Genomic DNA, 60,948 nt, shown 5'->3' on the forward strand with positions numbered 1-60,948 from the left:
AGCAGACTAGTTTTGCTGGTATTGGCAACGAAAGTCCTGTTGTGAAAATCGCTAAAACATATTCTGTTGATTTATTTACATGTAGAACAGATTATGCAATGTTCCACCGAAGCCTTTCTATCTCCATAGGTGGTTGAACACCATATTTTAGAGTAAGCTTTTGTTCCAATTTCCAATAACTCAATAAACTTTATATCAGCTGGTAGCAAATAATTAAAATATGTTTATTGAATTGATTGATAAACCTCTATGCAACATATATATAGAGTTACATATAGTGATATAGAGAGAGAGAGCTTGTTTGCCCAAAAAAAAACCAAGATTATATTTCATTTGTTTGTAATTGTTGTATGAATCATAACTGCAAAAGCATGCATTGCATAAACCACATACATTTCCTTCTTTTACAAGAGGCAAAGGACAAAGTTTATATATTCATTATAAAGTTGTGAACTTGTGACTTGTGAGGCAAAGGCAAATGACTAAGTGACTAACCCATGCATGCCTTGCATGCACATCTCTCTTCTCTCGTTTTAATAATTTATTATTTGTTAAAAAAATATCAGTAAAGACCATGTTCTCAAAATGAAGAGGGACCAGCAGAGAAGCAAAGGCTGCCGCATGTTAGCTGGTCCTTTCCTTATTTCCCTAACAACCACAGAGGCGTCTGACATATACAGCTCTATGAAGTAATTGCTTCCCCTGATCCGCCAACTCCATAGTCCCCAAAGAATATCTATAATCGCCATTACTGCAGGCCAGAATCTATCTGAGAATCCACCTCCTTTTACGAAAACATAAAAATCCCTCTTAACGTCATTGCCCTTTATCGATCTCTTTATTGTATGGAAAGATTTCGTATTAGATTTGATCTATGACAGGGCTTTTTTTCAACTTTCTTTTGTGCAACTGGGTATGTATCTGGAGTATAGACATGTCTAGCAGTCTAGGGCTGTCAAGGTTTCCATAACCAACCCGAACCAAACCAATAAAAAATCGTTTGGGTTTTAATAATTTAGTTTGTTTTCCACCGAACCGATATTAATCCAATAAGATGATATTTTAGTAATATTTTATAATTAATTTTGTATAGATTTTATCAATTGTATGTCTACAATTAATTGATTTGATTTAAGATTTAATTAATTGATTTTATAGTTTTCGGTTTGGATTGGTTCGGTTTATTATATATATTATCAGTTCGGTTTGGTTTTAGATGAAATAAAATATTATCGGTTCAGTTTGGTTTCGACCCAAACCGATCCATTGACAGTCCTAACTTTTTGGTCCACCTATAGTAACAGCACCTTATCTCTAGCCCTAAAACTCATCAGCCCAGCCCTAAAGGCCCATCACATAATTACACGAGAAAGAAATCTCAATCAATATTTGTGGGATTTGAACTTGCAACCTCTCCCATAAAAAAAAGAAATACACAACTAGTTGAGCTAAAAGCTCTTGTGCGTCATCATGAACTGTTACTTTGAGCTTTGCAGACCAGAAAAAGTTACAAGTGGCTTCTTGGAGCACACAAGTTTAACTGTGACTCTATGAGCCCATAGCTATTCCATTGGCAGCATTTTTAGTTCTAAGTTTAAGCTCATAAGAACATCATCAACGCATTTTCATTTTTCGTTGTGACACCTCAGCATTTTTGGTACTTCAAAATTTCTAAAACGAAAGGAAGAACCAACGCATTTTGGGCAAAATTTGCTTTTTAATTTTGGACGGGAATAGTTGTAAAAAAAAAACGAAAAAAAATCTGGACGGCAAGAGTAGTCCCGTCCCACTCTTGGACAGGTCAAGTTGTCTCGTGCAAGACATTTCTATTTTGGCTCCAGATTTGAATTTTTTATTAAAAAAAACCAAAAAAATAATGGACGGCAAAAGTAGTCCCGTCCCACTCTTGGACGGGTCAAGTAGTTCCGTGCGAGACATTTTTATATTCTTTACCATTTTGGTTTCAGATTTGACAATTGTTAAAATCAAAACGATGTTTTGACAACGCGTTGATGATGAAAATTGCTAAATAAATTGTCAACTGTCACATTGGAAACGCATTATAACAATGCGTTGATGATGCTATAAGCAATGGTAGAATCCGCATTTGGATAAGCAAATCTCGATTTTCTTTGAAAATTTTCATACACAACTTTCCTCGCAATTAAATTTTTTCTCATGATCGGCAGCCATAAACTTTTATTAAGTAATGATACCGACTTGACTTCGAAATTCAGTTTGAGCTTGCTCAATAAAATTAGGACAAGGTTCACATGTAGAAGTACGTGCAGTGGCGAATGAGCAAGTCGTTGGGTTCTAAATCAAAAGTCTACTACACGTACGTCTACACTACAGTTGGCCGGGTACTTGGGTTTAATGCACTATCTGCTTCTCAAGTCTTCAGTGTCGTATACTCGTATCAGATTTTCTACCTTCAAAATTTCGATGGGAGTTTAGAATATGCAACAATACTTAAAATCAGTTTTACACCTACAGTGTGTTTGGATTATTGGATGACAAAATGAGATTCTTGGTGTCATCACTATGTCAGACTAACATGTAAGACTCCTGGAGGATAATTAGTTGTTTGGTTGTGCTTTTTTTTTTTTTTTTTTTTGATAATTAGTTGTTTGGTTATGCTTTGGTGGGCTACCATATGAATTATTGTCCAAAAAATCAACCAGTAATGGATGAATATATATTACCCATGTGAATGCACAGTCTAATTTTGTTTGTGATTTGCGAACCTTCAATCTAAACGTACTGTTTAGAGGACTAACGTGTGGAAGAAAAATGTTCCCTTTCACCAATGGATTGAGTCGCCATCAACAAAATGGGAGCTTAGAAAGAAAAATGCCCAAATAAATATGAATTAAGCTCCTTTATCCCATTACCATCATTGTCATCCTTGTCAAATTAATTCACGTACAAATCATTCTCCATATCGTGATCTTTAAGCAGTGAATTCGGTCTATGTTAAAGGTTTCAAATTATTTTCCACCAACTTCAAATCTAAAAACTTGTCTTTTATTTTGCTTGCAGCGAATTGTGCAAGTACAACTTTTATTAAAAGCAAGCTTTGAATCTTTGATAGTAGTATTTTTCAAGAACATAAACACAATACCCGTTCTTCAGTATACTATCAATTATTTAGAAAGTCAATAAAGAAATGGAATTGAAAACTGCACTTTAAAAAAATCGGGTCGGTCATCTCTCAAGGTTAAAAGAAAAACTAACCCCCCGGCCCTTGTTTCTTACCCGTTGAAACAATTTAATCATCTTTTTATTAAATCTTTAATTTTTTCTTAAAAAAAATGAAAAAGTATTTATTCTAAAAACAGTTTTTCAATAAAATGACTTTTCTTTAAAAGCCTATTTTATCAAATCAGATTTTATGTTTTCGATATATTTTTGGCGATATCAGCAAGATAAATCACTAAAAGTTCATTTTGCTTTTCCAAAAAAGTTTTGTTAAAAATAGTTTTTAACTTAAAAAAACAAGTTTTACCTAATTATCATAAAACAGTTTTTTTGGGACCAAAAAGTGTTTTTGGATGAAAAACTATTTTTTTTTTTAAATAGAAACCAAACACATTTATTTTTTCAAAAAATGTTTTTTCACTAATAAACATTTTTTAGCAATAAATAAATAGGATCCAAACACCCCCTTAATGTTTCTATATTGTTTGTTTTACGTACAGTACAGTGTAGCTATCTTTTAAAAGTTTTATATAATTGTTTGTTTATATTTATATATTCAACAATGTAGGTTTTTTTTTAATAGATATGTTTGTGGGGGCAGTTTATATAGTGTCTTGAACAATTTATATAGTGTTTTGAACAACTTTTTAATTTACACTTACAAAATATGACACTATATAAACTATGCAAAACACTATGCCTATAAACAGACAGTCCATTTAAGAGAAAGTGAGTCTTTGAGCCTTTACGATCTTTCTCAGACCTAACTAAGAAACTAGACAAATGAACAAAATATCTGAACAAATTATATGAAGAATAACAGGCTATGATCATAATAAATTTGTATGCATGAATGATAATATACAGCCTTACCAAATTGTTTGGTGTTGGTGTCTATTTTTGTTCTTTTTCTTCTTTTAAGAAAAATTTCAGTTGTACTGAGTGACGAGCAAGTAGAGCAAGTTGGATTGTTGTAGGGCTAGACATGTCGGGTTCAAATAGATGAGGAAATTGGTGTATGTCTGAGTAAGTGTCCGTTGCTGTTATCAATTATGAGTTATCATCATTGTCAACATTTGTATGCTTTCCTCTTCCACACAATTCCAACCAGTGAAACCACCCCCAACTGAAATCTATGTGTAAAGACAAATCTGTCTACCAGGAACAAATAAACAATGTTTAATACTAGCTACTAATCATAGGAACTAGCTTGCGTAATTGAATGTGATGATATAAAAGTTAGAAACCAAAATATATGCCCTATTTACCCTATATGTTAGCAACCGAGTTTAGAATTGACACCATTACTGATGTTGCCTTAAGCAACCTGGCCATGTTATATAGAGTTTTCATCCTAAAACGCTTATAATATGGTGAAAATGTGAAATCCTACTAATCTAACATTCTAACCCATAACGAGCTTGAACCACTCTTGTGAGTGATTTTTTACTCCCAGTGGGATTTGCTCCAAGAGTTCCAAGTGAAACAGGAACCAACTACGTGTCCACTAAAAAGAGATAGACAGTTATCAAATTCCTTACTTAGAACAAACTTCCTGATTTGCCCCCACTAAAAATAGAAATAAAAAAAAAATTAAAAAATCTCATTGTAAAATATACAGGAGTTCTTTCCATCATTAGCTAAAGATTTTTTTTTTATCTTTTTTAATTTGAAAGAAGTGTCACTAGTTCAGCACTTCAAATTTTTTATTCATTTTTTTTTCCCAACAATTAAGACCAAAATTTTGTAACTGGTAAGTTTTTTTCTTTTATTTTTTTATGATTGGGGGTAAATCAGAAAACATATATTAAGGTGGAAATTTGATAATTGTTGACTCTTTTTCAGTGGACACTTGGTTGGTTCTTGTTTCCCTTGGAGCTCTTGGAGCAAATCCCGCTGGGAGCAAAAAATCACTCTCACTCTTGTCTCCTGTAGACATGACACATGTACTCATGGGAGACTTATTAGACGTGGGTTTATATTTTTAACATCAAAAGCGTCCAACGAAAATTAATATGAAACAAATGTGACAATTCAACGAAATAGCTTCCGATTTATAGTTAGGATTATCTCGACCGTAATTAAAATAAAATCACCACACTAAAATTTCATGACATTTCAATATTTCTAACAACATTACAAAAATAAAGTAAAAATAAGCAAAACAAATTTTAAGATATCCACTGGATTCGAATGTAAAGATTGTAAAATTGGAATTTTTTTTTATTTGTGCCGTTGTACCGTTGTAACTTCAAAATTTTAAGAATTGCGAAATATTAGAGTAACATGTTGAAATGAGTAGTTCACAAGAGAGCTATTTGCAAAGCCAAGGAAAAGAAAATCAAGATATCAATAGATTTACTGATGTAGAACATAGAGTATATAATTATTGTCTAATTGTTTTAGTAAATTTGAATTTACTAAAAACAAGTTAGTTTCATTTTTATTATTTAAGTACAATTTAAAAGTGTCTAGAAATCTAGTTTATAAGTTTTAGTAGTCTTCGTTATATTATGATATAGATAGATTAAAAAGATGTTTCTTAGTATTTTAATAGGTTTCTAAAATGATTTGACCAAATTTTTTATATAAAAAATTTTATAAATGAAAATTGTAATCAATTTTTTAATATTATTAATAAATTTATGTTTCAATTTATCTTTTTAGGTTAAATCTATGGTGCGTAGGTCGTATGGTGTGCTGTCAAATCTGGGCCACTCATACCAAGAAGTGCGTGTGTATTGCATGGCAAAAGTACTCATCCAAAGGTCTATATTACCTGCTCACCATACATATCGCGCACTGAAGAAGTGCTCATCTTTTTAATGTTCTAATGAATTTTTCTGCTACGTCATTCACAAATACCAATGAGGTCTTTCTGTCCTTGTTGTCCTTGAAAACTGATCATAAGTGGTCCTTGTTTTGAAAATACGAAAAGATACGGAGTCCTTTTCGACATAAATAATACGAATTTCTCATCTATTTTTTATACGACGTTATTAAGCATAGAATCTCATCTCATTTTTATACGGCAATAGTACGCATAGAACAAAGTGCCCGTATTAAGGACAAAAGTGTCATATTCTTCTGAGATAGTACGAATTTGTACTGAGATCTAGTGGTGCACTTTTTTTTGGTGAAATCTAGTGGTGCACTTAAATGTTGTCCTACACACCTACACATCATCTACTTCCAGTGTCGGAAGGAATTGTAGTAGCCTGATAATGACACATGTCACTTGAAAGTGACTTTTGATCAAAAATCAAATTTTGTGGATGGAATTCTGTCAGGAACGGTCGGATATTTACTTACGTATGTCCGTCCTATTTAGCTGACATTTGTTTATTTGGGGATTGTAGCATCTGATTACCTCCCCACACATTATTTCATCTTATTTACTATTTAGTAACTCCTTAGGCCTGCTGTAGCTTAATTTCGTATTTCGTCTTTCTAATTCTCTTATCCATACGAGATACGACCATACATAGACATACATGATGAATAAATTATATATACATTCGTAATGTGTTTTGTTAAGATAAAAAAGATTGATCGGTTCTTTATCTAAGTGTGCCCCATCACGGACACGTCCCAAAACATGTGGTAAGAGGGGTCCGTGCGTCGTATATGATTGTGCAGCTCGACTATGCATAAGCCTGATAAACATTCGGTGCTCAAGTAACTCGCGGATAGTCAAAACTGAAGGTTACCCCGTTTACCTACAGTCGAATCTTTGGATATATCCGAGAGGAGACTAAACACACTTGTCCCATATCTTTAAGACTGGATAGCTGAACACACTATTGGGACGAGTATCTAGAAGTTCCTACGACCAAGCAACACAGCGTAGCGCGATGCGCTAGGATGTATGTGGTATTGGCAACCTCTTTTCCCAATGGTACCACATATGCATGCTCCAAATGCAATACGTCTCTGTACCCATCCTAAAGTCGTCGAGAATCCATGACGCACCCTTGAGTGTCGTTATGGACTGACTCTGGTATTTCACCAAGGAAGTTCCTAGCTGATAGCCCAGAGACTATAAGTAGTGATAGAAACCCATCCCTCCCTAATATAGTCAATAAGTATTTTCCACTATAACCAAAAATGAACATAGATCCAGGTGTGAACTTCACCCAGGCATAACTCCTAGCTCGGTGCTCTGAATTAGACGTTCGACCACTCTATTTGGTGTGTCTCGAAACGTACTAAAAGATGGAAATAGAATTGAATTGGGAGCACCTGACTCATGGTTTGACCATAAGTTCACTCATGGTTGGAGGTAGCAGCGTACTGATGCATAATAATCCCCTTTGAACTTGCACGAATAACTCTCTTGGCCACAACAAAGGAATCTATATTGAGGATCACTATGGAACACCATTGTGATCTTGATTTGTTAACTTGTCCTATTTTCAAATACAACTTTGAATCAATACAAACAAGGTGAACCAAACTATATGATCATTATTATGGAAGTGAAAGGAACTTCCGATATTTCTGGAAAGGAGTCATTGTTTGCCTTGAGACCAAACTATTCTGTCCACTAAATGTATCATTTTGTATTGAGGAAACGTGGCATTTTACCACTTGTACTCTATCTCACTTAATTCTCGACGCCCACATCGAAAGATGAAGATCAAAACCCCTGACTTTGGATTGAGCAATGTGTGTTTCTTCTTGCATGCACTGACAATATATACCAGACCCTTCTGTTATTGGACATGGCTGGCTTCCTATGAAAATTTGAAAAAATGGAGATACCTGTGAGGAGATTCATCATCTGTACTAAAGTCTATCACCAAAACTTAAAATCCACCCGCTAGATATTATCCGTCCATGCAATGTATGCTCCATTGCGTCTTGAGTCACTCCACTATCATAACTGTGGCAACACTCCTTCCTTTGAAGCGCTGAGGTGTGAATTGAGAAATCAATCGTGCACTCGAGGCTAATAGTCTTAACCCCATGGATGCAAACAATCACTCTCTCAGTAAACCAATGCACTGGTCTTAATTTGGTTGATTCTAGACCTGTGGGTAATGGGTTTCATTCACAACTACACATGGGACACAAATCCATCCAATGTTGCTCGTAAACATACTTGAATGGAGCTCTAGTACTCTTCGCTCTCCTGGGCCATAATGAGGTAACGGTTATGTTGCAATAATCCCGCTACAAATAAGGGAGTGCCGATTCACGATCATCTCTTGGGAAACTATTGTCCCCAAATAAAAATGAGCTAGGTTCGCAGACCACCCAAATAAAGAGACATTGCGTTTGTGCGGTCAAATACTACAACCTTATGAACAGCTTTAACTGATGGTTCAAGAGGTCTACACACTGCTAGTGGGGCTACCGTTTGTTTGTTCCACTCTGTCGATCCCATTTTGCATCCACTCCAGTACCCAATTTCTGATGAGCATCAATCAACTGACAAACTTGGCTAACGAGTCCTACATTGTCAAGTCTCATCCACTAGTTGCAATCTGCCTTTCGTGAAATTTTGACTCTTAGTTGTCCAATCAAAGGATAACTTGCAAGCTCTCGCCAGTAGGCGATTCCAATCAACACCATGTAGATGCAAATGTGCCCAAAGACAATCAATCCACTAAGAGCAACTACACGGTCAATCAGCTAACTTTGGACGAAGAAGTCTCATACCATCCACTTCCAACAATCAACTAACTAACTTGTTTAAGCACTAGAGAACCTGTATGTAATTCGTCGCTTATGGAAAACATGAAAAATTTATGTCGGACAATCACTCTTTCTGTGATGCAAAGCCGAATGAATATATGATGGTCTGGCCAGCATTCTATTCTTTTGTTAGGAACCACAATAGTTGCTCTTTTAGGTCTTTGTACTACCATGCTGCATACAAAATCATATCGAACATGTAAGCATCAATGAGCACCAAATAATGGAACTCGATCTACTCGATGGTTCCTTAGGTTTTATACCCATATTAAGATTATGTACTGATGCGTCTCGTCAAGAGGCTTACTTAGGCTCACTCGTACACAACCACCAGACAATAAGATTATGTTTTGATGCCAACTGTCACGGACACGTCCTTAAACATGTACTAAGAGGGGTCCTGTATAGCATACATGATCGTGCAGCTCGACCATACACAAGCCTTATTCGAACTTTGCTTAGGCCCCAATTGTATGGTATCTTAACACAAAACGTATCTGCTCTCATATTCAAACTGAGATTGCACCATTAACACAAAACCGATCAGTAATCACAACACAATAAGGTCTCCAAAGAAATTTTGACTAAACAAACCAAATATTCCGTTGAAACTAAATGGGCCATCGCCCAACTGAAAGGTGATGTTGAAAAGACTTGAAATGGGCCCTCGAGAAAATCAGAGAGACAACCTAGTTAAAGTTTGGGCCCTTTGCATGTGGAGTCAAACCGGAGTGCCACTTTATGTTTCAAATTGGAAGTCCTTCAGCGAAAACATGGTTTGCACTAAGCTGGCTGAGATTAATAATTTGCTCCAGGTAATGCTGACTATAACGGACAAGCAACCCATTATTAGACTTTCCAATCACTCTTGTTAACAAAGCTTATCTTCAGAATAAAAAGATGATGATGAAACCTCCCATAACTTCGAAATTCATGGTTACTTTTGGACCCCATTTCATCGTCCAGGAGTCGGGCGCTTTATGTTTTATATATGTTGGTCACCTTTTATCCCAAATTCAAAGTTGTAATATAAGAAGATCAAAGGACTTAAATGGATAATTACTAAAAATTACATACCCATATTCAATGGTACAACCTAAAAATTGAGAAGCCATATTGCGGTTACATTGTTTACTTGCCTCGGTGTTACAGTGTTAGACATTGCTTGTTATTTTTTCTTTGAATTTCTTGTTATGTTACAATACTAGATATAACCCGTGCCAATGACACGGTTGTCATTACATTTCTTGATGCACATTATTCTTAGAAAAAAGAAGTTAATATTATTTAATAAATTCACGTACTGGGTGTGTGATTTTAGGGTGAAATTCATAATATATTTATGAAAATTAAGAATCACCTTGTTTAGCAACTTTTTCTGCACTAGAATGGAAACCTCAAACCCCTAAAATCAAGGAATTGGGGGCAGAAACTTGAGATTTCTATATATTTAAAATTTCAATTACTTAAAATTATAAGTCTTAGAATTATATTTCCAATTCCAATTCCATAGGAAAACTTCCAAACAGGCTCTTATATCATTTGTTTAGTGTTCACTAAAAAAACATTTATTTCTAAGACATGTCAATTTTAACAAACCATGATATATATATTACTTTTTTATTATTATTTTCCGATAAAATATATAGTTGATTGTCAATAATGATGTTATTAAATTAAATTGATCTGTGAATTTAGTATAAATTGTATGTATCTACGACATTGAAGGCTTGTGAAATTGTTGGTGATTTTCTTGCCATTTGTCTAGTGTTTACCAAAGTAATTTGGAATTTACACAACAAAGTGAGTTCACAATTTCTATGTTAGTTACGGCTAGTTTTACTAATTTAATTTGTTTTTTTTAACTTGTACTTGCATTTTACAATTCAATCAGTCCTCAAATTTTCATTGAAACCGGCTTACTATGTCTATCAGTTCCTGCTGTTGTTCGCCACCATAACCGAGTGTAAGCAAACTAGACATTACAAATTACCTATCTTGTTATTCCTCTAAAGCCATAATTATTTGAGCTCAAAGAGCCATCAAGTATCGAAACCAAATTACATAAACCTAGCTATACTGACCTTTCTGCCTCAAATGCCGAGTCCTCTTAGTGTGGCTTTGGATTGCCTCAATTTTATTTCTCCTTTGGTTAACTTCATCCCCATGTGTTATTCACTACCCATCAGCTTCTGTGTTTTTATTTGAATGTAAGGCGATAAACATAAAGATCATAAATACTAAATATTCCACAACCTTTTGGATAAGCTCCCAAGTCTTCCTAATTAATGTTAGAGATGCAACTGAAAAAAATCTCATCAAGTAGTATTATAGTAATGCAATAAACATGATCATACAAATATAACAAAAATATATAGTGAACTAGCTTATCATGAACCATGTTCCTATATGCTTAAGCCATCAATAGTGTCTTTAAAGTCATGACTCATGAGTGTATGACATTATAAAAAACTGACATTCATTCGTACTCCAGTGAGGTTTCTACTTGAGCTTCCTTGTAGTTCAATTGAAAATATGTATATATAAATGTTCCAACAGCGTGGTGTAGTCCTTGGCCTAGTAGATAGGCCGGCCTGTCACCATTTTATGTATGCAGGACTTCTATTGTGTGTGAGAAATTCCCAACGGTTTGTCTATCTGCAGATTTTTCCATTCCATATTTCCACTAATTTTTCTTGGATGCGTGTTTAGAGCATCTGCCATATTAAACCAAGTAACGTATTACATACACGTTTTCGAAAGCATTCCAGTCCAAGTTACTTCTAGCCATAGTATTGTCGCACAATAATTTCATATGCATTGTTGATGCATAGTGAATGTGGGTCTAGCTAGCTTGTGGCTAATTTCTACATAGCTTGTGTTTCTTGTATGTGTTGTTTTCACAAAAGTATCTCAGGGAGGGACTTGGTCTGATGTACTATCTTCCATTAATTAATAATTCACTATTGTGGATGATAGGTGCTGATTTTGGTATATTATCTCTAACATACGTATGCTTAATAGTCTTCTAGCTTGTGTTGTTGTGTTCTAATATATGCATGATAGTCTTCTATATAGCTAGTGTTGTTGCGTGCCAAACATTTTTCTAAGATACCCAAACGGAATCAATCAGCCAAAAGGATATCGTGCCAGAATTAAGTGTCTTCTTTGCAATTGATCATATAATCGACTGTCGAGAGAGAGTCGTAATTCTAATAGGAAATTGTTTAATACGTATTGCACTTGCACTCAAATTATAATCGTATTGTTAAGTAATCCACATGGCAGAACCAAATACGTAGGAAATTGCCACATAGGAAAAAAATTGTCCACCTCATATGTACTATGGTTTAATATAAAGACCAAGGCCCAAAATATCGATGATATATCCGATATATCGCCGATATATATATCATTTTTTTGGTACACCGACATTGATACATTCGATATATCTCAACCGAATATTGAATCTTTTTTTCCCAATATATATCGCAATTTCCGATATGACGATATATATCAACTGATGTATACGATATATCCGATATAAATTGTTGACTTTGACCGATATTGTTGATTTTGACCAAATATTGTTGACTTTAACCAATATGTTGACGATATTTCTGATATAATCGACGATATTTCCGATATATCGACATACAAAACAAAATTTTGACTTGTCAACAAAAAAAATAGATATCTCTGATATTTCCGATATATGTCGGTTTTGGGTACGTCGAAATATTAACCGAATTTGATATTTTAGGTCTTGATAGAGACTAGAGAAAGGTGATATTAGATTCACATTGAACACATTTAAGTCGGGTCCTATTAAATACACGCCCCGGTTCCTAAGAGGCACTCTCCGACCCTGAACCGGTTCTGGTTAAGAGAAAATGCATCCGGTTCACTAAAGAATTAGAGGGCACGCTCCTTATAACTGGGTGACTTGGTCTAGTGGTTTTTTATAATGTTTTCCTCGGTTACCAATAGTCGTAACTCGCCCAAACAAACTTGGATCTGTATCTCTTCTTCCACATTTTCCTCTTGTCTTGATCAGGTAACCTCTTTCTGTAAAAAGCACTACTTTATTCTCTTTCACATCACCAATCACCTGCTAATGGTTCGAACTTCAATCCCATTAAAATTTCGAACTTGATATAAAAAAAACCAATTACCTCCATCTAATTTGGGGGTTTTTTTTTTATATATAAGTTTTTCTTTTTATTTGTTATTTTGAGTTATTAATACCCATCTAAGTACCTCTATGCACTGTTGATGGTTTAGAATTTCGGGTTTCAGTTGTTTAACTTGTTTCTGCGTGAATCCTAACTTTGCACAATTAATTGCTTGTGTATTCTCATGAAGGAGCTATCTAACATTGAGTTTTGATTTGTGTATTGATCTTTGGAACTAATCCAGTTATTGTTCTCACAAATTAGGTGTGTTTTAATTATTTTTGTCATTGTCGCCCTTTTTTATTTGATATTATATGTTGGTATTGCTTATGGGAAAGAAAAGTTGATACATAGTTCAGCTTGATATACTATAGTTGCTTTTTACTGATGGAAAGAGCATGTAAATGTGTATTATAGTTTTGAAGAGATGAGTTTATAAGTAGTACCCAACATTACAACACACCCGGGTTGGTTTGCATAGCCTAGTTTGTTATGAATGTTCTAGATGCTAGAAAGCAAGAGAAATGTATAACTTGAGATATATGTTGGTTATAGAATGAGTGGAATTTGAGTTGGTGATAGAATGAGTAAAATTTGAGAACATATATACTTTGGGAGCTCTTGATATTTTATGAACAATGTAAATAGTTTGATCTAAATTAGAATCTTGCTGAAAATTTTGAAGTTTTTCTACTTTTCAGTTGTTCAAAAATGGTGAAATTTAGTAATTACTTTCTTAGCTTCATTGTTGGTTCTCTTTTATGAGAGTTTTCTTGTTGAATTGAAGGTCACATGTATGTTTTTAAGTGCTGATGTACTTGTGATTGGTGATGCCCCTTGTATATATTTTTGCTTGTTTTATCTGCACACCCCTTGTATTGGCTGGGTATTGCTTAACGCTGCTAATTTTTAGTGCTATTTTATATAATTGGTAGCAATGGCAAAGACAAAGATAACCAGCAGACAAGATAATGATCAGATGAAATTAAAATTGGCTAGTAATGAAGAAATTTTAAAAAATAAAAGAAAGCCCCCGACTGCTTCAAACTGAAGGAAGAACAAAAATATATTCAATGGATTATGAAAAAACCCATTGTGACGAGGTCGAAGTGGAAAATAGTAAAATTCGTATGGATGTCAATGAGACTGAGAATGTAGATGGTGGTAATAGTTCTCATCTTGTGGTTAGGGATGGTAGTGGTGTCGATGTTGATGGTGAGGGTATGGAAGAAGATATCGATGGTGAGGGTATGGAAGAAGATGTCGATGGTGAGGGTATAGAAGAAGATGCATGTCGACAATGATGGTGAAAATGAAAGTGATGGTGATCAGTCTAAGGAAATGGAGGAGGTCGGAGCGAATAAAAAAAGAAAGGTAAAGCTCAAACTAAAAACTTGGAGGCTAGCGAAGGCAAGTTTTGTGGTGGTCCTATGGACTCCTCCATTTTGTATGGTTATAAATGTCACGTGGCTCACGATGTATGGATTGGAAAGGTAATTTAAATGCATTGATAATTAAGTCTTTTGGTATTTATAAACCACTAACTAATAGTTGGAATTCATGTTGCTCGTCGTTTCCTTTTCATGAGTTCATAATTCACATTGTCTTTATTTCAGGGCTTTAGCACTGACGCAGTCAAAATATTGATGATGGTACACACTTAAAATATTGATCACTATGAAATCATGTCATCACTGTTGAAATTGGCAGTGACAATAGTGTTTCTATATTGGTAGCGAGTAGAGACTGGAGACATTTATGAGCAAATATTCAATGTATATTAGTTATAGAGTATCCATTTTTGTAATAGTTTTAATGGTTAGAACTCAAATATGATAATATATGTGTGCAAAGAGAAGATTTTCAGAAGTTGTTAGCAGATCTTGTGGAGAAGGAAAAAGATAGAATTTTTGCTGAAGCAGGTGTGACTGTGCTCGAGTCTAGAAGTCATTTTACATCTCAGTCTCGGTCAGAAGAAACATGTGATACCATACAAGCCCATTTTCAAAACGATATCTTTACTTTTAATGGATATTAACTTAATGGTCTTGGTGTGATGAGGGTTTTAGCTTTTTTTGCATAAAGTTTGGACCATCGATTGATGTTTTGGAGTAAGGTATGTCCCATGGTTTATGCTTATTTGGTCTTACATGAGTTTGTAATTTACTACGTCCTGATCTTGTTATGTTAATCCCTGTAGTATGGCACTAGTTGAAAATGTAGATTTCAGCATTTCCATAATTTAACGTCAGTTTTCTTCCTTATAATTTTAACACTTATTTTATGCACTTTTGCCATAAAATACAAGCATTTAGTGGTGTGCATAGTAAAATGGTATCTAGTTGTTGACAATTGCTCAAAATGTTGGTGTTTAGTTGCCGAAAAATGTTGGTATCTAGTTGCTGAAAATTGTAATAGTAAAGCGGTAACCAATTACCGAAATTAAAACTCAATTTCGATATCCAGTTGCTAATTTGATAAAAATGGTATCTAGTTGCTGAAAATTACATTTGTAAAGCGATAACCAGTTATTAGAACTCAATTTCGGTATCCCTAATTTGAGAAAATTGCTCAAAAGTTTGGTGTTCAATTGCTGAAAATTGTAATAGTAAAGCGGTAATCAGTTACCGAAATTAAAACTCAATTTCGATATCCAGTTGCTAATTTGATAAATAGTATCTAGTTGTTGAAAATTGCTAAAACTTTTGGTGTTTAGTTGATGAAAATTGTATTTGTAAAATGGTAACCAATTACTAAAACTCAATTTCAGTATCCCTAATTTGCGAAAATTGCTCAAAAGTTTGGTGTTCAGTTGCTGAAAATTGTAATAGTAAAGTCGTAACCAGTTACCAAAATTAAAACTCAATTTCGGTATCCAGTTACTAATTTAATAAATGGTATCTAGTTGCTGCAAATTGCTCAAACTTTTAGTGTTCAGTTGCTGAAAATTGTATTTATAAAGTAGTAACTAGTTACCGAAATTAACATAAGATTGAGAAAATTACAACATTCTACATTCTACGATTCCTCTTTTTCCCCCTTCTCTTTCACAATAACTTTTGTCCCAAACCCATGACATATGTTGTCAACTTCCACTTCCAATTCCAATGTAAACATTCAATGCGCTTAAATTAGACTTAAATTCAACAAAAAAAAATAGTTAGACATATACCCAACTTAAAGAAAATAATTGAAGTGGAGAAGATAAGTCAAACAAATTATCTTGTAAGTGTGTGGATTGGGCCAGTTTTCATGCTCACCACCTCCCATAGTTTTGAGTTTTTGTAAGTTTCTATATTAGGAATGAAGAAAAAATGTTTAAAGAGAAGTAGATTTGAGGATGGGGAAAGAAAAAGAGTAGAAAAGGGCTAAAATTTGGGTTTGAATTTCAATTTAAATTTGAGAGGGAAGCAAAAAAGTTGAAAATGAGTTTTGAGAGGGAAATTCAAATCAACCTAAAAAGAGAATAAATTGATTTCGAAATTTCATAAAAACAATAGGGCAAAATATTGAAATAGTATTAAATTATTGAATAATTAGTCGAAATATCAAAATTGTTTTGAAATATTGTAATAATTGGTCGAAATGAAAACTCAATTTCGAATGTCGAGATATCGAAATAATTAAAATATTGAAATATCGAGATGTCTAACCTTAAACCCTAAACCCTAAATTGGGAATATCGAGGAATCTCAAATTTTGATACCATTACAAATTAAAAAAATATATATATATATATATATATATATATATATATATATATATATATATATATATATATATATACATAAATAAATTCTCTAAAATTAGCTACTTAAAATAAATTAAAATATAATTTTTCATTAAAATGAAGCACTCACCATAATGAATTCAAACATAATTTTTGTGGAAATGAACACTCATAAAAATGATTATCATCTTTTAAAAAAAATCTAACGGTCCGAAATTTGAATTTTTGTAATTGTTTTTGCCAAGATAAAGGTTTTCAAATTATATATATATATATATATATATATATATATATATATATATATATATATATATATATATATATATTTATATTTTAATTTATTTTAAAATTTAATAAAATTAACTACTTTTAAGTTAAGGACTGATATATATATATATATATATATAGGAGGTTCGTTTCAAACATATTTTTTTATACAACGTTTTTATACAATACTCTTTGAAAATATGAACTAAACTTGATTATTTGTAGATATGATCTTTACACCATAGAGATCATCTCCATAAAAATTCAACTTATTTGAAAACTCCTAACCATAATAAAAAATCTCTTTCAACCTTTGAAAGAAATTAACGGTCAAAATATTCGATTTTGTAATTATTTTTTGCCAATGTTAGAAATGGTCAAATGACCCGAATTTTTGTGGAGGTCATATTAATATGAGTATATCTTATCCACAAAAAAATTAGGTTTAAATTCATTTTTGATGAAGTTTTACTTTACGCATTTATTTTAAAAAATTTTGTATAAAAAACTTTTTAAGAGAAGGACTGATATATATATATATATATATATATATATATATATATATATATATATATATATATATATATATATATATATATCCAATTTTAATATGTTGGTAAAAATTTAGATATTAGATTCAAAGTGTAGTTAGAACTTAGAACTGTACTAATTCAAACCCTAAACCCTAGACATAAGTATAGTTGCTACCAATTCCGAAATAAAAAATTATAACCTAAACATTTTATTATAGATTGGAGAATGGATTTAAATTATATTATATAATCCAATTTTATTTTGTAGGTAAAAATTTAGATGTTAGATTCAAAGTCTAGTTAGAATTGTATTTATTCAAACTCGGCCTAAACCCTAGAGACATGTACAATTGCTAACAATTCGAAAATAAAAAATTATAACCTAAATGTTTTCTACTTGTTGGAACTAAGTTATCACCTAAAACAACTACAAATAAGTTAAAATATGCTAATTATTAATCAAATTATTATCAAATAGATGATTAAACATTTAAATATTGGAACCTGACATCACAGCAACAAGATACGAAATGGTTTAAGAATTTTCGGTGTCTATTTGTTGTATTTTTACTTGGTAAATGGTAACTCGACACTGTAATTTATGGTTATGTTTTTGACAAACATTCCGTGTGGTTTATGGTATTTTACGACAATGTGTTACCGTTCATCAAAATAGCACATACATCAAGATTACACAAAATTTATTTTGAAATCTAAGATTCAAACTATCGTAATTCATTTAGTTTCAATTTCATTAGGCAATTTCAATTACATTAATCTCCAATTTTTTTTTTTTTCATGTTCAATTGATTTTTCTAACATCATATAATCTTCAATTTATTCGACATTGAGATGTGAGTATTTGTATTGCGATAAATCGTTCATTTGAGAGTTGGATAATTATACATACTCCATTTGAGAGTTAAAATATAGAGGTATTGAGAGTTAAAAAAAGTAGAGAAAAATTGAGTTGAGTTGAGTCAAAGAAAATTGAATTAGATGTAGATAATTGGAGAGGAGGAGTGTATTTTGATAGTGTATAGAGTTGCATAGTGCAAATTAGTTAGTTAAGGGCAATATGAGGTTACTACTATTTTTTATGAGAATTTTTATGGGAAGTGTCATCTTAGAAAACATGGGTTTTAAGTTGGGATACAAATGTAATAACAAATTCCAGGTTGGAGAGTGCCCTCTAAGAAATGGAGAGTGTATTTAAGATTACCCTTTAAGTCACACTATCCGTGACTGCACCATCATATACGCCTCATTAGGGATAGCACGGTGATACCCCACTAAAAAACGAAGAATTTAAACTGATGAACTACTGAAAAGGGTTTAGGAGGAAACAAGATAAAATAACGTTTGTACGCCTTCTGCCGACCGTTTTCCTGGTGATCTTATAACTTTGAAACCGGAAAATGCGGATATCACCCGGTTCAGATGTGAAAATTCCATAACTACACTTTACTAAGAGATAGGAAAACTAAAACCACCCATGTCTCACATCTCCAGTCCATTTTAATAATCTTTTGGCTCTCATCTTCCAATGTTTTGAAAGCTTATTTCTTACTCTATTTTTAGACTTGAATTAATTTTTGGTCCAAACCATTATTTGGCAAAGATTGAAAATCAAATTTGAATTTCAGTGGCACTTTCTTTGGGGTGTTCATATTTATTGGTTTGTTTGAGGTTTGGGTTTTTTATTGGCCAATAATTAAAGAAAAATTGGATTTTCGACTATGGTTTTGAAAGTTCGATTCTTGAACTGATTTTCCCCTCTTGAGCATAATTATTTCTTCTACACTACAAAATTAATCCCAAAAACTCATATCCAATTCAATTTGATTAATTTATGATTCAAGTATCTAACTGATCTTTGAGAAGGGAAATAATAAAATCTTTAAAAAAGAATTGAGAAATTAGTGTATTTTAGTATCCGGTTTCTAGTTATGAAATTTTTGTCCCCAAGAGGGGTGCTAGCATTATTCCAAAAAAAAAAAAACCACGACAATTGATTTTTTGAACTTGTTCATCTTCTGGTATTTGAAAACAAGGGATTGCTTGTCCATCAACCTTTGTGCAACCACAGTATATCATATCACATATCATAAGCTCCCCACCCCCACCCCCCCTCTTTCTTGAACTGTACAAATAGATTGAACACGACATACCACAATAAATTGGAAACTGAGTTGAGGTATTAAACATCGATGAGGAAAAAAGAAAAAACATGTATTAAAAAAAAACATGTACAGCTTTCTAAAAACAAACACATGAAAACATAGAGCACCTGATCGAGATATGACCATCTGAACTCCTCTGACGTGGCTCCTATCATACCGTTGCACAAGTTGCTCTTTTATACTCATGAATAGAGGTATAGCAAGCTATTTCCAATATGCATTCAAATTTCAACAAAGTGGATACTTCAGAAAGTGGGGTGGCTTTTTTACTCAAGTTTACCATCAAAGGACACATCTGACTCAAAAGAGAACAAGTCTATTGCATGCCAAAATTTGAACATCTGGCTTCTCACTCCAGTTCTCAGGAAACTACCAGTGTACCTGAACTTCAGATCAGACTTTTATGCGACCATCTCCAGAATTTGAAAAAATCCATTCTGAAATTACCAAAATCCCCCTCTCTAGTCTCTACAAAGTCCTTGTTTTACTTCGGTTATGAACTGAATGGGATGCAATGCTTCACACCGATTAAGCCTATTGATCAGTTTTTTACTTTGAGGAAAAGAACCTGCTAATACCACGTGACTGTTTCTCTGGAGTTGTGGCGGAAGACGAAGAAGATGATGATTTAGTAGGCCGGTGTTTTGGGCGTTTTGAACTGACAGGGGATCTCATGATTAATTCCAGGTCTGCGTCAGATGGAATTATGGAGGAATTAAGTACTTCTGAAGGAGACTCACTCCCAACTCTGGCAGCAATTGAAGAAAAAATGGTCTCCATGTCTGAATTATCGGAGTCTTGTGGACTATACAAGGGGTTCAATCTGCTAGGACTCCTTTTGCCTTCCATAAAATCTTCCAATGCTTGCTGCCTCTCATGATGTGGAGATTCAGTATGCTCGGATGGGCCGAGAGCTTTCAACTGCCTTCCTAGAAGAAATATGGTCTCCTGGCATTCTGCTAACTTCTCTGTTGCAGCTGCTATCTCTTTCTCCTACAATAAATAACAAGATTATTCAGACTTTGCTCCTCAGTGTACAGCCTACTATGCGTCTTAAGTTTCCATTTGCAACATTAAGGAACATCTTTCCACCAGCATATGCGCTTCATTTAAGAACACCCATTTAACAAGGTGCTCAAAATATACCATTCAACAACTGATATTGTAGATTTGTTCTCCCAAATGACACTTCAATTATTTGATACTTCAATGCAAGGGAACTAAAAGCATGTGCAAAGTGTGCAGGTTTTACAGCTGGGATATAGAAAAGTCGGTACCTTTTGCGACTTCTCATCTGTTTCAGCAGTTGAGGATAATGCACACACAGAACAGCTTTCACTCCTTCATGATATAATCACATGAAATTAGAAGTCAAAAACAGAATTAGGAACAAAAGAAACTTCAGGGGACTGTCATAGATGTAAATGACGTTGAAAAAATCATAATTTTATCATGAGAGTGAGGCTGCAACCGAGCAAAAAAAACTATGGTGAAGCTGCAAATAATGCACCTTGAAGTAAGTCCCGTGGCAAAGAAAGTTTAAGATTAAAAAAGGACGAAGTATACATATATTCCACAACCTCTATGAGCAAAACTACATTCAAAGAGTCGAGCTTTGTCAGAAAGACGACAATATGGGTAATTCAGATCCATGACCAAGTTAGAATCAGAAAATCAAACAGCTCAACAAAGAGCAGTCAGTCAAGATTAGATTACAGTCATTCGATCCCAAAGGAACTCAGTTACCAAGACTGAAACCAAGTAAGCCAAGTAATATTGACTAAGATGGTTCATCGGAATTCAGAAAAAATGGGTTTATTCTAACCTTTGTAACTGTTCCTCAAGTTCCTTGCATGTGGCCCAAGCATCCTGGTGGTTCTGTTTTTCTTTTTGAAGTTCAACATCTAGAGCCTCAACTTTCGCACGCAAACTGCTCACTTCAGCACCCAACTCTTGTGCCCGTGTTTCAAGTGTATTATAAGATTCTGCCATACATTTCAGCTGTGTCTCCGCCAAGCAGTTCGACTTCTGAGAAGATACCAGTTGTAATTTCAGTTCAGTGAGAAGCTGCTGAGTTTCCTGTAACTGACACTCGCTCTGCTCTAAATTTTGAGTACATCTTGATAACTCCATTTCCATATTGTCCTTCTCTGTTTTTAAGTGTTCCAACTCCTCCAATGAGCATTTGCATGACACAAACTTCAAATCGGAACCTGGACTTAAGCTTCCTTCTCGAAGAACCTCGGGATCAGATGTAGAGTGAGATATGTGAGCACAGCCATTAGGAAATTTCTCTCTAAATGAGTCATCTTGAACTACCTTTTTCTCTAACAAAGTCACCTTGTCTACGCAGTCAGAACTGATATTTTCTACTTCGCTGCTCTTGGAACCAAACAAATTTATGCTTAGGTCACTTGCTTTTGCCAAAACATTAGAAAGGTTGAGAATAAAGTCTCCCAAACTGATTTTGCTGCATAATACATTATTCACAGAATCAGAAAACTCCTCAGATTTTCGGATGATGTCGTGTACACCCGAAGCTATATCGTGGACTGTCATAGCCTCTTTACCCATTGACACAACAAAATCATGAATTTGATAAATGGCACGGGTCAACTCTTGGTCTATGATAAGATTGATTGGGCTTCCACCATTTCTTCTTTCCTCATTATGTTGAATAGAGACCTGATTACCACTAACACTTGAGGAATGTGTATCCTCCAAAATACAATTGGCAGAATTCTGAGGCAAAGCATCTTGCATGTCCTGCATAACACATTTGATATCATTGAGAATCCTCCTCATATCGGCATCCTTTTCTTCAGACCTGAATATCATTGAAATTCTTGAACGAAGCGTTGTTAGTGACACTTTATCAGCATCGGATTCAGTCATTGCTGATGGCTGTTCCTCCCTAGAAAAGATCATAGAGGAAGAAACTGTTTCAGGCTGTCGTTCAGGCACTACATCCCCTGTCTTTGCAAGAACAGCCATAGAACAGTGGTCTTCATTTTCAGTTTTCTTATCACTTGGACTGTCTGAAACAATGGCAGGTCCATTAGGTTCAGTAGAACATGCCAATCTTTCCATCTCAAGGAAATCATCCATAAGTTCCAGCTGATTCATGTTCTCAGCCTTGACAGGTTTGCCATTGTTCCTCCCCTTCTTGAATTGTGATAGCTCGGAAACTAAGGTTGTAGCCCAAGACTCTGTGCAGCTTCCTTCCTCGTCCATCCCATCTTCAGACAAAGACATCGAGCTTGGTGGATTGCTTTCATTCTCAACGGGCATCTCAACATTCAATCTTGAGGAGCTTCTCTGTTGATCAACAGACTGTAGCTGTGCTTCTAAACTTCTAAGCTTGCTCATTGTCTTAGCACACATATTTCTCGACGCCTGCAGCTCACTGTTACGTTTTGCCAAGGCTTCTTTCAGCATTTTCATTTCTTCCTCCATTGCCAAACAACGTCCCATGAGAAATTCATTTTCTTTATGGAACTTCTGAACATTTTCCAGAGAAAATTCAGGTGGTGGAGCTAGATGTTGGCTGGGACTCTGAACAGGAGACCTTCGCATTCGCGTCTCTCCATAATCCCTGCCTAAGCTTTCAACTTCTAGCTTCATTTGGGCCAACGCAGCAGGTCCGGGCAACTTCTTCCGGACAAGACCACGCAGTCTCTGGCACTCAGCTTCTAGCTTGGCTATTTTCTTGACACCTTCCAAATGCTGCTTGTTGGCAACTTCAGCAGACCTCATACTCATGTTTTTTTCTTCATTTCGGATATCAAGCTCCTTAGATACTATATGGTGCTCATATTTTAGTGAATTTATTTCCTTTTCACATGATTGAAGATCGGTCTTCAAAAGCTCAATCTCAGCCTCTGCTTGAGATCTTTCTTCATTGGCCTTCATAAGCATATTTGAACGCTCTTGTAATGCCCTCGAAAGTGCAGAGTTTTCAGCAGATGATCTGAGGAGTTCCTGATCTAGATCACCTAACTTTGCTTCAAACTCGAGCTTGATCTTTTCCAATTGTTTAGTTTTTGTCAGAAAAGCTTCATGCAGTTTCTTTTCATTCTCTTCCTTTAAGCTACGTATCTGCTTCATGCACTCTTTAAGAGCACCATCCAAATGCGATGCTCTATCTTCTGCTGTAAGCTTCAGGAGTGTGACAGCTTCAAGTTGATGTTTCAAAGCCAAAGCTTCTGCTTCAGCTTTTTCCCATCCTGTGATAAGGAGAAGAACACGGCTTAGGCAAGAACCATAAAAGAACAATTTTAAGATGAAAAATTATACAACCTCCAAAAAGTACAAGATTTAAGTAGTATCCTTTTTTGTCAATGGAGAAATCTTAGGTATTCCTAAATATAGCTATTAGTACCGAGTTTGGGTCCAGGATAGGATAACACATTTGACACTATTTCTAAACATGTTTATGTCATTCTCCCTTACTGTAGAGCGTCAGAGAGATAAAAACTGATGAGTAAAAACTGATGAGTGATCAGAGAGTATAAAGGGACCATCATGCCACAACTAAAACCAAAGGGAACTATGACAAAATAGTAACAAGATAGCATGTTAATTGATTTGAAATTTGGTAGTAAAGAAACAACACACATCAAATGAACTTATTAAGATGATAGTGTAAAATTGAGATTCAATCATAAAAACATTAAGAGGGAAACGGGTTTATCTCCACCCTCCAGTAGAGGCAAAAATAGGTGGAAGTTGATCTAAGATGGCATGAAAATGTATGAAGACCACCAATATAAGCACTATCCTTTAGAAGTCAAGTACAACTGATTGACTGAATGCCTCAAGAAAAGTGAAAATCAAACAACCAATCCCAATATTTTTTATGAGAATGAGATATTGAAAAATCAAGATACTAAAAAATCTACTAAACATGCACAGGACAGATTGTAAGGACTTTTTTTTTTCAGAGAGCAGCAAGCCAAGCATATACCTGAAACAGCTTCTTCAGCAACTTTTGTGTGCTGCTTTACAACAGTTTCCTTAGCATCTATCTCAGAATGAGCAGACGATAGTTTTTCATTCAAAATATCAACTTCTTCATTCAATGTCTTTACATGATCATTAAGTGTCTTGATTTCATTCTCCAATCCAGTCAGATGTGCATATGTCTCCACAGAAACTTGAACATAACTGGGCTTCTTGGGTTTCTCCTGACCATTGAAATGAAGCAGATGCAGAGGAAAAAACGTTAATTGATTATAACACGAGGGCAAGATATGAGTTTGATAATAAGAAAGAACTCAAATAAGTAACACATTTTTTTGGACTTTTATATAACATTCTTAGCGTAAGAAAATCTGATGTCTGTTTGATTCATTTACATTGGATGTAAACTCCGATTACTTTCCTGAATTTCAGAATGTCAAAAAAGAGGAAGAGTGGTACTTTTGGACTACATTCCAATGTGAGAAATATTTCGGATCTCATTTATTTCATCAGTATAAACTACCAGGCGTTTTAAACTACCAGATTAGTTTAAATTAGATTGACAGACCTGATCCCCTTGAGATCCAACTGAAGCCAAAGAAGTCCCAGCTGAATCTGCTGCTGACACTGCTTTCTCAGCTGTTTTATCAGAAGATTTTTTCTTCCACCATCGCCGGTCCATTTGTATGTATGTACCTGAATACATGAATTGGAAATAAATACCAGAGCTTCGTGAAAACTTAATAATTCAGCCATCAGACAAATGCAACATGTAGTTTAAATAGGAGCCCGATTGAGAATCATTAGAAACTTGTTGAACAAGAACATGACACTAGGCTGGTAGCCTCAGTTCTGACCCTGTAACTTTACGAGGCTGCAAGGCAGAGCATCGAGCCTAATTGAAACTAATAAGCTAAAGCAGTAGTTAGAACCTCTATGCTGAAACGCTCATAATTTATACAAAAGTATTTAGCATTTCAGTCCGAAATCTTACTCTGATAGTACTTAGCATTTCAGTCATGGATGATTGACAATTATCAAGTAGAACGTATTTCTCTACTCCATTGATTGGGACTATTACATTTTAAACACGAATAAACATGCAATGCTGTCACTAACCTAACTTCCTGACTAACTAAAGAATATACTATCTGACATTTGGATCAAATTTGTTCCAGTATAAACGAAGGTCAAGGCGGCCAATTCAGAAGAATCTTAAGGTCAACTACCTCATAACCTGAAGGGCATGCATTATCAGAAACTTCTTTGAAATCATCTGGTTATGAATTTTCCAACAACCAAGATTCCCAACCCATTTCAGGAAAGTGTGCAAGCATGTAAAACATTGGTGATGCAAAAATGTCAATTGTAAAAATAAATTCAAAGATCTTGTTAGAGAATATTAAGCCACTCAAATTGGATCTATTATCAGAAATGATCTTCAAATCATCTGCACAAAAGTAAAGTCATTGTAAGCTTTAAAATTTTCAATTAGTGCAAAATTAGACAGGCAATTTTTTTTTTTTTTTCCCCAGAAAATGCACTATTAAGAACAGTGAGAAACTGGAGGCAGTAAAAACAAAAAAAAAGTCTGATCCTGTGAGAACAAAAATGTCAGAAGTAATGGTACTTGTTCACATGAACACAAACAACACTTCACGTATTCATGTGCATTACTCTAGAAACTTATCATTTACAATAAGATCAAATGAAAACAAATAAGAAATCTATGTTTGCATTTTCATTCTAAAACACCGACAAAAAAAACAGAGAGAAAAACAAAGGAGAAGTGTAAGATGAGAATAAAACAACCGACAAAACCATTCATACCTGAGAAGAAAATGCAGCTTAGAGAAGAAGAAAAAAAAAGTTAACACTTAGAAGCAGATCTAAGAAGAGAGACACTGAGAGTTACTGAGACTTGCTTTTTTTTCTTGTTCACTTCTTGTTGAGTTACAGAGAGAGAAGAAATGGGGTGGGGGTAGTGGTGGCGTTGGGTAGGCTAAAAAAATATTCGCGTTAGGTGTCACCCTTAAAAGCAAGACGTTGGAAAACCTCTTTTAAAACTATTAAAACTTGCAAACTCATTAGCGTCTCTGTTTCATGACCTGCCCCGTGCAACCCCTGCAAAAACAATGACACATAACTTTCAAATTTACTGTGATAAAATCCAAATCCGCTTTACGCATTTGGTTAATACTTATTAGTATACTGCTATGCAATTGGGGGCGTGAACCGAGAAAAAGAGAGGAGAGAGTAAGAGATTGAGAGAGCGTAGAGAAAGAGAAACGAAAATAAAAAATGAGATGAGAAATGATAACAGACAGATGACTTTTTGTACACATAATCCTCTCTAGCCCCAAAACGTTCGCTCCACTCACTTGAAAATAGATTTAAAGTCTCAAATCACATGTACACTTGTACCTATTTCGACTTTAGTATGAAATGTGATAATGTATAACGTTTAGCTCAATTTGTAACCTTCTTATCAGTCATCTAGACGGTGGCATTTTACATTCGGAGCTGCAAGACGCAACACCTTAAAGTTGGTTGTTTACATGCATTCCTCTTAAAGTAACTGGAACTTGTCCCTCTCTAAATTTGGTTTCTTTCTAGTTTCGGGTTGTTGTTGTTATATATATCGACCTTCAATTCAGATTTTAATAGTAAAAAAGCGCCAAAATAACATTTTAATTGTGTGGAATTTATTAAACCAACCTGTAATCTATTTCAATGACCAAATTACCCTTAAACTTAATGAAGTACGCTAAACCCAGCTGGTTCGAAGTTGGAGTTGTATTGCCTTTGGTTTTTTCGTGAAAGAAATTTATCATAACGAACAATACCACTATTGGACATTTGGACCACATATGCAGTGGACGTGTCACTTTCTTTTCATGGACTGACATAGACTGAAAGCTTACTTATTTAGGAGATTATGACCATTGATACATTATCAACATGATGATTATTATGTCCCAAATCATACCCGTAAGATTACAGAAAAAAAATAATAATAATAAATTGGTAATGGTTTTGGGCTTTAATTGAACATTCAATATAACTATCTCATATTATATTTAGAGCTGGAAATGGAGCGGGTTTGGGGTTTCAGGTCAAACCTCTTTACCGTAATAAGATCCATTGGGTTTCGGGTCAATTTCGGATATTCATATTTATTAAAAAAATACATTATTTTAATAATTTTCATATATAAATGTAATATATAAATTAATTTTTAGGCATCAAATTATAAATTTTGTTAAAATAGTTTTGATTCTAGTCACAAACATATAAACCATATTTGTTAAAATAGATTCGGATATGGTCGGATTCGGATTGAATCCCGTACAATTTCCAGCCCTAATTATATTGTTGGGATAATGTGTGGCCTTGTTAAAAAAAATGCCATTTTTCATTCAATACTTTGAATTGCAGAAGATTTATATCTGATCCAGAGCTTAATAAATTGAATTCAGATTATCTCCAGTGGCTTTGATCGGGTCAAAGTCTCAAAGACTTACATGCAAGTGTATGGAAACTTATAATAGTGGTGAATCTTATTTCTCGGACAGTGGTATGCGTGTACAAAAACTAGTGACAAATTAAATAATAGCATAACAGTTTGTTTAGTCAAAACAATTAAAATATAAATGCAGAAAATTAGGTGCTGCCTCTCTGTACTAAACAAATAATTTTCCCATACGTACATACCTAAAAGAATGACTTATACCATTTTTTGTAAAGTATTATAAGAAGTGAGTTTTTGTCCGACTTGTTTTATAGCAAATTGAAGCTAATTGTTGACCTCCCAATTCGGCAATAATACTAATATTATTGATAAATAATCAATTATCAACGATCAAAGAAAATCATGTTCTAACTTCTAGCATCAATACTTCATACACAAGATTTTCAAAAAAATATATAGGTTCGTGATATATTTAAGGCCAATCCAATTGCATGTATTTAGAGATAAAAATGTCCATTTACTATTATATTTCAAATAAATTAAATAATATTCATTACATATCAAAAAAATATCCACAATATTGTGAATATTTTGGATGTGATGTATAACTAATAGTGTTCAGGAAAAGATTTTCGGTTCTTAAGGCCTATACTTCATACACAAGATTTTCTAGGTTCACCCCAAGGCCAATCCAATTGCATGTCTAAAATGTTTTTGTTTTTTTAATTTTGAAAATTTTAGGTGAAAATGTAATGTGGATAATTAAATGTTCAAGAAAAGTTTCAGTCCGTTTTGACGAAATGTGTCGAAAGCAATTTTTAACTTTTTGTGTGAAAACCAATGGATACCAAATGTGTTTTAACCACTTTTCATTTCGATATAGTAAGAAAAAATAAATTGGAGTCTAAATTATTATTTTGCACAACAAAAAATAATCGATCCAGTTTGACTCAATCATATCCCATCGTTTCATTAATATGATGTTGTATTGGGAATACAAAAAATATAATCAGCGGAAGGGTGCGGAAGGGTATTGAACTTACCAATTAAAACGACTAAAAGTATTTACTTTATTTTCTTTTTAGCAATTAGAAATCTAATTTACCTTTTGAGAGAGAGAAAAAAAAAAACAAATATCGATTGTTTCGTCTAGTGTACAACGAGAGATCAGACTTGAAAAATTATTGTTAATCTTGAAACTAAAATCAGCTTTAAGAATTTGAATGGTAATCACTGTCAAATTTTAAGCTTCGAATAATATTCATGTAACAAAATTTTACAGTAGGTTATCAGATTTAGATAAAAATCAAGCAGTCCCCAAAGCCGACAGTAGCCTAATTTGCGTGTAGAACACTAGAGCTATAAATCACTGCGAAGAATTTGTTTTACCCCACTAGTAGAAGCCACGAAGATTCTATTTTAGAATCACTGGCAACTTTAGCTAAATGTGAACCATATCAAAACAAGCCCACGATAGAACCAACTGATAGAGATACTGAGATAACTTTTTAATTAGAAGATGACGAAGATATCTTCCACGCAAATCAATTCCTTTACTCCCTTTTCCAGTATGAAATTAAATCAAGATAATATTCTTTTGCCAATTTTAAGACATAAACAGCCCTCTGAATCTCCCCAAATGACTCAATGTATCATTTCAAACTCACTGAAATATCTTTACACAAGAGGGTGTATAGTATATCACTGCTTATGTTCGCCGCAATCGTGGACAAGTAGGCAGACACTCTACACCGTTACAACTATAGAAGTACAGTATTTCACATTCCATTGTGCCTAGGCTTTTTCAAGGTCATAGGCATTCATAAGGGTAGGTCTCGTACCTCACAAAAGTCAATCTACCTAGGTTCATGAGTTCATCTGACCATAGATATTGATTAACCTTTTTCGGAAGCAACACTTGTCAGAGATTTTTGGAACTATGCAACTTGAAAAATGAAAACGGTGCAACATGGTCCTGATCATCAATGACTTTTGAGTTTTGACTACACAGTCTGAACTCTGAAGCACCATCATCATACTGTAGATCTAAAATCCTCTGCTCTACAGCTATACTCTGTGAGCTCTTGTTGGTCCTTGCCTCTAATCCACACGATTCACAGTGTAGACAATAACATATTTTGATGATTGTCAAGTGGTCAACTAATCATTTTTTTCTATAATATCCGAGTGAATGAATGAATGATAACTGATTTCTGATCGATTTATAATGATCCAGTTAAATTTACAATCTATAAAATACAATGATCCATTTATTATACCGAAGAAAGAAACAATGATAACAATCTGTACATCCAAAATACTTTGTCAAAGGGTTACTTTTATTAACCGGAAGAAAGATTAAACAATGATAACTCGTTACAAGTCACATTTAGTCAGATAACTTTGTCAATCTGTTTGCACTCTTGATTTGTAACCAAGACAATCCAACAGCAACTTGTAATGGTTGCTGGGATTAAAAACAAACCGGTTTAGTTTATGCACTCTTGACTTCAATTAAAAAACAAATCAGTTTAGTTTAAGAACAAACACTATTGGACTCGCTCTGCGACGAGCGTTTCCGTAAAATCCCAACTCACTAGTGAGAGCAACCTCCTGAGAATCTGGCATTGTGGGGCCAGAGATTCCTGGATAATTTTCTGCTGGTCTGTAACCGCATGATAAACCCCAGAAAAAAAGAACTCGCCTCAAGTCTCACCGAACGAAAGTGCGCGCAGCACAACAATATGGGGGTATCCAAGGAAATTGAAACACGTGGGTCCAATTTTTACACGTTTGTGTTGCATGCTTTTCTCTTTGTGGGGGCTACATCAGAATCCAGTACATATACACGTGCCATGTGAAAACGACCGCCCTTTCGAACACGGATTCTATGAACTAAACAGGACAAAGTTTTCGTTATCGTCGGCAGCTAGCTAAAAAAATATAGGAAAGCAGTTTAAAACAGTAGAATTACCAATTAACTATATCGTATATATTGCATAATACCGGCCTGATATAGTTATTCCAAGGATTATATGTTGATTCACCATTTATATGGTATGGTTTTAAGAAATTAAATTTTGTTTTCGGTTATTGTTTCGGTGACCACATAAAACAAAAATATAAAAAAATTCAAAACATATCTGAATATATCAACAAAAAAAAAATGGCATAATAATTATTCTTTCAAATTTAAATGTCTATACACAAAAAATGACTAAAATAAACAATTTATTTTCTCAAAATTAACAATCATCTCACATAAATATATATAATATCTCAATAATTAAATGTGTCTACATAAAAAAATAAAAAAATAAAATTAAAAGGGAAAAACAACAAGAATGACACGGTTAATATTTAATGCTAAATGTTAAATTGACAAAAATTTAAATGTCTATACAACAAAAAAAAAATGACTAAAATAAAAACATATTTATTTACTCAAAATTAATTGAAATCATTTTTCTTCAAACATAAAGTTCAAAATATATATATATAAAATATTTCAAAAAATCAAATTTAGTGTTTACATATTTGAAAACGTTAAAAAAATTAAAATTAAAAGGGAAAAACAACAAGGATGACACGGTGAATACTTAATGCTAAATGTTAAATTGACAAAAATAATTTAATCACTATTTAAATTATTTATTGTAATTGCTACCAAAAAAAAATTTGTAAATTTCATAAAAAATTATATATTAGTGTACAAAATAAATGAAATCGAAAAAATAATTGAAATTATTTTGAAAACTTGCAAACAAAAAAAATATAAAGTTCAAAATATTTCTATACCCACCGAAAAAGAATTTTACAAAAATATCTGAAATTTAGTTCCTTGGGTTTACAGTTATTTGAACCTTTAACGTTAAAAAGATGACCACAACCGACACTAAATAGTATAAGTGACAAAATCACCAATTTGACATATTAACAATTAGATTTGATGGCTCATTATTATGAATTTATAATCTACTCCGATAACAACAACGCAATACGCATCTTTCACCAACTAAAGTACGTGTTGATAGAACCTCAAAAACTGATTCCATCGTGGTCATATAATCCAAAATCAATGACCCACTTATGTGAGATAGGCACCCCAACTGGTCAGATCAACTAAGTACCTACAAACAGTAGAAATTGTATTCGTTCCGTCTCAAAATGAAATTGTGAAATTGATAGCCACAAGGACACAAGTGACACAACATTGATTATAGTTTTAAACTGTTTTCAGAAAATAATAATGAATTGAATAATAGTATAATTTGGTAATTTGTGAAGTTCTTTCAAACAATATTGACAAAGAGGTTCACGATGACTTCATGCAATTCAATTACTATTTAACCTCTTTCTCCTTTTGTTCATTTCTGTTTTCCACGATTTTGGTAAATATTGAATTATCAATTTCACCGAATGTTATCTCATTTGAGGAAAATTATAGACTTCAATCCTTTCAATAAGTTGTAAAGAGAAAAGTTAAAAAGTATAAAATAAAGAACGTTATGTTCTTGCATTCTTGACTGGTATTGCAAAGTGAAATTCCATTGCCAGCTAGTATGATAGGCGGCATGTACAATTATAAAATGGCGTATACCCAAATTAGTGGATGACAATAGATCGAGGGTTGTCCATAATATGAATTATTTATTAATGGAGTTGTAATTAATCTTCCCTCTCTAAGATACTTAGCTTTACATTATACTTGCACCTGCAACATTTAGATATTGCACCTACTGTCTACAAAAGAAAGGCCGTTGCACCTGTATGATAATATGATAATGTATTAATGGAGTTTATTATAACCATTTAATTATGTTATCGAAAAAAAAAAATAGTATATTTTATCCTTTTTTTGTGCCACATGGAGGAAAGTGGTCTTGTGAAAGTTTCATCCCACTTTATGCTGCCAAATCCATATCAAATGATGATCTCGCCAGTGATATGATTCAACCTGGGTTATTTTGCTCTTTTCAGACCACCGGTCCACCCACGATGAAAAGTACATGGCTTAGTCCTAATTTCTAAAGGCAATGGGTAGAGGCGTAGAGACAAGGCCTAAAATATCGATATCGATGAATATATCGGTGTATCTAAAAACCGATATATATTGGATATATTTATTTTTTTGGTGACTAGTCCAAATTATTTAAAATATTAGAAATATTATATATATCGAAAATATATTAAAAAAAAAAAAAAAAAAAATCAACCGATATATATCGTAAATATCGGATATATTAATTATATTGGCGATATAAAGTGTTATATCAAAAATTCCGATATATATCGGGAGAAAAAAGATTCTATATTCGGTGGATATATATTAGAAATATTGATGTTGGTGTACTAAAATACCAATATATATCGGATACATTGGCGATATTTTGGTCCATTAGTAGAGGTCTTCATTAATAATCCTGCACCGCCTTGTTTGCTCACTACGTAAAAAACGTGAAAAAAAATTATCTGCTACACGTTGTGTGTGTTTTTTCCGTATAAACTGCTAAGAACATCTCTAGGTGGTAGCATCAAGTGTCAATTTGCTACCACCATTCATAATTTTAGCATAATCCATCTTTAGATGGCTTCAAATGTGGTCACATCAAGTGTATGTTCACATCTATATTTGCAAATTTGCGATTTCATTTGCAGATGCGGCGTGACACTCTGTGACAGTGGGAGTGGAGTGGTTTTGGCAAGCCATTGCCACTTTTTTAGCAAAATGAATTTTATAATATTTAAAAACTAATTGAGTTCTACTTAAACTAGATTTGAGATTTTGGTTTGCATCTCCACCTAGAGTTGGGGACGGTTTGTGAATGGTTGTTCTCAAACTTATTCACAAACATGACACTTGATGCTACGACCAGCCCACCTAATGCTCTAAACACTATGTTGGCAACCATATTTATGAACCATCTTATTTCTAATTTTAATAGGTTGATTAGTATCATTTGAGACATGCATCGTTTAAATAGAAATGACATACAATTTAATATAATTGTATGCACAACTGGTCTGGCTTTGGGTTTGCTTCTCAGTGGTCACTAGTTCGATTCCCCTCAAGGCTACTGGCGATACAATATCGGGTCGAATTTCCAACCAGGCCTTCGGTAGTCAGGTGTGCCGTGTGCGTAAGTTGTCCCTTAGCAAAAAATTATAATAAAATGAGGTATATATGTTCAATTTGTGGAAATGCCCATTTGCCCGGGTTTTGTGAAGTTACAACGCTCCGCACCCTCCAGAAAATTTATATATATATATTTTTCTCAGTAAGCAAAATGTTGCATTGACGAGAGACCAGAAAATTTCTATAATACTGCCCTCACCTAGTACTCTCGCTCCCTCAAAACTTCGATTCCAGGCTCCATAATCTCTGAGTACCAGTGCATCGTATCTGCAAACGAGTTTCTTATTAGAACATTTAGAACATATTCTTAGTTTATATATCCTTATGTTCTTCGTATGGCCATGATCTGAAATTATTATACTACTCACATTTTGTATTGGAGCGGCACATTGTCTGCAACAAAAATTGTAAAGTGCAAATTAATTAAAATGTACAGATTTCCAAATGGACATATCAATCACTTTTGTGTTTTCCCTCTAAATCTCTGGTTATGTAAATCGATAGGCATGCTTTGGTTAAACACTTTATGAGATTGACATTTTTAATGCTCCTTTACCAAAAAAAAAAACATTTTTAATGCTCTCTACATTGAGAAAGCTTTTGCAATAAAGAGAGGACATCTGGCAACTAAGAGTGATATGAAATTCCATCTGGCAAATAGGATATATTATAGTCGCAATTAAGGACCCTTTTATTGTGAACACAAATCACAATCAACATATGCAAATATAGGGACAAAGAGATTGTATATTTTCAACAAACAAACAAACACCATAATTGTAGAGTGATAGATGGCAATAGAAATGATTGATCCATGAGTTCTGCATTTGTAAACTTTATCTTTTCCGACCTTTGCTTTCTTTGTACGAAACCATCTAGAGAGGGAGCGGGGTGTGTGATAAAGTGATAAACTATAAAATTCTCACTATTGGGCCTACCATACACAAACCAGCTTTTTATCCACACTTTTTCTTCACTTGTGCGACAGGGTTACGCGTAAATTGATTCGTTTCCGAGACTTTGTGACCTATGGCTGTATAGTGTATATATATTTTTTTTTTTTTTTTTTTTTTTTAAATATATATATATCTGTCACTTGTAAGATTAAAACAAACATGTCCAAGAGTTCAGCATCATTTATTTATTTCGTAAGGTACATAGGTTGGTGAATCGCCATTCACCACCGTCTTCATGTCTTAAGAAAATCATACAATGGGCCATTGAATATTAAGTTTAGTTCATATTTCAACTCAATGCGTCATGTTCATACGATTTGACTAATCAGTAATTTGAGGTTAGGAACCATGCAATTGGAAGGGAGGGAGTACGAAAGCATTTTTTTTTTTGGTTTTGATAAAGAAAGCATTTGCTTCCTCCCTGTTTGCATCAATTGGTATTTCTCCTGTTAGAAGCAATCCTAAAGTATTAATCAATCATAGCCTGTCCTTCAATATTGGGCTTAACGAAATTTAATCTTGCAGATAAAGGGCCCATTAATTAACACCTCACTCTAGGCCCACAAGAAATTATTTCAGTTCCTAGTGAAGTATGAGGACAGCGATAAGTAAAAGAACCTGAGGTAACCATGCAATTAGTGATTTAGTGGCTACACTAACTCTAAAATGTTCATTAGATGCACAAATGTTTTACTGTGATTATAATATTAGTTTTTTTACTTGAGTTGCTATTTGCTAGTCATATGTGATGACAATTAGTCGATCTTTATTTGTTTTACAATCGCTTTATCTAACCCATAACCTACTCAATAAAGTTCTCCTTTGCAAAAGTGCTTTCTCAAAATTTGATTAAAATTTTGCATTTCTCAGCTTGGCCCACTTAATGATGAGATAGCAAATCGCAAGCTAGTGTACAGTACTATAGTTAGATTAAGGAACTGATGAAGTTATGTTGAAGTGTCCATAAATCCCTAATATGTCATGGAAATCTCAATTTATAATTAAATGATTTCAGTAAGTCCTTTGAATTTTGTAACAATTTGCTGCATTGCATTCAGAAATAAGCAAGGGAACAAGATCTAAAGCTGAATTGTCAGTTCAAATAAAGATTGTGTTCCCTACTTCCCTTATGAATACAACGGGGCCATCAATTCATCTACATTATATTCACAAGACTACACGTCCATTTCAAGCCAAGTTACTCATTCCGTACTCAGGTCTTTGATTGTATTTTGAGTACTTGACCTACTGATGTTGGTAGGCACAATTGTGAACTGTCTGTAGTAATTTGGTGAGTATAGGTGGTCGTTACTGTACATTGTCATTGACTACCAAAAGAATTGCCAGTTTATCATCTTCTTTGCATACCAAGTTACCTACATTCTAGAAATGCTTTGAAGCCTTCATCTTTTCCACTAGAAAATTGGTGTAGCATACTGAATCCTGCATATAACCTCAAAACCACTGGGTTTATGTATCATTTTTCAGTGCGTATAGAGACGACACATTACATATCTACTTAGTTAGATCCAGGTAAGTAGGTAATCACCATTGTACATATTTTGTTGTACTTGCCATGAAAATTTAGAATGAAACTCAGGAAGGCAAGACATGGGCTTTAGTCCAACAGTTATTGTTAAGGTTTGTTATTTCGGTTTGGGCTACACATTGGCTTTTAGTGAAATTTGAATGCTATAAATATTTAGGTTACTTGTATGGATATGGGCTGAGCACTAAATTATGGACCTAGTTGAGTCTGTGAGTACTGGGTCAGTCAATAAGTGGAATTCAGCACCTCTAGGGAAAGCCAATCCCTCCTAACCCATGTGAAGGGGGATCATGCCATGGCAAAGTGACCCGCACAAGCCCTCTGGGGATCAGCTATTCAAAGCATCAAAAAAGCTAGGACTACCCCACAAAAATCCTTTTCCTTGTATGTAGGATTCTTGGCCTCCAATAGAAGGGTCAAATATTGTCAGAAAAGCACATATATTGGAATCATTAATACCATTCATTTGAGAAGCGCAGGGCTGGTCACTTAATTTTTTCTCAGGTTTGTACTGTTATCTGCAAGAAGAATTAAAATTTTCCTATAATAAAAGCATTGTCGTTTGAATTTTTGTTTTGATTTTGTGAGGCCTAGAAAACACTAAAAAATTGGGAAAAGGCATTGCCACACAGACATTCCATCTTGGGGAAATCATGTACAACACTCCTGACAGTAGCTATCTATGTGTTTGATATTACCATATTTTTTGAAGAAAAAAAATACAAAAAAGGACCACTAGAATTAGTTTTAAGAAACTTTATTCCAATAGTACACTACAACATTTGCATCTTGAACTTACATGACAAATCCAATAGTTACAAGTGCAATTTTCTCAAGGCCTCTCTCTCTCTTTACTCATTAAATTATTAACTATTTATCCATTCATCATCTCTTACTCAGAAATTGGTATATATTATTTATGTATTTCGAAAGAAATCAATCTACTCTTCACTCTTGTATGTGAAATTGAGGATTTTCATTTTTAATATAAATCTTGTAATCTATTATTTGTTTTTTTTTCCGTTAATTTTGTAATGAGTTTAGAAGAATAAAAGGCCTCACTTGCGGCCTAAGGCCACATCTAGGCTTGAGCCGAGCCCTGTCTTGACAAGTCCATATATGGAGATCGCAAAACAATCTGGTATTATGATCTCCACGAATCCATCTAGACGAAATCACCCCCTACAACCCTTGTTTGATATCAACATGCATTTGTTGGACGCTAGAAATACCCGTGCAAAAAATATAACTAGGAACTTTAAACACATGAAACGTTAAAGGTTAAATGATTCGATATACACGTAATCATATAAGAAATGAATGTCAAAAAGTATATATATAGGTTCTTATGGACATGATTTTGTTTTTGTTTGTTGTGTTTTTTTTTTTTTTTTCCAGTACTAGGATTCTGAGACACGATCGAACATACCCCTCTCCCCCTACGATCATGCTCCCTTTGCAAGGTCATCCCTAATTAGAAGTATCCGAGAGTGATCTCGTAAGAGTTGGCAACTCAGAATCCAGATCCAAGGTGCATACTTGGCATGAATTTTTAAGCTTGCTGCAATTATGGCAAATCTCCGTCTTCCTATACATTCCAACGCGACCTGCCTTCCACTTGAATTCAGTAAAAAGCTGCGCACACGATTTGCAGTTCTTCGTATAATAGGATACAATCTGCACGAAATCAACCACGTAAAAAAAACAAAATAGTATTAGCATCATGGACATAAAATAATAACTAGATCAGTAGATAAGATAATAAGAGTAACTAAACCTTCTCCCAAAAAACATGTTGACATTAACAACAATGCCATAACCCTAGTAACAAAAGAAACACTAGAAAATAGAAAAAAAAAAAAAAAAAAAATAGTATTACATACCATTCGATCGCACAATTTGGTGTTAAGACAAGACCAGCAGGCAATTGGGAATGTTAGGCGTTCCCTTCTCTCGGCCCCTAGAACTTCCGCCATTAGTAATTGCTCGGCTTCACAAACAAAACACGTCTCGATTTTTCTAGTTATCACAGAGGAATCAATCGAAAAAACAAAAAAGAAAAAGAGGACAAGGAAGTATGGACATGGAAGATATATTTATACAGTCCACCCTGTTCGAAGTTTAACAAGGAATCCAACACCAAGTTCAACGTTTACTCTATTATCAGCAACCATGGGCCTCTGAAGGCCCAACCCGCATACTTAAACGGCCTTTTGACTTAAAAGTTCATCAGAAACCCAAACTCTCGTAAATTCGTAATAATGTGGAGAACAGTCTAAAGGCTTAACCAACGACCAAGAGTCGGATACAGTTTTCAGTTTTCACCTGCTAAGTACAAACCCACAGAGTACAGACAATGCATTGCAGATTTACAGCCATTCATAAATTCGTATTATTTTATTTTTCGGAGAATTTTATGTTTCGAATTTAAGGGTATGAATCTGGATTACTTGGAAACACACACGCGCGATGACAAAAAAAGCAAGTGTGAAGGCCTTGTTGTACAACGGAAACAATAACAATTACAAATAGCGATTACAACAACATATTTTGAAAGAACAGAATTGATGATCTAATCATATGAAAATGTGACTGGTTTTTTGTTGCAAAGTCGACTCTATTATGAAGAACTAAATCATCAAATTTCATTCGTCACAAATTAACTTAACAACTCATGCATTTCTCCAAATCAATATAACATAATAGGACTGGTGCTAAGTGGTGGTCTAGATTAAATCTTGCAAAAGCAATGTGGTGACTGAGATTTTCTACGTTGCCTCAAGATTTGTATTGTTTTAAAGAAATTTAATAAGAAATTAAACACTTAAAAAAGAATTTAATAAGAGTTTGTTTAATTAGGAAGTGATGTCCAACAAAATAGGAGTACATTTAATTAGGACTGAAAACCTGAAATAATAATTAAAAAAAAAACTCCTCAAATATGTTAAAATCTTGCCTTTTTTTTATGCAAAAAAAAAAAAAAGAACTCCTCAAATAACGTGTTAAAACCTTGCTTTTTTTTATGCAACCGTACATAGTAATAACTTGAGCCAATTCATGGGATTTCATGCCATTTAATACCATACACTATAATTATATATTAATTAAAATCATTCCGTACCAAAAAGAAACTTCATCTACCTTATGGTTTCATTAAAAAAAAATAAAAATATGTTCTTTTATTTCTATTACTTCCAAGTGAAAATTTTAATTTTAAAGTTGAACTTCATTGATATTACGGTATACTAGGCATATAGGGTGACAAAGAACATAAACATCGAGTCATGTGAACACTAACATTAGGATAATATAAGAACATGTAGGTATAATAACGCTAGGGTGACAAGGAACATTATTCAATTTTTAATACTTAAAAGAACATAAGAATATGTAGGTATATATATATATATATATATATATATATATATATATATATATATATATATATATATATATATATATGACCTTTTATTGCTTGCATGTGGCCTGGTAAAGAAAAAAAAAGTTGGAAATTAACTCTTTGTCTAATTCTATTGACCGTGGTTAGTTGAGCATCAATGTTTGGATAAAGTAAAATAAATATGTATACTTATCCAAAAAAAAAAAAATGTTCCTCATCTATAATCTCATATACCGTAACAATTAAGTACAATGGTTAAATGTACAAATAAGAAACAATTAGGAAAACGATTATTTTTAAAAGCTTCGTGACAAAGTCCTACAGAAACGGTAATAGATTCAGCTGAGATTTCCTACGTTGCCTCAAGATTTGTATTGCTTTAAAGAAATTTAATAAGGAATTAAACACTTAAAAAAGAATTTAATAAGAGTTTGTTTAATTAGGAATTGATGTTGTACAAAATAGGAGTACATTTAATTAGGACTGAAAACCTGAAAATAATAATAATAATAATAATAAAACTCCTCAAATATGTTAAAACCTTGCCTTTTTTTTAAAAAAAAAAAAAACTCCTCAAATAACGTGTTAAAACCTTGTCTTTTGTTTATGCAACCGTACATAGCAATAAATTGAGCCAATTCATGCCATTTAATACCATACACTATAATTATATATTAACTAAAATCATTCAGTACCAAAAAGAAACTTCATCTACCTTATTTTTCCATTAAAAAAAAATAAATATATGTTATTTTATTTCTATTACTACCAAGTGAAAATTTTAATTTTAAAGTTGAACTACAATCATATTTGATATTACGGTAGTCAAATGTATCTCAACCGAGCAGGATATGAAATGGATTCAAATGACATGAAGTATAGTCACAAACAACAACTAAATATATATGCACGTATACTAGGCATATAGGGTGACAAGGAGCATAAACATCGAGTCATGTGAACGTTAATGTTAGGATAATATAAGAACATGTAAGTATAATAACGTTAGGGTGACAAGGAGCATTATTCAATTTTTAATACTTAAAAGAGCATAAGTTGGAAATTAACTCTTTGCCTAATTCTATTGATCGTGGTTAGTTGAGCTTCAATGTTTGGGTAAAGTAAAATAAAGATGTATCAAAAAAAAAAAATGTTCTTCATCTATAATCTCATATACCGTAACAATTAAGTGCAATTATGAGAACAATTATTTTTAAAAGCTTCGTGACAAAGTCATGGGCAATTTCTAGTAATTGAACATATGAGAATGAGACACTCTAATAAGAGCAATGGAGCATTAGAGGCATCCATTTTGATTATGTATTTTAATTGTAATATTTTATGTAGACTTTAGAGAACTTACTACTCGGCTTTTTTTTTTGTCTGTTCAATGGATCAGAAGATACACTAGTGATTAGTGTCGTGCCCATACAAAATCAAAGAGAAGACCAGTTTGGTCACTTTCCGAAGCCACTGGCCTGCCCAAAGCCCCCAGTGACTCACTCCCTCTACTTTTCCTACCCGACATGAGCAATAGGGCCTAAGAGTGTGTTTTTTTTAATATAAAAAAATCTGCAGGTAATTAATCTCAATTAGGAGAGTACACTATAATTAACATGGACATTTAAATTAGACCAGTCTTTTTTCTACCACTAAATACCCCTGATAAAATATTCAAACAAATTATTCAATGCCTTGAAGAAGGATTATTTCGTTATTTCAAAATTTACTACCATTTATACCCTTAAAATTATATAGTACCTTAAAGACGTATATGTAAATTCAAGTCGGAAATCAACTACACGCCACTATTCGTAACTATTCAACTGTTCGCGACTTAGCCTTCACATTAATTGCCAAATTATTACCATTTATACCGAATTTAAATGCGAGGAAACCATACGTTTTTCTCTTTTATGAGTTTTATCTCTCTCAAATCTCCTCTCATTCAGTTACCAAAAACAAAATCTCTCCTCATTCGCTCTCTTAAAAAAAGCTAAAAGCTAAAAAAAAAAAAAAAAAAAATAGAAATTCCTTTTCTACTGCCGATTATCTCTCCATTGCCGAATATTATTAGAAGCAAAGAAAAAAAAATCTCTATTTCAAAACAACCCCACTACTCAAAACCAGTTTCTTGTATGTAGCTGTTACCTGACTCCATGATGCCAATATCCTTTTTCCTTTTTATGTGACTATAATATCATTATTTGCGTCAAAGAAGGTCCTTTGAAAAGGTATGTATTTAGCCAAGTCTATATATGTTTTTATGCAAACAATTTTTTCTTCTATGATCGATATAACTTATAAGTTCATCACATGATATATCGACGTGCCCATGAAATAACTGATGAAATGCCTACGACCATGATTCTGACAATTAAGCCAATTTACACTGTGTTTTGTCTGGCTATATATCAACGATATTAACGGCAATTGAAGTAGAATTGTTCAAGCTAAGTAAAAAAAGTATAGCCAAAAGGGATTTGAGTATTTGACAGAGACACTTTGTTGACCACCTTGATGTATAGGTAAGGTGTGTAAACATCATGTTAACCTATTTCTTTTTGTATGTGTGAAGTTGCTTTAACTACATGACATTAAGCGAGTAAGGTTCTTTCTTATGGAAGGAAGGATTCACTTAAAGTAAAAAACGTGCTTATGTTTATGGTTCATGATACAAGTGACTAACATGTTATTAGAAAGATTACTCTAATGAATTTTCTCCTTTTGTAATTCACGAGTCCGACTTCGTTTGAAATTCAGACTACTATGACAGGATTGACGAAATATGCCATAACTTTCTGCTCAAGATTCAGTTTGGCAATCCGTTTTTTGTGTTAGAAAGCTAACTCAGAGATGTTTATAATGGTGTATGGTTTGAAGCCTAATTCGTCCAGAGCGGATTCAGTTTTACAGTTCTTTTTGGGCAAATTTTCCATAAAAAAGTGAAATGTGAAAATCTTTTACACTTGAAATCATACGTTATGTTCTCTTTTCTCTCATGCCATTCTTCATTAGAGGATGAGGAGTCGAGGTCTCATTGTCAGATCATGAAGAAGGTTTGCTATGTTTGATCATTCATCTCCTGAGGTGATAATAAATATAACTTTTCTCGGTTTTTGGGTTTTCTTAAAATTGACTTTCTCTTTTTGATTAACTATTGTTGCTATGATGTTGGTGAAGTTTTCAAAATTGTGATTATAAATTAGAACTCTTATATTTTTGAATAATTCAGATACGAGAGTTCGCCCAACTCTAGTCTAATTAATGGAAATGGAGAGGAAAACCATCATACAAGCATAGTTCACATAGACCTTGATTCTTAGCCCATATGGGTATTCAATTGGCTTTACTATTACTAAATTCAGTAGTCCATCTGGTTAAAAAGGAGTCGAAACTAGAAGATAACTCTTAGAAGAAGAAGATATAACTTTAACATTCTCTACTGAAGATCTCCATTGCCAGATGTAAGAAGCCTCTTCATCTCGCAAAATGCTATTTAGGGTATGAGAATCTTCTTCGGGCATCACGCCAATTGTATCCTTGCTACCTCCCATATGTAGCTGCAAATTCAGCTGCCACCAACTTTTGCATGTCCCGGCCTTAGATAGGACCTTCTGGGCATGAGTAGCAGCTCCCAAGAAAGATCCATGATGGTCCTTGGCAACCACAGCACACACAACACTAGTCATATTCTTGTTATAACAAATGCCAAAATTAATCTTATATTAACTAAGGCCTAAAATATCGATATCGATGAATATATCGGTGTACCCAAAAACTAATATATATCAAATATATCTATTTTTTTTGTGACCCGTCCAAACTATTTAAAATATCGGATATATCATAAATATAATATCGAAAATATTAGAAATAAATCGAAAATATATTGAAAATATCGGATTTATATTAAAAAAATATCAAAAAATCAACCGATATATATCATAAATATTGAATATATCGATTATATCGGCGATATAAAGTTTTATATCGGAAATTATAATATATATCGGGAAAAAAATAATTCTATATTCGGTGGATATATGTCAGAAATATCGATGTCGGGATATCAAAATACCGATATATATCAGCAATATATCGGATATATCGGCGATATTTTAGTCCTTGATATTAACTCCTTCCATCAAAATCTTTTCCACAATTCCAGTTCAAATTTAATTAATAGGAATGCTTACTTTTTTTTGCAGTGAAGATTACAAGGAAAAATTCATTTTGCAATAATGGTTGTTTTTTAATCTAGGTTCAAAGTAGATATTAAAAATGCAAAGATCAATTTTACAATTTTAGATGTGTCTGATGGCAACACTTGTTTTAGTGTTGCATAAAGTGAAGGACCAAATAAACGCCCAATTGCAAATGGTAAAGCTTTCTTCTCCCCATACCTCGCGCAAAAACGCTGGGTCGCCACATAACTAAAAATATATATATAATTATTTGGGCTAGATGAAAATGGGAGGGGTCTCGACAGTATTCTCTGTCTATATGTCTTACACAGTTACATCTGCTATCTATTTACTTTTGAATAAACGAAACGCATAGGAACTAATTTTGTAATGTTGGTCTTTTTTTTTGCATGTGGCATGTGGGTTCAATAAAAATTTGTCACATGTCCACATAAATTTAATTAACTATAGCTAAACTAGAGTTTTAGTTTTAATAGGAAAGTAAATATATCTATTGGGTTTTAAAATATAAAGGAAAAAAAAAGGAATAAAAATAATTGGAAAAAAATAAATAAAACAACAATATTTCTCTTTGTGTGATTTCTATTAGTTTTGAATGCTAAAATTCATACCATTTTCAAACTTCATTAGCTCGTCAAAAGTGAGAATTACTCTTGAATAGAATTATCAAATTGGCTGTTTGGAGATTTCTTTTATTTTAAGCCATTTAAATTACTTGTAGTATTTTAAAATTTAATTTCTCAAAAAAAAAAAAGATAGAAAACGAATGGAGATATTAGAAAAATTTAAATTACCTTAATTTAGAAAGTTTTGATTGGCAATTATAATTGCTATTTTTTCACCAAACTTTTCAAAATTATAGAAATCAGATAACTAAATCTCCTAGACTCGACTTAATCTTGATTAGAATCTTGTAACACATGGCAATATCTCATTTGACCTCGAACACATCCATATACAAAAAGACCAACGAACTAAAATTTCTGAGTTGTTAGGATTGGGTCTTCTTTGAAAATTCAACCTAATTTCATGACCTAATCTTACTATATTATTACGCAAGATTCAACGCTGCTACAACCAACGAAATGTTGAGTCTGATGTAATGCATAAGTGATCATGTCTCGATGATTAAGTGAGGGACATCTTATTTTTCAGGTGTAGGAAATTATCAGGACCTGTCCTCTCATATAGGGTTAAGTGGAAGAACCCCTATGCGGCTATGCCTAGTTGCCTACCGGTTTGGATTTTACATGGTGAATACAATGAGCCTTCATTGCCCAAAGTTCACGACCTGCAGTTCCCACACGATCCGTCCTTTTTATTTGGATGGCCATCAAATAATTTTTCGATTCAGTGTCCGCCAAATAACTATTTAGACAAAAAAAATTCTCTTCTCAACTTTCCAAATTTCGAAAATGCCTTTTTGTTTTGGTAGTTTGTATTTACTGAGTTTGAAAAAAAAAATCTCTTCTCAACTTCCCAAGTTTCGGAAATGCTTCTTTGCTTGTTTAGTTTTAATTTGTATTTAAATATAAATATAAATATAAATATGGCTCTGCTTGGTATTTTGGAATGAGATGTAAATTTCTATTTTGGAAACTTTTATTTTAAAAGATTTTGTAAAATAAAATGTTAAAATATTTCACAAATTAAGAAATGCTTGGCAGCTGGAGAAGATAAAACTGAGATATGCTGAATTGTAGCCGGGCGATGGGTTTTAATTTAAGGGAAAGTTTTGACACGACTTTAGACTAGCAAAATTTTAGTCCAATTTTTCTCTGTTTTGTCAAATCTTTTCGTATAGGCCCACTACCAAATCACCCAACCAAACACAGCTAAAATAGAAACCGGGAGAAATTTTTCTAAAATAAAAGATTTGCCCTCTTTTCCGGACTAAACAAGCGGAGCCTGATATAAAAATAAAATAAACACTAAATATATTGTAAACAGTAAATAAAATAAATAGAATTGATTGTCTTCATTAGGTTAATCGTATCGAAAAATATAATGAATAGTGAAGACAATCTTTCATCAAATCGAAGTATGAAACCACACATTTAGATTTCCACACTAGATTTTCTCGTCAAATCAGCATATGAGCATATCTGGTGAAACAGAAAAACAAGCCAGCCCCATTGGAACCTAAACTCGACAACTCTCTCACCAGCTCATTTCAGAATTCAGAGTGCTCAAATAATTGGCCAAGGGGAAAAACAGAAAGTATTGAAAAAATTGATAAAAAAATATTTAGTATTCACTTAAGAATTTCTCTACAAATTGGATTTAATTAACCAAATAAATCACAGAATTTACATAGAGAGAAAACTTTAACCTTTTCTATATTTGTTTCCAAATTTTTCTCTGGAAAAATCGCCTTTCATTTCCTTCATAATAATTCCATCCGAACTCAGGGACGACAACTCGTTTTGCCATCTCCATAGATTCTCCAAACCAACTCGTCTTGGTTCACTCAACTGAGTTACAACCGAGTTAGAATCACATTACTGAGCCAAGAGCGATTCACTCACCAAATAGTATTCTCCGTAAGTCCATGAAGTAATAATGGACGAGATTCAGGCCAAAAATCAAGATTAGTCCTTAAACCCACGTGGCAATATCTTTGAAAATCTTCCAAGTTAGCAAACCGAGCTGAGTTACTAGACTCAGACCGTGAAACATAACGTAGAATTTCTTCAAAGAGTGACTCATCGCATGGAATTGCTAATGGGCCTGAGTTGGTAAACCCATATTCTTCTTCAGCTTGAATGAGAAGTGTTTGGAAAACGGGATGGTTCAGGTACGTTGCACGTACAATAAATCTTCTACAACTGGTGCCTACAGTGAGAGCCACGTGTCCAGCCGGTACGTCTGATGGTATAGGACCGGTTGTACGAGAGGCCATTGCTGCTTTGTGACGCCACCTTTTTAGCATTTGTCGGAGTTTAACAATGTGTCTGATTTTGCTGCATTTTGAAAATCCAGCGGCAGACATTTTCTGTTTGTAATGGGATTGAGAAATTTTCGTGTCAAGGAAAGTGAGTTGGAGGGGTTTGAAGGGAAGAGTGAAGAATGGTTTTATAGATGTTTCTGTACTAAATTACCCTTGGTGTTTGTAGTAATAACGGTTTGGTCCTTGGTTTAATGAGTTAAGTAACATTACTCAAAGAGTCTCTTAATCAAATAATCAGTAAGGACAGCATACCGATTATTTCAATCAGTAAACAATAGGTTAAGAGATAGGAGTTAAGGAGAACAAGAATACGTGAAGCGATTAAATTAAGTAAAGTACTTGAATTAGTACTTTAATGTACATTTTGTTTATTTACTGAAATAGTGGACACATGATGTAAACCGAATCTAAATGATAGTTAATCTAATCGTTAAATCACTACCAGTCAAGAAGGATTCATCTTTACTTTCTCTTTAGTCAAGTGATAACATTGTTTTTGGAGTTTAATATGAATGCAATTTTACCATTCATAAAAATTAAAGTAGGGTTTAGCAATTTGCATTCAGGCGTTCCAATTTCATTCATCCCTATTTTCAATCGTTCCCTAATCACATCAAGGAACTATTAATGAGATTATGTTATATTCATTGTACCCAAATAATTCATTCAAACAATCATATGGTTTTTAGACTGCAGATTATGCTCCACGTTTACGTGGACCCTTGATGAAAAAAAGGCTAAACCCCCAATATTATTCTTCCTGTCCCCAATTTGTTGACTGACAAAAACGATCATTTGCAAATTTTCATGGTTAAGTGTTGATTTTCGGTCTTCAATTTGTGTGTACGTTGAGAATTCTTCGAATAGATTTCTCCACCGTCCCTATACGTCAATTCTCTTGTTCATAAATATACTCCAACTTATTGGGATTAGATGTTGTAATGATTTTCAAGACAATCAAACGGATCCTTGATTTCAATTTTCTCCCAAAAGAAGAATGCCGTATATATGGTCACCCAAATATCTATACTATATGATAGGCCGGTTTTCAAGAATCCCTTCTCTACTATTGAGTAGGCAATTTTTGATATCTCTATTTGTTAAATTTAAAACCATTCTCTTACAAAAATTATAACAAATTTCTAATTTATTAATAATTTATAAGAATTTTTCTAATATCATTTAAATTATATAATAATTTTTATTTTTCTCAATAATTAATAAAATTTAGAAAAAAAATTCTAATATCACTTAAAAAATATAATTATCTCTAATTTGGATGAGTCGCTTCTATATAATTACGCAATTAGAATCTAAAAAACCAGACTAACTATTGATCTCGAATGATCGGTTTCAAGACTTTAGAAAAAAAAAACCGATACATAACACGATTTGTATAATTGTTAAAAGAAGGTGTCTGATCACTTTTATGCATGTAGAACCAATTGCTCGTGCAGGGTGTAAACTACACATGAAGAGAGGACTTGCCGTTCCTTACAAGAAAATTATAGTTTTTCGACTCTAGCTGACGGACACCATGTGCAATGATGCCCACAATTTGTTTCTGTGACTCCAAAACAAACTACCAAAGCCCCCACCGTTAAATTTGTTAGCCATTATCTGCCTTCACTTTTCCTTTCTTTAATCCGACTACCTGCCCTAGCTATCTACCAAATATTATTCTTCACCAACTTTTATACCATTTGTTGCTTATGTATATCTTATGACGAATAATCTTGTTCCTTCGTTTAAATATTTTGTTGAAGGTCCATATATAATGATATAACTGAAATCACCAAACAAAATTGTATTCAACAAAATTGAAAGCCATTGTGCTTCAGTACATCAGCTAATCAGTAATCGGTATTGGCCAATTCCGCAATTTATCACACAAATTTTGAACCATTGATAGAAATTAGAAACATTAGTAATCACTCATTAACGAAATGGCACTTTGGGAATTGATTGATGTACATCGTAAGGTCCTGATAAGAATTAACCTCGTTGGCATGACAACTTGCACGGCTTCATTTTTGCGCAGCACTATTAAGTGCATACCGTTATATCACGTCAGACGAAATCCTGACATGGCGCCGCTTAGAGGGCCGTGAGGCCTCGTGGTGGGGCCAAGTGGTTTTCCATTCCTAATAGAAAGTGAAAAACAGTTAGGTCCTGGAAAACTTTTTAGTTTGAATTGAGAAAGGAGTCCAGGTACGAAGAAGTGCCTGGTTGTACAGCATAGATAGAGTTTCGAGGCCCACCAAGCACGGTGCATGTTTGGGTAGTTGTTGTACGGCAGATAATTCTGGAGCGATCATGGGGGCACTCAACGGTCACGTCGTCACAAAATAAAATGGAGTGGCAGTTACTAGTGAACTCATCCAACTCACTTCGGTAATAACTAAAAAAAAGCCATTTAAATTAGGCGGTGGTAGTATTTTTTTGGATTTGAAGACAAAATTTAGAGAAATTAGACCCAAATTTTGACCAATTCTAATTGGTTATAAATATCGACCGTAAATTTGATTGTAGGGTCTACTACGCGCGTCATTGGTAATGTCGCACGCCAATACTATTGTCGTTGAGATTGAAAAAAAAAAAAAAAAAATCCATGCAACATTCCCAATGTAGCGTTTAAATTGAAAAAGTCAAAAAAACCAACCCAACGCGACATTGTGAATGACGCAATGTGTTAGTCAAAGTCAAAAAAAAAATTGGGACGACATTTGTAATAGCGCGCGACATTACCACTGTCGCTCCGCATCTACATTTGCATCCGAAATCCCAAATTTGCGAACAAAGATGCGGCTAGACAAGTGATGCGATCGAATTTGTTTTCACATAGAGTTGGATTTTCGCGAAATTCCAAATTTTGAAAACAAATTTAAAAATTTTAGGAGGTCATACTACCATCTAGAGATACTATAACGTTATCTTATTTTTCTATTTCCGCAATATGATACACTTTTACAACTTGTCAATCCAAAAATCCTGTAACTTAAATTTAGATGAATGATAAGAATATAAGATTAAATGCAACCAAATCAAATTGGTCAAAATTTCTATAGATTTTCACTAACGTTTACTTTTCCGGTTAATTTTGAAAAATTCAAATATATACTCAATAGTTCTACACTATCTTTTTATAAATATCTAAATTTACACCAAGACTAAGATTTAACTATTAAGTTAGGATAATTTGTTTGTTGTGAATAGTTGATCTTTATGTGGATGAAGATGCCATGTATCCCGTATGTGCATTGAGGAATAATAATGGGGTGAGAGTTAACAGTTTTCTAGCTTTACTCCCCCCCTCCGCCCAAGAACTTAAGCCAATTAGCTTTACCTCTTCCCTACCCTCCAGTTCTTTCATCTAGAGGTTTACCCCTCCCCCCTCCAAGATCACACCACATCCAAGTCAACTGTTATCTTTTTGGTTAATGCATCTAAAAAGACTTCATTGCCCTTTTAATAGTTTTCTAGCTTTACCCCCCCTCCAGAACTTAGGCCAATTAGCTCTATCCCCCCAGTTCTTTAATCTAGAGGTTTACTCCCTAGAACTTAGGCCAATTAGTTTTACCCTCATAGTTTTTTCATTTAGAGGTTTACTCCCCCAAGACCACAACACATCCAAGTCAATTGAGTTTGACCGTAATGTAATTGGTCAAAACAAATGAAAAAACTCTAATGCCATTTTCTATGTATAATTACATAAATATCCTGTGACTTTGGCAAATACAAAATTGGAATTCAAATCATCTAGGACACATGTCACGATCTTGTGATTTATATCCGACAGCTATACACCATCACTACCATCTAGAGGTGCAAACATATAGGTTTGGATTTGGATATGGCTGTATCCGAATCCGAATCCGAAAATTTATACCGATATCCGAAACCTCAGATCGAATCCGGACCAATATTAAAAAAATTTATCCAAAAATTAAAATTTGGAAAATTATTTGCTTTGAATAATTTATTTTACCATTTGAATAATTTATTATATATATATATATAAATATATATAAATAAATATCATTTATTATTATTATTTTGTTATTACAATTTTATATTATTAGTTTATAATTTTATATAATATTTTATACAATAAAAAATAAATAAATAAATTATATATTTTATACATTTTGTTATATACCAATCTTTATCAAATGACATCCACACCCTTAGAGTGGTGTATGGTTGTCAGATAAAGTTTACAAGATCATGACATGTGTCATAAATGATTTGAATTACAATTTTATATTTGTCAAAGTCATAGAATATTTATGTAATTATACCTAGAAAAGGGCATTAGAGTCTTTTCATTTGTCTTGACAAAAAACATTACGGTCAAACTCAATTGACTTGGATGTGTTGTGGTCCGGGGGGGTAAACTTCTAAATGAAATAACTAGGGGGTAAAGCTAATTGGCCTAAGTTATGGGGGATAAACCTCTAGATGAAAAAACTGAGGGAATAAAACTAATTGGCCTAAATTCTGGAGGGTAAAACTAGAAAACTATTAAAATGGCAAAGGGCAATGAAATTTTTTTACATGCATTGACAAAAAAATAACAGTTGACTTGGACGTGGTGTGATCTTGGAGAAGTAAATCTCTAGATGAAAAAACTGGAGAGGATTAAAACTAATTAGCCTAAGTTTTGGGGGATAAAACTAAAACTCAAGTTAAGATTAATTTACCATATTTAATTTATTACACTTTTCAAAGTGAGCACATGGCAATGGAATGATCTACACTTGTGTCCTTTAATGTCCTTATTTTTTCCTCTTTAGACAACCTTCAATTACGGCTTATCGTTTATATCAAGTCTAAACTAAACAAAATATTTACGGATTCTTTCATTAGGGAGACTGATAAAACAAAAAATGTCTATGTTATAGACTTATGTGGCTATGTTCCATGTTCTGGAACTGTTCGTAATTAAAGTAATAGTTACCCTATAACATAATGAGTGGTGCCTATTAGGTGCTTTGTTCGTTAGCTTTAGACATATATATATATATATATACAGTGGTTATGTGTCAAAAAAGCACAATAAGCGAAAGCTGACTAGAAAACATGCATAGATATTCGCTGTTCGCTGTTACTTTATTGGTTTTATCAATTCAGTCATTTTTTTTTCGTATTTTTTTGGTTAAAGAAATCAAACTTTGTAGTCCATGTCTGATTTATTTGATATAAAAGGACTAAGTTTTAACTTTCTAATTACATCAGCAACTCTTTTTTTGCTAGTAATTACATCAGCAACTAGAAGAAAAAATAGTTAAATATATGGTCATCTATATTAATCCATTCTCAACTGTATCAATGAAACAGCATAAATTCATAACTAATTTGTAATATAAAATGGTTTAAATTTGGAGTAAATGAGTTTACTCCATAAGAAGAGGTAATGAGTGGTCTAAATATTTCCAAGCCTTACTACTCAATGCATCTTCTAATCTACCAGTAAAGGTTGTTCTGATCAATAAAACATATAGTAGTAAAAGTAAACAATTATGTTCAACTGGTTATGTAAACAGCAGTATCAAATCATGTTCAATTGGTTATGATCAGGGGATACGACTTGCTCGTATAGATCTCTAAACAGTTATCATGCATTCAAGTGTGAATCATTTCCTTCTAACTCTCTCTTTTACCACCAAGTAAATGGTGTGTGAACTAATTGATTAGTACTAGCCAAACAAGTTTCTCAACATCTCATATTTTCATGTATGAGTATACATATATACACACTAATGGCTAGTCGCCACGAAAATACTAACATTAACCAACAACTGGTTAGCTTTCATTTATATATATACTTCTTCTTAGGTGTAAAACTCGACTATATATTCCATCATTCTATATTAGCCGACGCAATATACTTTCGACACCCGAATTCATAATACTTTACATGCTCTTAATTCTTCAGCTTTTTTGTATTGCAACTATCATCTGGAACATCCAAGACATATTTATTTTATGTATCTGGGTACAACACGAACACCTGTACCGTCATAATTTTTCAGTACGAGTATCGGCCATCCATCGAATTCTAAAGTAGGTCCGCCACCATGATCGTGAGTAAAAAGACTCGCGTCCACCTCTCAATATGGGCAATCAAGCACCAAAACTAACTTTCATCTCCACATTTCATTATCATTTTTCAAACTAACACCTCATATCAACCCCAAAATATAAATAACCAATTAAAATGAAGGTTGATTAAGCCAACCCTGATGAAGACGGGCAGTAAAAATTTATAAATATTCTTCACCATATTGTCAACTAACGAACTATAAAAATGCACCCTCAAGTACCTTTTAAGTTCCAACACATGACCAACTCTTAAGCAGCACAGTTTCTAATTTTCAATATATGGGTTTTAAATCTAAAAAGAACACATTTCTGCTTTTGTGTCCACAGCCACACGCTTCAATCTCATTTCCCAGCTTTTCAGAACAACAGAATTAGGCCGGTTGAAAGAATCTACTGAAGAAATGAGTAAAACCCACAGATGAAGATAAGCAAGGTCAGAGGAGTTGGGGGGGGGGGGCACTTTAAGGATTCCACATGGGTGTTTAAACCAAGGCCAGGCCAGCCCAAGAACCAGAAAGATAAACTTATCCAAACTAACTCAATACCAGGAAAAAATAATAAAGGAAAGGAAAGAAACAATGAAAAGTGGCTATGGTTGTGTTTATTATAAACAAAAACAACTTGATATAGCTCATTCCCAAGGAATCCGTACAATACCCATTCCTCTTCAATATTGATTCAGTTGCCGCCCATTGTAATTCTTGCATAATGCCACAATCACATTCATACATACATTGCCAGTCGAATCAAATAAACAAAAAATATTCCAAGAACAACCAGTAAATAAACCAAATAAGGGGGAGAGAGACCATATTGATGAATTGATGAATGGTGCTTTAGTTGTACAAGCAACAAAGGTCATGTAATTGCGTAATTTTGGTCTTTCATGCTATAGCACTTTACAATTATATGGCTTTTGTTTGATTATTGTAGTGTAGTGTAACAAATAACCCTAGAAATGTACTTCTCAACATTCAAAAAGAAAAGAATTATAATGGAAATTGAAGCTAATAGTGATAAACTACTGATGATGAATTATAAATAATAAACTCAAACCAAAGTTGGTTGATCACAACCACACCCCAGCAGTGGCCTATATTGACTACAACCACAGCGAACTCGGTTAGAATTGTGCTTTATTGTTAGTTTGTTACTGCAATGAACTTACGAGACAAGTTCGGGCATCACTCGTGTCTGAACCTACATTTATTCTCACCATGCAAACGCCAAGGAATACTGCAAGACTGCAAGCTTCAACGTGTATGCTGTGACATCAAGTGGTTATATGTGTTCAAATGATCTACATTTTGAGTGTTTTCATGTGGTTTATCAATGTCACTAATTGAAATTAGGCTAAAGACAAATAGTATACATGTAAACTTCCCCTTACGCAATTAGGGCCAAATGTCACAATGCAGTATCCCTGACAGAGGTTGGGCTTAATCACACTCTAAGGTCCTAATAACTCCGAACATTTTCATGCAAACTAGTCCTTCAAAGCGCGACTACCAAGTACCAAGTACCAAGCTGCCATGCTAGGATAAACATGACTGCGGTTCGGAATAATAATATTATTACAAAATGGAAATTCTGCCACATAATTTTTCGCACATAATAAAAAAAGAAAAACAATATTCCGCCTCATAATGAATAAATGTTGGAAGATTAAAATTTGTTACAAGTACCCTTGACAAACTACTAATCAATCTCAAAAGAATTTGCAATGTTTCATTGGCAGTTTGGTACCCTACTCTCTCTATATATACGTTAAGGGCTAATAACGAGTTTACTGTTGATTATTAAACCACTTCATGGATTTCTGATATTGGGCTTAATCACTATTATGTCCTAATCACTTGCAAACATTTCAAACTAATACTAAACAAAATGCGTCCAGAGTGACTTCAAGTCATCTTTATATATATTTCGATATTAGATAAGCTCTAAAGATTCTTCTCATGTAACTAAATAGCCAACTCTAATGAGTTTCCACAGTCGAAAACCAAGTCTTATGAACAATGAATTTGACTAAGTTAACACAGAACAGTCAACATATGAAGTATTACTTTTTTTTTTTTTTTTTTGGTAAAGACAAATCAGGCAGTACTCATTCAGTCATTTGATGTATCACATGGTGGTCAGAAATAATATAGTAAATACATTACCTGATCCTGAATTATGAGATCTCCTATCATGTGTTTGGCCCATCATTACTTCGATCACTGTATTCTCGAAGTTGATTTTGATAAACTATTCTATAGTTTTCTAATATATTCATTAAAACAATTGTATTGTTGCAGACTTGCAGTAGCCATACAATGAGATCATTAAACCACCATGTTGAACAGCATTAAAAAGATAACTGAAGACCTGAAGTCAAATTGTAAGGTGCTACTTGTTATTATTATATTTATAATTCCCTTATCACTTCTACCAAGATCCTTCGAATCCCTTCTGACCAACTTGCAATTGATAAACAGAGAGATGTCAGAACTCAAATGTGAGTCATCTTACGAAGAGTTAAACCAAACAAAGCTTACATTCTACTTGAGTCAATCATATACACATTATCAGCTCTCAACTATCAAGTACTTCACTGCATTCACAAACTGCCGAAAACAGCATATTGAAGGAGAGACCGTGGAGCATGTTCTAAAGCCGGATGCGAGGGAAAAATTTGGCACAACTGCATTGTTTTTATCTGAATAAACAACTTAAAAGCACATGGGAGGAAAGAGCCTAAAGAACCAAACTGAAATTTTTTCTTTACTCCATTATTTTCATTTTAAACTAGTTTTTTTTTTCCAAACAAGCCAAAAAGAATATGGGGTGTTCATGAAAAAGACCCCATACCTGATAATTACTCAACATATGATATGTTTCTATTTATTATGTGATACGCCGTCCTTGCAAATTTCAACACATTGGTAGCGTTACATATCTGTATATCAGCTTAAATATGTGACATGTTATTAACAATTAACATATGCTAACTTATATACTGTCATACAATATTCAAACATATTGATGAACCAAACTATATAGTTTATGTTATACACTTATATACATAGAACTAGCAATAAAGTTTGAGCAACCAATCATAAGTACATGGTGCAAAGAGAATAACGTACTTAGTCCCCAAATCTGCAGAAAACGATTGGTAGAGAATGCCAAATTCCGGCATATTTTTATATATTAGGATGAAAAATGCTTAGTGATAGTCAAATAGAATCTTGACATCTGTTCTACATAGCTGTTGCATCGGGGGCTTGTGACTCATCATTGGAAGAGGTCCCATATAAGATGTTCAAGCCCAAAGATTGATCAAACTCGTTAGATCAAACAATCCCGATTATGAGCTTCAGTTCAGATTTTTCAATATATTCATTCACTGACGAATAAAATATTGTGTTAACTGTTAAGGTTGGGTCAATAGGGTGATTCTATGGTGTTGATGATTGGCCTGTAAGATATCTTAATAGAACCCACTGATGATGTAAGCCTCAATCCGTCTGTACTTCTTAGTAGTACGTTTACTATGTAATCTGCCTGTCAATTAAGACGTGTTAACAACCATCCAACTCATGAAATGAAGCATACGGGTCATTAATCCGAAACGTACACATTTGGCTCTTCCAGCCTTGCTATACCATTGGGCGATGAGGAGTGTAATTTCTGAGTTGACAGATCACAACAACAAACTTGACCCTCAAGTGTTCAATATCTATTGGCCATATAATTACTAATTAGCATAAGTGTGTAGTACTGTAATATACTAAGATAGCAGGATTTCGGTAGTAATTTAGAGAAGATCATTACAGGATATTTAAAGCATTGAAATTCAGTCTACAGATGTCTGCATGTTTGCTACATTGCTACAGGACACATAATCACGCCAGGTGCGCTAGATAGTGTTTGTGCCCCATAAAGGGCCTCGTCTATATGGGTTGGTATGGCCTGTACGACCCATTCGATTGACATGTTTGTGTATCGAAATACTCATCGTAGAATTTTACTAACACAGTGATGACAGTTGACACAAATGTGGCTCCAATATGGAACAATTTCCCAACAATCCATCATTTGTCTCATAGAATATCAAATGCTGATAACTTGGTGATGGTGCTTGGATTCATTGTGATCCCAAGAACTCTGCCTGCCAGAGTCAGGCCCAGGTCCTGATCGAAATCAAGTACCCTCAGTCGAAGCCAACAAGTCTGTCATATGACCCAACAGCCAATAATCCAAATTTGGTTAGGCCCACTTCATAATCCAAAATTTCAAATACAGGAGCATATTCTTCTACAGTGATTGCTCTTCTCATTTCAAATTGCAACAAGATCCTGTACGCACTTCGGAAATAGAGATCAGCTTTTTTTTAAGGATCAGTTCACACTAACAGCTAACCGCTCAGCCCTAGAGCCTAGAGGATGTACATATATTGTATTTTTAAAAAGATTATCGAATTTGTCCAATTTCACAGATCCTAATAGCTGGGATGAATGGTCTAAACAAAGAGTATGATTTAAATTGCATAAAGATATAGAAGAAATGCTACACACAAAAAAGAAATTATGTTCACAAGGAGGAGACAACAGCCAAAAATCCAGATTAACATAGTATTGAATGAATAATAGCATGCATTCTAAGGAGAACCGTAACAGTGTAAACCAGCATAAAAAGTTACCTCGTCCAAATAGCTAATAGATATTATAATCAACAATATCTCCTTCATTATTCTTCACAACTTTGCGCCTCTTAGACTTCTTGGAATGACTGTCATTAGTCTGAAGTGCTGCCTCATCACTTAACCCAATATAATGGCTTTCCCTTTCTCTTGATGACACTCCTGAAATTTCATTATACACATACATATATTTCGATTATTTACAAATAAATATAGAAACCCAATTATTTACAAGAGAGCTTTTACTGCACTTGAATACATTTCTACTACAGTATAAGGTATTAAGATTATAAACTAAGCTCTTTGTTCTTGGATGAAAAATGAATTATCCTCTGAAAACATAAGAGTACAAACATCTGAACAACATAACATTAGTATTACGGGGAACAAAAAAATAAGAGAAGACCAGACACAGGAAGATTAGTACAGACCTTTCTGATTCTGGAAGTTCTTCCATCTGTTTGTCCAACCATTTGACGCTTCCAGTGTACAACGGAAGCAATGAGCCAGAAATGTGTAATGTTTCTTCATCCATGCTACAAGGAGATTCACATCAATCATTATTATCACTATCCAAGTAAGGATACATGCAGGTTAAAATTTCTTTGGAATCATTGCAGCGGAACACAAATTGGATGCTTGTTTGGTAAAGGAGAAACAAGAACATATTTGTGAAAAACTGGACAAAAGACATACTGAACGAAAGGAACACCAACATGTCTAAAGGATACCCTTTAACCACCGCACAGTAACCACAGAGCACTTAATCCTCATGTTCCAGCCCCTCAAATTAAGGATCTTCACATTCCACCCACACAACCAATTTCCGTCCCTTCAAAACGAGTTACCTCGCCCCACATCAATTACTGGTCCCTCAAAATTGACTTCCAGCCCCAAGGCTTGCAAGTCTCTAAGCTTGGATGCTTTTACTGCTTACTTGCATGAAGTGGGAGCAAGTACGGGTGCGCGGGAGTTGTTAAGAAAAATCTCAGGGTTCATTGTTTAAGAAACACTTTGATACCTGTGGTAAGATTAATATGTGGCTTGCGTAGGACATACATAATTGCTCTGGTAGGTATCAGACTGTAGTTCCAGTAAGGAGATTACAATGCAACTCTAAAGGTGAGCGGAGTTGTACAAAATCTTTTAGCTTTGTTAATCCGTGAGCGGAGCGAACCCTTGGGTAGGGTTTTGAAAGTTAGGCTAAATACAACTTGGTTCATGTCTGTCTGTATACCCCAAAGAAAAAATCAAAACCAAATCCTCTTCTTCCTCACTTCCACAAACCTCCTCTTCTCCTCCACGTACCAATTGCTCTTCTTCAAAACCCCCCGCCATCAGCAAATCTTCTCCGCTCATGCCCTACTGCCATTGCAGTATACTAGTTTATATATAATTAACCCACATAATGAAAATAAACGTTATGTTTTTTTTTTCTCGTCTTCTAACATCAGATTTTGATCTTCATTCCCTACTGTAACAAAACATATTAACATGAAAAAGGGTAAAGTGTAAAAATGTATGACCGCTCATATCTGAACTACTAAGTACTATGAAAATCTTCTAATTTCTAAGTACTAGGGGAGATTGTATGTGGATAGGTTTTCTAATTTTTCTAGTCACACTAAAACACTAAATTATATTGAAAGGCAAGAAATATCCTCATTTTGCTTTACAAAAGTTTACCATGGCAAATGCTTTTTCTTTTCCACGTATACATAATATCAATTTATTTGCAAATAAACGTAGGAAATCAACAGAGAAAAAAAACATCAAAGATCCATAGATTAAAAAGCTAAAACAAAGTCTCACCTCTTAACTACGAAGCGTATCATGCTTCCCACTTTGATCACATGTCGCCTGTGAGATCTACTAGCATAAACATACTCGCCCTTTTCTCTAAAGCAAACAATGCAAGAAAACTAATCAATAAACGCATTCCATCATGTACAGAATTTTAACTTGGAAAATAATATATCATGTGCTAAGTTTGTCACGAATTGCATGAGACTTTAGTGGATGTATGTGTACAACCAAATTTGTATTTGAGACTTCGAATACTTTCCCCATTTTTTTTAGAGCGACAGTAAAATAAGGAGAAAGAGAGGGAAGGGCGAGGGTTTGTCTGATTTCGAACTGGGCCAGCCCATTATCGGCCCATGTAGATTTATGGTCAAGAAACGTTTCCTATAAAACCCATGCATCTTCTACCGCGCATTTCATTTCGCACTTCTTGAAGCAGTTTTAATTATTGTGTGTTTGGACTGTTTTATATATTTCAGAATTGACTAGTGACTCGTGCAACAAAATGTATTTCAGTTCAATATTTTTTGTTATATTGTTCGATGTTCGTTCTCGTTACATGAATGTTCAACGACTTCAACCCTTGTGTAGTTTATAGTTGTATGGCATTTCCTTCTCATAGGTCATAGCTGCTTCTTTGAATTTTAAAACTAGGGTTAAGACTTGAGAGAGTACTTAAGACATGTACGCAACTAACGCAAGTGTTGCAGTTTCGGTGTCTGGGCCCTCTTTTGGTGCTCGTAGGTCTCGCCCTAACCATTTGGGCTCTGATCTTAACCACCCCTGGCCCTAGCAGCTGGGCCTCTACCTGATGTGAGGTTTTTACTTCAAAAGGCTTAGGCATTATGATGAGAGTATAAGGGCCAAAGAGTGAGTAAGTCCAATGGAAAACTACTAAATTGGGTTGTTAAAAGATGTCACATAAGTTTTT

At 33.8% G+C, this 60,948-nt stretch overlaps 2 protein-coding genes and 3 long non-coding RNA genes across 9 annotated transcripts; 1 reads left to right on the top strand and 4 right to left on the bottom strand.

Moving 5' to 3' along the window:
- The first annotated feature begins 12,834 nt into the window (after positions 1-12,834).
- LOC147501335 (uncharacterized) lies at positions 12,835-15,343 on the top strand. Its single transcript, XR_015219801.1, has 2 exons — positions 12,835-14,569; positions 14,693-15,343. It is a non-coding gene; the product is annotated as an uncharacterized LOC147501335 (long non-coding RNA).
- A 4,419-nt stretch (positions 15,344-19,762) lies between these two features.
- On the bottom strand, positions 19,763-26,809 carry LOC147501336 (filament-like plant protein 4). Its single transcript, XM_086606359.1, has 6 exons — positions 26,582-26,809; positions 25,320-25,447; positions 24,756-24,975; positions 21,615-24,015; positions 21,067-21,130; positions 19,763-20,782 (listed from the first exon to the last, which is right to left on the bottom strand). Exons 2-6 carry the CDS (start codon positions 25,431-25,433, stop codon positions 20,339-20,341), a joined length of 3,243 nt encoding a protein of 1,080 aa, XP_086462485.1. The 5' UTR covers positions 25,434-25,447; positions 26,582-26,809; the 3' UTR covers positions 19,763-20,338.
- Positions 26,810-38,133: 11,324 nt separating this feature from the next.
- Positions 38,134-38,980, bottom strand: LOC147501337 (uncharacterized). Its single transcript, XR_015219802.1, has 2 exons — positions 38,748-38,980; positions 38,134-38,541 (listed from the first exon to the last, which is right to left on the bottom strand). It is a non-coding gene; the product is annotated as an uncharacterized LOC147501337 (long non-coding RNA).
- Positions 38,981-46,704: 7,724 nt separating this feature from the next.
- On the bottom strand, positions 46,705-47,512 carry LOC147501338 (auxin-induced protein 6B-like). The gene has a single exon (XM_086603786.1). The coding sequence runs from the start codon at positions 47,462-47,464 to the stop codon at positions 46,997-46,999; it is 468 nt and encodes a 155-aa protein (XP_086459912.1). The 5' UTR covers positions 47,465-47,512; the 3' UTR covers positions 46,705-46,996.
- An 8,191-nt stretch (positions 47,513-55,703) lies between these two features.
- Positions 55,704-60,291, bottom strand: LOC147501339 (uncharacterized). Of its 5 annotated transcripts, none has more exons than XR_015219807.1 (4): positions 60,027-60,291; positions 58,646-58,750; positions 58,215-58,376; positions 55,704-56,213 (listed from the first exon to the last, which is right to left on the bottom strand). It is a non-coding gene; the product is annotated as an uncharacterized LOC147501339 (long non-coding RNA). The 5 variants fall into 5 exon arrangements; XR_015219806.1 differs by lacking the exon at positions 55,704-56,213 and adding an exon at positions 56,258-57,744; XR_015219805.1 differs by lacking the exon at positions 55,704-56,213 and adding an exon at positions 56,258-57,870.
- Between the last annotated feature and the right edge of the window lie 657 nt (positions 60,292-60,948).

The sequence above is a fragment of the Coptis chinensis genome, chromosome 4, assembly GCF_015680905.1.
Source record: "Coptis chinensis isolate HL-2020 chromosome 4, ASM1568090v1, whole genome shotgun sequence".
NCBI lineage: Eukaryota > Viridiplantae > Streptophyta > Magnoliopsida > Ranunculales > Ranunculaceae > Coptis > Coptis chinensis.

Coding starts and splice junctions, on each gene's coding strand:
- LOC147501336 (XM_086606359.1), bottom strand. CDS start 25,433: ATGGACCGGCGATGGTGGAAGAAAAAATCTTCTGATAAAACAGCTGAG. Junction 24,016..24,755: donor TGCTGAAGAAGCTGTTTCAG/GTATATGCTTGG, acceptor TCCTTATCACAG/GATGGGAAAAAGCTGAAGCA. Junction 21,131..21,614: donor CTTGAGGAACAGTTACAAAG/GTTAGAATAAAC, acceptor TATATCATGAAG/GAGTGAAAGCTGTTCTGTGT.
- LOC147501338 (XM_086603786.1), bottom strand. CDS start 47,464: ATGTCTGCCGCTGGATTTTCAAAATGCAGCAAAATCAGACACATTGTT.